Below are 72,089 nucleotides of genomic sequence, written 5' to 3'. Positions count from 1 at the left end.
TTGGTCCATGTTATTGGTGCTCCATTACTGCAGCCTGCTATGGTACAACATTGGTCAGTGTTATTAGCGCTCCATTACTACAGGCTGCCATAGAACAGCATTGATCAGTGTTATCTGTGCTCCATTACTACAGCCTGCCATAGAACAGCATTGATCAGTGTTATCAGTGCTCCATTACTACAGGCTGCCATAGAACAGCATTGATCAGTGTTATCGGCTCTCCATTACTACAGCCTGCCATAGTACAGCATTGATCAGTGTTATCGGCTCTCCATTACTACAGCCTGCCATAGAACAGCATTGATCAGTGTTATCAGTGCTCCATTACTACAGCCTGCCATAGAACAGCATTGATCAGTGTTATCGGAGCTCCATTACTACAGCCTGCCATAGAACAGCATTGATCCATGTTATTGGTGCTCCATTACTGCAGCCTGCTATGGTACAACATTGATCAGTGTTATTACTACAGGCTGCCTTCACATTTGGCTGCCAATTGGACCGGACAGAGCATGGAAAGCCCGTCCAGCTACTCTGAGCTACTGACAACTAGATTTGGGCACTTTTAGCAGTTGATTGCAGTGACTAAAGGGTTAATGCTGGACATCACCCTGATCACTCTCTTGACCTGCCGTTGGCAGCAGCTATTAGTGCCCGGCTGTCACAACCAGGAGAGTGAACCTTGGCCGCACATGGGGATGGACTGTAGCCAGCGGACAGTATGTCTAATATTTAGCAGTCAGTCTCTTGGTCCTTGTCAGTTGGGTCTCAGGCATTACACTGATCGCTGATCGCTGATCGATACAATTGTAATATTGTGGTATCTCTATAACTGGGTTATGGGGGGGTCCACCTAGAGCCCTGTGGTCCCTTACATATCTGCGGCAGTGACTCCACCCAACGGATCATCTGGGGAATGGATGTGGGGTCTCTTTATGGAACATCTCTGAGAGAATAATAAGACTAACCTAAAACTAATCTGAAACTATATTTCGCATAAATGAAAACAACCATGAATAACATAAACAGTAAGGTATAGAACAGCACAAAATCAAACAAATGTAATGTGTATTTAGGCCTCACACACCCACAATATCACCTGCAGCTCACCCCTATCTACACCACAGTGACTGTTGGGTACCTTCAGTTGGTGCACATAGAATAGATGAGGCCTATACGATGTCCTGCTCTACAGTGTTACTTGGAGTAGGCAGAAACTCTCAAAATGTCCGCAAACAAATCTTATTAAAGGGGTACTCCGCTGCTCATCGTTTGGAACAAACTGTATCGAATGCTGGAGCCGGCAGCGGGAGCTCGTGACGTCATAGCCCACCCCCTCATGACATCACGCCCCACCCCCTCAATGCAAGTCTATGGGAGGGGACGTGACATCCGTCACGCCCCCTCCCATAGACTTGCATTGAGGGGGCGGGGCATGACATAACGAGGGGCGGGGCTATGACGTCATGAGGTCCTGGCACAGACTCCAGCATTCGGAGCAGTTTGTTCCAAACGCTGAGCAGCGGAGTACCCCTTTAAGGTCTTTTATCAGTATGTGAGATCAGGGGGCCCTGTTGTGGGACAGGGTAGAAGGGTTCCGGGCTCCCCCTTTAATCGGGGAATTCAAGCTTTATGTTTTCTTTTACTGCTTACAGAGGCTTTCCTGCTACCACCACTGCTTCCTCTCAGCTGCTGCAGGAACTCTTTAAACCAAGACCCTGACCGGCAGCTCCTCTGTGTCCTTTCTCTGTTCTCTCTTGCTGAACTCTGAACTGAGATGTCCACAAGCTCATGTCCAAAAACTCCTCCCTCCCCAGCTTTAGTCACTGCTCTGTTCATATTAGGTGTTTTTGTACACTGGGATTTTAAAGTAGTTTCCTCTATCAGGGTTAAGGTTTATTATTTATACCTATTAAAATAAAATTTTTATGACTTTCTTTGCATTTCAATTCCCACAGTCAGTGTTTTTTATTTTATTTATTTTTTTGTCTGCGATGGCAGATTATGTAAATACACATTTAGAAGTTGATGGCAAGTGTCTAAAAGGGTTAAAGGGGTACTCCGGTGGAAAACTTTATTTATTTATGTATTTGTTTTTTGTTTTTAAATCAACCGGTGCCAGAAAGTTAAACAGATTTGTAAATTACTTCTATTAAAAAAATATTAATCCTTCCAGTACTTTTTAGCTGCTGAATACTACAGAAGAAATTCTTTTCTTTTTGGAACACTGTGCTCTCTGCTGACATTATGACCATAGTGCTCTCTGCTGACACCACGAGCACAGTGCTCTCTGCTGACACCTTTGTCCATTTTAGGAACTGCCCAGAGCAGCCTATGTTTGCTATGGGGATTTTCTCCTACTCTAGACAGTTCTTAAAATGGACAGAGATGTCAGCAGAGAGCACTGTGCTCATGTCAGCAGAGAGCTCTGTGTTCCAAAAAGAAAATAATTTCCTCTGTAGTATTCAGCAGCTAATAAGTACTGGAAGGATTAAGATTTTTTAATAGAAGTAATTTACAAATCTGTTTAACTTTCTGGCACCAGTTCCTTTAAAAATAAAAAAAAGTTTTCCAGCGGAGTACCCCTTTAATGCTGGACATCCCCCTCATCGGCATTGTCCATCGTCTCTGCGCCGCACCCTCTACCCAAACACTTTCTATTATCCAATACAAACGGTCTCCGGCTCACAGCGCCCAAATACAAAAGCGATCCTGACGTGAGTCACGTTGCGGGAATGTGCGGCTGTCATCAGACGCTGGGATGTGCAGGGACGGCTTGTCTGACACGTTTATTGGTTTACGCTGTTTGTCTCTGTTTCCTTTACATTACGCTTTAATATAACTGTATACAGAAGTGTCAGCTCCGCTCTTGTGTTCCCCCAAAAATAACATTTACGTCACAATATGTTTTAAAGGGGTACTCCGATGGAAAACTTTTTTTTTTTTCTTTAAATTAACTGGTTCGAGAAAGTTAAACAGATTTGTAAATGACTTCTATTAAAAAATCTTAATCCTTCCAGTACTTATTAGCTGCTGAATACTACAGAGGATTTTCTCCTACTCTGGTTAGTTCCTAAAATGGACAGAGATGTCAGCAGAGAGCACTGTGCTCATGATGTCAGTAGAGAGCTCTGTGTTCCAAATAGAAAATAATTTCCTCTGTAGTATTCAGCAGCTAATAAGTACTGGAAGGATTAAGATTTTTTTTTATAGAAGTCATTTACAAATCTGTTTAACTTTCTGGCATCAGTTAATTTAAAGAAAAAAAAAAATAAATAGTTTTCCACCGGAGTACCCCTTTAAATTTGAAAATGGATTGAAAAGTTGTGACCAATGAGAACATAAAATGAGTAATAAAGGTGTAAACAATGCCGGGACTGGTGGTGCTGAATTATTCACGCACTTTAGGTTGGGGATCGGCTTGTTGTTATCTTACGTTATTCAGCTTTTACTATCAGTCGTGGACACAGAGCGCCGCCCAATACTGTGGGGGGGGGGGGGGGGGGGGGGGGGCGCGTTCTTCTTTCACTAATTTTATGACCTTTTGAATGTATAAATATAAATGTGTGTGTGTATATATATGTGTATATATATATATATATATATATATATATATATATATATATATATATATATATATATATGTATATGTGTATATATATATATATATATATATATATATATATATATATATATATGTATAGTATGTGTGTGTGTGTATATATATATATATATATATATATATATATATATATATATATATATATACACATATATATATATATATATATATACACATATATATATACATACATACAAAGGGAAAGGTAGTGGCACCGGTACCTTAAACCTCCTGAGACCACGAGATGGAAATGGCGTCCCGCAGATATGGAAACCCGACTCTGGCAGCGGAGGTGCTAGGACAGTGAAAGCGACAATCACCGAATAGAAGTAAACAAAGGACAAAGGTGCCCTGCACTCACCGCTATAGTCCAGGGTCTCGGGTCACGGCTCGGACACGGAGGACTCGGACAGTGGGGCGCTCAGAGGAGACTATTATTCTGGTAGTCTCTCAGTCTGACTGGGAGAGCATGGTAAGTGAGCCATTACACCTTGTTCACACTGGTGTGGTGCTGTGCGGTGTCCGTTGCTGCCGTGGCGCCGTGTCTGCGGGGAGGTGCGGCCCATGGACTGGTTTGAGTGGCATTGGAGCCGCTCTGCCAGTGGGTCGTTTCCCCCCTGTGGGCACTGGTGTCGCGGCGGTGGTGGTCGCCCCGGTGCTGCGCCATTTTATGCTAGGGACGTTAGGGACCCACTCTAAATAGGTGGCCTTGATGTGGCGAGTGGACTTGTACTTTTTGATCAAAAATGTATAATAACAACCTGTTAGTTTTTGATATTATGCTGAGAAGCGATCAGATCATTATACAGGATTGTAGATGTGCGACCATGTCTGTCTTCTACCTGAATTCATATATAAATTTTTCCCCTATATATTTAGGGGTTCACAAGTAAGCCAGTGTGAATAAGGCCAATAGGAGTTTCTGACGTCTGCTGGAAAACATGTTGTCGTTTTTTTTTTGTTTTGTTAATCAACTGATTAAAAATCAACTATTTAAAAAATCCAAATTCTTCCAGTACTTATCAGCTGCTCTATGCTCCACAGGAAGTTCTTTTTTTCTTTTTTGAATGTCCTTTCTGTCTGACCACAGTGCTCTCTGCTGACACCTGATGCCCATATCAGGAACCGTCCAGAGCAGGAGAAAATCCCCATAGAAAACCTATGCTGCTCTGGACAGTTCCTGATACGGACAGAGGTGTCAGCAGAGAGCACTGTGGACAAGACAAAAAAAAAAATTTGAAAAATTCTAAAAGAAAAGAATTTCCTCTATAGCATACAGCTGCTAATAAGTACTGAAAGGAATTAGATTTTTTAAATAGAAGTCATTTACAAATCTGTTTTTAACTTTCCGGCACCAGTTCATTAAAAATTTTTTAAATAAATAGTTTACCACCGGAGTACCCCTTTAACCCCTTAAGGACCAGGCCATTTTACACCTTAGGACCAGAGCGTTTTTTGCACATCTGACCACTGTCACTTTAAACATTAATAACTCTGGAATGCTTTTAGTTATCAATCTGATTCTGAGATTGTTTTTTCGTGACATATTCTACTTTAACATAGTGGTAACATTTTGTGGTAACTTGCATCCTTTCTTGGTGAAAAATCCCAAAATTTGATGAAAAATTTGAAAATTTTGCATTTTTCTAACTTTGAAGCTTTCTACTTGTAAGGGAAATGGATATTCAAAATATTTTTTTATTTTATTCACATTTCCAATATGTCTACTTTATGTTTGCATCATAAAATGTATGAGTTTTTACTTTTGGAAGACACCAGAGGCTTCAAAGTTCAGCAGCAATTTTCCAATTTTTCACAAAATTTTGAACCTCGCTTTTTTTCAGAGACCAGTTCAGGTTTGAAGTGGATTTGAAGGGTCTTCCCATTAGAAATACCCCACAAATGACCCCATTATAAAAACTACACCCCCCAAAGTATTCAAAATGACAATCAGTAAGTGTTTTAACCCTTTAGGTGTTTCACAGGAATAGCAGCAAAGTGAAGGAGAAAATTCACAATCTTTATTTTTTACACTCGCATGTTCTTGTAAACCCAATTTTTGAATTTTTACAAGGGGTAAAAGGAGAAAATGTATACTTATATTTGTAGCCCAATTTCTCTCAAGTAAGCACATACCTCATATGTCTATGTAAAGTGTTCGGCGGGCGCAGTAGAGGGCTCAGAAGCGAAGGAGCGACAAGGGAATTTTGGAGAGTACGTTTTTCAGAAATGGTTTTTGGGGGGCATGTTGCATTTAGGAAGCCCCTATGGTGCCAGAACAGCAAAAATAACCCACATGGCATACCATTTTGGAAACTAGACCCCTTGGGGAACGTAACAAGGAATAAAGTGAGCCTTAATACCCCACAGGTGTTTCACAACTTTTGCATATGTAAAAAAAATATTTTTTTTTTCACTAAAATGTGTGTTTCCCCCCAAATGTCACATTTTTTCAAGGGTTAATAGCAGAAAATACCCCCCAAAATTTGTAACCGCATCTCTTCTGAGTATGGCGGTACCCCATAAGTTGGCATGAAGTGCATTACGGGCGAACTACAATGCTCCGAAGAGAAGGAGTGATATTTGACTTTTTGAGAGCAAATTTTGCTCGGGGGGCATGTCGCATTTAGGAAGCCCCTATGGTGCCAGAACAGCAAAAAAAAAAAACACATGGCATACCATTTTGGAAACTAGACCCCTTGAGGAACGTAACAAGGAATAAAGTGAGCCTTAATACCCCACACGGGTTTCACGACTTTTGCATATGTAAAAAAATATATATATTTTTTTTCACTAAAATGTGTGTTTCCCCCCAAATTTCACATTTTTGCAAGGGTTAATAGCAGAAAATACCCCCCAAAATTTGTAACCACATCTCTTCTGAGTATGGAGGTACTCCATAAGTGGACCTGAAGTGCACTACGTGTGAACTACAATGCTCAGAAGAGGAGGAGCACCATTGAGCTTTTGGAAAGAGAATTCGTTTGGAATGGTAGTCAGGGGCCATGTGCATTTACAAAGCCCCCCCGTGGTGCCAGAACAGTGGACCCCCCCACATGTGACCCCATTTTGGAAACTACACCCCTCACAGAATTTAATAAGTGGTGCAGTGAGCATTTACACCCCACTGGCGTTTGACAGATCTTTGGGACAGTGGGCTGTGCAAATGGAAAATTACATTTTTCATTTTCACGGATCACTGTTCCAAAAATCTGTCAGACACCTGTGGGGCGTAAATGCTCACTGCACCCCTTATTACATTACATGAGGGGTGTAGTTTCCAAAATGGGGTCACATATGGGGGGGTCCATTGTTCTGGTACCATGGGGGCTTTGTAAACACAAGTGGCCTTCAATTCCGGACAAATTTTCTCTTCAAAATCCCAATGGCGCTCCTTCTCTTCTGAGCATTGTAGTGCACCCATAGAGCACTTTACATTCACATATGGGGTATGCTCTTACTCAGAAGAAATTGGGTTACAAATTTTGGGGGGCTTTTTTTTATTTTCCCTTGTGAAAATGAAAAATTTAGGGTGACACCAGCATTTTAGTGAAAATGTTTTTTTTTTTTCACTTTCCCATCCAACTTTAATGAAAATTTGTCAAACACCTGTGGGGTGTTCAGGCTCACTATACCCCTTGTTACGTTCCGTGAGGGGTGTCGTTTCCAAAATGGGGTCACATGTCTGTATTTATTGTTTTGTGTTTATGTCAGAACCACTGTAAAATCAGCCACCCCTGTGCAAATCACCAATTTAGGCCTCAAATGTACTTGATGCGCTCTCACTCCTGAGCCTTGTTGTGCGTCCGCAGAGCATTTTACGCCTACATATGGGGTATCTCCGTACTCAGGAGAAATTGCGTTACACATTTTGGGGGTCTTTTTTTCCTTTTACCTCCCGTGAAAATAAAAAGTAAAGGACAACACCAGCATGTTAGTGTAAAAAAAATTTTTTTTTTACACTAACAGGCTGGTGTAGACCCCAACTTTTCTTTTTCATAAGGGGTAAAAGGAAAAAAAAGCCCCCAAAATTAGTAACGCAATTTCTCCCGAGTACGGAAATACCCCATATGTGACCCTAAACTGTTTCCTTGAAATACGACAGGGCTCCGAAGTGAGAGAGCACCATGCGCATTTGAGGACTAAATTAGGGATTGCACAGGGGTGGACATAGGGGTATTCTACGCCAGTGATTCCCAAACAGGGTGCCTCCAGCTGTTGCTAAACTCCCAGCATGCCTGGACAGTCAGTGGCTGTCCGTAAATGCTGGGAGTTGTTGTTTTGCAACAGCTGGAGGCTCTGTTTTGGAAACACTGCCGTACAATACGTTTTTAATTTTTTATTAGGGGGACAGTGTAAGGGGGTGTATATGTAGTGTTTTACTCTTTATTATGTGTAAGTGTAGTGTTTTTAGGGTACATTCACACTGGCGGGCGTTTACAGTGAATTTACCGCTAGGAGTTTGCGCTGCGGTGAAAAATTTGCCACAGCCCAAACTTGAAGCAGAAAACTTACTGTAAACCCGCCAGTGTTAATGTACCCTGTACGTTCACATGGGGGGCAAACCTCCAGCTGTTTCAAAACTACAACTCCTAGCATGTACTGACAGACCGTGCATGCTGGGAGTTGTACTTTTGCAACAGCTGGAGGCACACTGGTTGGAAAACCTTCAGTTAGGTTCTGTTACCTAACTCAGTATTTTCCAACCAGTGTGCCTCCAGCTGTTGCAAAACTTCAACTCCCAGCATGTACTGATCGCCGAAAGGCATGCTGGGAGATGTAGTTATGCAACAGCTGGAGGGATCGCAACTACAACTCCCAGCATGCAGAGACAGCTGTTTGCTGTTTAGGCTTGCTGGGAGTTGCAGTTTTGCAACATCTGTAGAGCTATAGTTTAGAGACCACTGCATAGTGGTCTCCAAACTGTGGACCTCCAGATGTTGCAAAACTACAACTCCCAGCATGCCCAGACAGCAAACTGCTGTCTGGGCATGCTGGGAGTTGTAGTTTTGCAAGATCTGGAGGTGCACAGTATAGAGATCACTTTGCAGTGGTCTCAAACTGTAGACCTCCAGCTGTTGCAAAACTGCAACTCCCAGCAAGCCTAAACAGCTCTCTGGGCATGCTGGGAGTTGTAGTTTTGCAACATCTGGAGGGTTACAGTTTAGAGACCACTATAGTGGTCTCAGACTGTAGCCCTCCAGATGTTGCTAAGTAACTCACCGGCTTCCGTTGGATCCAGGGAGCTGCGTCGCGGTCCTCTTCTTCCGCCGATCGTCGCCCGCTGCCGCCGCCGATGGGTAAGTGGATCTTCGGCGCCGGTCCCTGTCTGTTTCCCCGTCCTGCCCCGCCTATTGTGGGAGGGCAGGACGGGGAAACCGAAAGTAAACCCCTCCGCCCCCGATCTGCTATTGGTGGTCGCGTCTAGACCACCAATAGCAGAGATAGAAGGGGTGGCAACTCTGCCACCTCACTCCTATCGCTACAGGGGGATCGCGGGTGTCTAGGACACCCGCGATCCCCCTTCTATTCCGGGTCACCATAGACCCGCATGACCCGGAATCGGCGCAAATCGCAAGTGTGAATTCACTTGCGATTTGCGCCGATCGCCGACATGGGGGGGGTCTAATGACCCCCCTGGGCATTTGCGCGGGGTGCCTGCTGATAGATATCAGCAGTCACCCCGGCGCGATCCCCGCCCGGCGCGCGGCGGGGACCGAAATTCCCACGGGCGTACAGGTACGCCCTTGGTCCTTAAGGGGTTAATGTAGTTGTTGCTATAGAAACAAAATAGGAAGAATTCCAGCTCACCACCTCGTAGTAGTGCACGGCAGGGCACTCCAATGTAGAACAGAAGAACGAAGCTCCTGCACTTGAAATACGGAAAAAGCTTTAGTGAAGATCACTGGACACGGGTAAAACAGACCATACCAACAGACACGTTTCGAGCGCGTGTGCTCGAAACGTGTCTGGTGGTATGGTCTGTTTTACCAGTGTCCAGTGATCTTCAATAAAGCTTTATCCGTATTTCAAGTGCTGGAGCTTCGTTCTTCTGTTCTAAGTTGTTGCTATAGACATGCTTTGCAGCCCACCAGTGCCCACTAGTCAGGGGGTGGGGGGTGATACCGGGTGATATTTGCTCAATTGATCCATAATGGGGTTTTTATACTCAGGTGTTTTTTGGACTATTATAATACATAGTCGGCTTATTATAATGGAGCTTTTCTTATTGATACTTCTCTAAATGATAAAGAACAATACCCAGACTTCCTCTTCCGTAGGCCACGTGGGGGGACGTCCTGCATTGTACCGGTGGGTGACTGCGTCGGCCTGATCTGTAATTTTGAGTTCCTATTATTCTCTCCGCATTTTCTGCGTTCCCGGCTGAGGAGAAGGGGACTATCTTTATTTTAAAAAGGGTATGTCTGTCATGGAACAGGGGTGGGAAATTTTATAAAAAACTACTTGTCCACGGGACTAAAATGGAGCAAAATCTACTTATCCCTCATGACGATCCACTTGTCCGGCCAATTTTCGCTTTTACACTCTAGTTTTTTCCTCCTCGCCCTATAATAGCCATAACTACCTACTATAATGACACCTTTTAATTTTTCAATAACATATTCTCCAAACCAAAAATATATATATATATTAAGGGAAGTGAAATTGAAATAGTAAAAGATGATTTTGCAGATTTGGTGTTTTTCTTTTCTGCGCCATTTACCTTGTGGTCTGATAACATGATAGTTTTATACTTTAGGCGCCTGATTACAGCGATACCAGATTTGTATCCTTTACGTCATGTTTTACTAATTCTGGACTTTTTCAAATTTTTTTAATTGCCATTTTTTAACCCCTGCAGCTTTTATTTTTTTTCCGCATACCAGGGTGTATGAGGGCTCATTTTTTGCGCCATAATCTGTTTTTTGTATCGGCAGCAATTTTGGTATTGATCTGACTTTTTAATCGCTTTTTAACTTTTTTTTTCTGGGATATTATAAAAATTGCAAATCTGTGGTTTATTATTTTTTTACATTTACCGTACGGGATACATAATGTTATATTTTAATAGGTTGTACAATTACGCACCAAGCGATACCAAATATGTTTATTTTTATTATGTTTGCATGTTTTTATATAGGGAAAGGGGCTGATTTGAACTTTTAACATGGAAGGGGTTAATGCAACGGTCTTCAAACTGTGGCCCTCCAGATGTTGCAAAACTACAATTCCCAGCATGCCCGGACAGCCAACGGCTGTCCTGGCATGCTGGGAATTGTAGTTTTGTAACATCTGGAGGGGCACAGTTTGAAGACCACTAGGTTAATGTGTCTTTCAAACTTTTATTTAAACTTTTTTTTATTTTTATTTTTTTTTACACTTTATTAGACTTAGAGGAGGAATCATTAGATTCCTCAGACAGATGAATAGATTCTATTGAACTCCATTGATCTGTGTGCTCTGTGATCCATTGATAGAGTCTGGTCCAGCCAGGATCTATCAATAACAGAGCGGGACAGGAGGAAGCAGAGGTAAGTCCTCCGGCTACCTCCATAGTGGATCGCCCCCCTGCGATCGCGCTGCGGGGGGGCGATCCACCCCACCAGGAAACATTCACATGTCCCTTTAGACGCCGCTGTCAGCTTTGACAGCGGCGATCTAAAGGGTTAATAGCCAGTCGCGGCGCTCGCCGCATGCTGGCTATTAGCGGCGGCCCCTGGCTACTGAGAACAGCCGGGGGCTGCAGAGTATGAAGCGAGCAGGAATCCCGAGCCCCCTCCATACATACTGCAGAGCGCCACAAGCATCTCCCCGTGCAGACGCGCCTCCTCCCCTCAGCTCTCCGAAGCTACAGCTGGGGGGAGTGAAGGCAGAGGACACAGGTCTGCACGGGGAGAAATAAGCCACGCCCCCTCATCTCCCCCCGCACGTCTGCAGAGCAAGAAGCCACGCCCCCTCATCTCCCCCCGCACGTCTGCAGAGCAAGAAGCCACGCCCCCTCATCTCCCCCGCACATCTGCAGAGCAAGAAACCACGCCCCCTCATCTCCCCCGCACATCTGCAGAGCAAGAAGCCACGCCCCCTCATCTCCCCCCGCACGTCTGCAGAGCAGGGGAGAGAATACATACACAGCTTCTCATCTGCCCGGCGCCCAAAACTGCTAGTCCCGGGCGTCGGGCAATAGAAATTCCACATCCCTGCATGGAAGGATAAATGGCCGAACCTTCCTATGACAACTCCCAGCATGCCTAGACAGCCAAGGGTCTTGTCTGCCTCCTCCAGAGGATCCACGCTGTCCTTGACAGGTAAATCAAGGCTTCCCTCATATTTCATCTAGTTTTGCAACAGCCAGAGGCCCGCGGTTTGGAGACCACAAGACCGGGCATACTGATTGTTGTAGTTTTGTAACAGCTGGAGGTCCACAGTTTGGAGACCACTGATATAAAGAAACCTGCACAGTGGTACTGCCAGCTGTTCGCTTCTAGACATCTGCAGTTTCCTGCCCAATGGGTGGCTTGGAGCAGTGCTATGTTGCAAAACTACAACTCCCAGCATGCCCGGACAGCAGTTGGCTGTCCGGGCATGCTGGGAGCTGTAGTTTTGCAATAGCTGGAGGTCCACAGTTTGGGGACCACTGGACCGGCATACTTGGTGTTGCAATATCGCAGTATCTGGAGGTCCACAGTTTAGGGACCACTGGACAGAGCATGCTGGGAGTTGCAATATTGCAGTAGCAGGAGGTCCACAGTTTGGAGACCACTAGACAGAGCATGCTGGGAGTTGTAGTTTTACAACTGCTGGGGATCCATAGTTTGGAGACCCCTGGAATAATGAGACCGTCCAATGGTGCTGCCAGACATCCGCAGTCCCCTGCCAGGAGCATTGCCCTTCATGGTGTGGTCCAGATAGTAAGCGATGCCATATGATACAATTCTGGGGAACCCAAAGAGCACTTACCTCAGTATTTGTAAGTGATCTATGTGTCCGCTTTACTCCTATGACCTTTTTCTCAGTGTTTCCCAACCAGGGAGCCTCCAGCTGTTGCAAAACTACAACTCCCAGCATGCTCAAACAGCCAAAGGTTTGTCTGTCTCCTCCAGAGGATCCACACTGTCCCTGAAAGATAAATCAAGGTTTCCCCTCTCATCTCAGCAGCTGTGTGCTGTCCTGGCATGCTGGGAGTTTTAGGTTTGCAACAGCTGGAGGCACACTGGTTGGTAAACACTGATTAATGTTTTTTATTTTTATGCCCTTCTTTTAAAGCGGCGTCTTCTCTTCTTTTACAGATGGCTCAGTGCGTCACCAAGGTCCAGCTGTCCATTTCTTGTGCCGATCTCTTGGATAAGGATATAGGATCCAAGTCCGATCCGCTGTGTGTTGTGCTACAAAGCGTCGGGGATGGAAAATGGTCAGAGGTACAAATAATGTAACATTTATTAATTAATTTATTTTATTTTTATAGATTTTGTGCACCAACCAGTACGTCTGCTAAGCACTCCCCCTGGAGAAAAAAAAATGTTTTGAAGTCAACTGGTGCCAGAAAGTTAAACAGATTTGTAAATTACTTCTATTAAAATTTTTTAACCCTTCCAGTACTTATCAGCTGCTGTATGCTTCACAGGAAGTTGTGTAGTTCTTTCCAGTCTGCTCTCTGCTGACACCTCTGTCCAGAGCAGGAGCAAATCTCCATAGAAAACCTCTCCTGCTCTAGACAGTTCCTGACATGGACAGAGGTGGCAGCAGAGAGCACTGTGGTCAGACCAGAAAGAACTACACAACTTCCCGTGGAGCATACAGCAGCTGATAAGTACTGGTAGGATTAAGATTTTTATGTGGAAGTAATGTACAAATCTGTGTAACTTTCTGGCATCAGTTGATTTGAACCGTAGTACCCTATTAAAGGGGAACTCGGTTACATAAGTTCTTATAGGGGATAAGTGTCTGATCGCGTGATCTCTGGAATGGGCCCCGGCGAGGACCGGCCCAAGACATTGTGCTGCCTGGGTTCAAGAGTGAAATGCAACTTGCATTAATCTGCAGCATAAGGTAGGCAGCGTAGTTCCCCCACATTAGGTAGGGAGCATAGTTCCCCCCACATTAGGTTGGCAGTATATTTCCCCCCGCATTAGGTGTGCAGTGTAGTTCCCCCGCATTAGGTGTGCAGCGTAGTTCCCCCCGCATTAGGTGTGCAGCGTAGTTCCCCCCGCATTAGGTGTGCAGCGTAGTTCCCCCCGCATTAGGTGTGCAGCGTAGTTCCCCCGCATTAGGTGTGCAGCGTAGTTCCCCCGCATTAGGTGTGCAGCGTAGTTCCCCCGCATTAGGTGTGCAGTGTAGTTCCCCCGCATTAGGTGTGCAGTGTAGTTCCCCCGCATTAGGTGTGCAGTGTAGTTCCCCCGCATTAGGTGTGCAGTGTAGTTCCCCCCGCATTAGGTGTGCAGTGTAGTTTCCCCCGCATTAGGTGTGCAGTGTAGTTTCCCCCACATTAGGTGTGCAGCGTAGTTTCCCCCACATTAGGTGTGCAGCGTAGTTTCCCCCACATTAGGTGTGCAGCGTAGTTCCCCCCCCCCCCACATTAGGTGTGCAGCGTAGTTCCCCCCCCCCACATTAGGTGTGCAACGTAGTCCCCCCCCCCACATTAGGTGTGCAACGTAGTTCCCCCCCCACATTAGGTGTGCAACGTAGTTCCCCCCACATTAGGTGTGCAACGTAGTTCCCCCCCCCACATTAGGTGTGGCAGCGTAGTTCCCCCCCCCCCCACATTAGGTGTGCAGCGTAGTTCCCCCCCCCCCCCCACATTAGGTGTGCAGCGTAGTTCCCCCCCCCCCCACATTAGGTGTGCAGCGTAGTTCCCCCCCCCACATTAGGTGTGCAGCGTAGTTCCCCCCCCACATTAGGTGTGCAGCGTAGTTCCCCCCCCCACATTAGGTGTGCAGCGTAGTTCCCCCCCCCCCCCACATTAGGTGTGCAGCGTAGTTCCCCCCCCCCCCACATTAGGTGTGCAGCGTAGTTCCCCCCCCACATTAGGTGTGCAGCGTAGTTCCCCCCCCCCCCACATTAGGTGTGCAGCGTAGTTCCCCCCCCCCCCCACATTAGATGTGCAGCGTAGTTCCCCCCCCCCCCCACATTAGGTGTGCAGCGTAGTTCCCCCCCCCCCCACATTAGGCGTGCAGCGTAGTTTCCCCCCCCCACATTAGGCGTGCAGCGTAGTGTTTCCCCCCCCACATTAGGCGTGCAGCGTAGTGTTCCCCCCCCCCCACATTAGGTGTGCAGCGTAGTGTTTCCCCCCCCACATTAGGTGTGCAGCGTAGTGTTTCCCCCCACATTAGGTGTGCAGCGTAGTGTTTCCCCCACATTAGGTGTGCAGTATAGGTGTGCGCCCAGCCATTGGATCCCTGTGATCAGACACTTATCTTCTATCCTGTGGATAGGGGATAAGAACTTATGTATCGGGGTTCCCCTTTATATGGCCCGCACGAATAATCCAGCTGATCAGCGCTAGTTTGCTGCCTCTGGTCGGACCATTAGATGTTTAGTGTTTTTGCGCAAATCGTGTACATCGTAAAATAAAACGCATATACATCCTGATCCACCGCGCAAATGTTGTGACCGGTTACGCCAGAATCAGTCCTCTAAACCAGTAAACGGCGTCCTCTATTCTTTGCGCTCTAGTGTCTCGGGACAGAGAGGGTGAAGAACTGTCAGAGCCCGGAGTTCTCCACAAAGCCGGTCATCGACTATTACTTTGAGAAAGTGCAGAGCATCAAGTTTGGCGTTTACGACATCGACAACAAGTCCGTGGACCTGAATGATGACGACTATTTGGGAGGGTACGAGTGCACGCTGGGCCAGGTATGAAGCGCTGTGTACGCGGCATCAGGGGGTTCTGCCTTATTATATCCGCTCGGAGAACCTCCTCATAGAAGTTTTGATGATTCCGCTCACGCGGCATCGGAGTTTATTTCCTGAAATTGTAAAGAAGTCTACGAGGCGCGCTGGACAGATTTACAAAATCAGGAGATAAAGCCTTTATTCTATTTTCCAATATATATTTGGTATCTGTTCCTCACTGTTTGGGGTTGTCCTGTGTACGGTGTCTAAAAGTATAAAAAAGCCACTTACCAATATATTATCAATAGTGCAGAGATCTTCCATATCAGCTATGCTCTCTCCCTTGTAGCTGTGATGTCACATCACACTCTGAAAGCAGTCCCCGCTCCCCCCCTCCCCTCTGTCTGCTCAGGACAAGACCAGTGATGTGAAGAGGGGAGCTCATATTACATCCTATTAGATTTTAGATCTCATATTTATCTCTAATATCTGTGTCATATCGATCTAACTCTCTCTCTATCTCAGATCTACCTATCTATCCATCAAGCTATATTATTATTAATAATAATTTTAATAATTATAATTTTAATATATATTCTACACTACTACGCCTCCACTCAGCCCTCTATTCGCTCTAAGTCTATATATAAAGTCATAAACATTACAAATGTGAAGAAATAGAAATGTGGCCTCAATAAGAGAATATTATATACACGTGAAATCTCTTCCTGTAATAATCTTCTTCTTCTTTTAGATTGTGTCCAATCGTAAACTAAAGGGGGCGCTGGAGCTGAAGAAGGGGAAACCTGCGGGGAAGGGAACAATAACAGTAAGAACAGACGTTTCTATTTCTCCATTAATCTGTAGTCGGAGATAATGGAGAGTGAGATGAATCTTTTTGTGCTTTAGTTGTTTCTCTTCTTCTTACGCTTTTTCTGATGTCCCAGTGTAGGGGTCAGGATAAGTGCTCCACTAAAGAGTGCTTCGTTACTTAATACCTCAGAAGGACAGGCGTTAAGCGGAGATAAAAATACTGCAGGTTCTCAATGGAAAGGCTAGCTCTCGCCTGACTGAACTTCCTCCCAGTAGAGAGGCTAGCTCTCGCCTGACTGAACTTCCTCCCAGTAGAGAGGCTAGCTCTCGCCTAACTGAACTTCCTCCCAGTAGAGAGGCTAGCTCTCGCCTGACTGAACTTCCTCCCAGTAGAAAGGCTAGCTCTCGCCTGACTGAACCTTCCTCCCAGTAGAGAGGCTAGCTCTCGCCTGACTGAACCTTCCTCCCAGTAGAGAGGCTAGCTCTCGCCTGACTGAACTTCCTCCCAGTAGAGAGGCTAGCTCTCACCTGACTGAACTTCCTCCCAGTAGAGAGGCTAGCTCTCGCCTGACTGAACTTCCTCCCAGTAGAAAGGCTAGCTCTCGCCTGAATGAACCTTCCTCCCAGTAGAGAGGCTATCTCTCGCCTGACTGAATTACCTCCCAGTAGAGGCTAGCTCTCGCCTGACTGAACTTCCTTCCAGTAGAGAGGCTAGCTCTCGCCTGACTGAACTTCCTCCCAATAGAGAGGCTAGCTCTCGCCTGAATGAACCTTCCTCCCAGTAGAGAGGCTAGCTCTCGCCTGACTGAACCTTCCTCCCAGTAGAGAGGCTAGCTCTCGCCTGATTGAACCTTCCCAGTAGAGAGGCTAGCTCTCGCCTGACTGAACTTCCTCCCAGTAGAGAGGCTAGCTCTCGCCTGACTTAACTTCCTCCCAGTAGAGAGGCTACCTCTCACCTGACTTAACTTCCCTTATCTCCTAGATCATCGCTGAGGAGATCAAGGACACCCGAGTTGTGAATCTGGAAGTGGAAGCGAGGAATCTGGATAAAAAGGTATCCGCCTGTTCTAATCCGCTGCGGTGAAGCTGACTGCCCTGACTCCAGCACAATGTCAGGCAGCTGCTGTAGATGGTAAAGCTTTTGGTACAAGTCGATGCACTGCATATGCAATTTAGCAGGTGTATGCCAGGTGATACATTAAACCTGGAACAGTCATCACAGAAGTATTATTATAATTTTATATTTTATACATTAGAAGATTGTCGTGTGGTTTTTCATGTGCTTTATTATTTATTTGGATTCTTCTTGTAACTTTATTTATTTTTTGGCTGCCTGTAGGACTTATTTGGTAAATCTGATCCATTCTTGGAACTGTTCAGACAAGGAGATGATGGGTCCTGGCAGCTGGCGTACAGATCAGAGGTGCGGTACCCGGTCTCCTCACCTTTTCTACCGTCCTGTTGCTACTTACAACAGTGGTTCCCTATCAGGGATCCTCCAGCTGGTGAAAAAAAAATAGCCTTGATTTACCTTTCAGGGAAAAGTGTGAATGAGACGAGGGGAAGCCTTGATTTACCTTTTGGGGACAGTGTGGATCCTTTGGAGGAGGAAGACAGGGTATTAACCACGTTTATCCAAAGCAGTGTTCTCTGAACTGTTGCCCTCCAGATGTTGCAAAACTACAACTCCCAGCATGCCTGGACAGCCCCTGGCTGTCCAGGCAGGCTGGGAGTTTTAGTTTTACAATAGCTGGAGGTCCAGTGTTTGGAGAACACTGCTTTGGATAAACGTGGTTAAAACCCGGTCTTCCTCCTCCAGAGGATTCATACTGTCTCTGAAAGGGGAATCAAAGGCTTCCCTCTCATCTTATTCACACAGTCCCTGAAAGGTAAATCAAGGCTTAAGAGAATCGGCTTATAGGTGGCTCAAGACCAGCGAATAAGAATGTGAAAGTGTTAAATAGAAAAAATCATCACCTGTTCTGTTGGCACAAACCACATGTGCAAGACCAGTTGAGATGTTTATTCCGTATATAACCGCTTGACTGGTTTCGAGACTGTGCAGTCTCTTCATCAGATGCAAATTTATCAATAAACTCTCAAACTACATGCAAACTTTTTTAACGTGGCAGCGTGCTAACAGATTCCTGTGATGTCAGAAAAAAGGGGAGGGGTTAAGTCTAAGACTCAATGGGTTAGGTATCCAAAAACTGGCTAATTCTGACAAAAAGTGAACGCTAGATCATGCAGTCTAAGATTGCGCCAGTGGCTTAGACAGTTTGAATATGTGGCGCATCGTACACGGTCTACTCTATTAGCTGGCTCAGTTTACACCAAGAATATATCCCCGTTTTGGCGCATGTTAAGCCCCACCCCACTACTTTTCCATTCTGCTGTATGAACTAAAGTAGTCATTATGTGTCTTGTATGCCCCCACTCCACCCCAAAAAAACATGGATCTCTTACTTTTTTTTTGTATGATCTTTTTTATGTCGTCTTTAATTTTCGACAGGTTATCAAGAACAATCTGAATCCCTGCTGGAAGAAGTTCAGTGTTCCCCTGCAGAGTTTATGTGGTGGGGACTTGAACAAACCCATCAAGGTAAGTACCATAAATATCCCGGAATGGGGAGGGGGTGGGTCACATTATAGCTTTAGAATGGGGGGGTGGGGGGGTTTGGTAACATCTTTGTTTATGAATTGGAAGGGGGGTTGGTTACATCTTAGCTTTAGAATGGGAATATGGGTCACATGTAAGTTTTAGAATTGGGGGGGGTGTAACATCTTCGTTCCAAAATGGGAAGGGGGGGGTTGGTCACATGTTAACTTTAGAATGGGGGGGGGGGGGGTCACATCTTGGCTTCAGAATGGGGGGGGGGTTACATCTTAGCTTTAGAATGGGGGGGGGGGGGGAGTAACATCTTAGTTTTAGAATGGGGGGGGGGGGGAGTCACATCTTAGCTTTAGAATGGGGGGGGGAGTCACATCTTAGCTTTAGAATGGGGGGAGGTGGTCACATCTTGGCTTTAGAATGGGGAGGGGGAGTCACGTCTTAGCTTTAGAATGGGGGGGGGAGTGACATCTTAGTTTTAGAATGGGGGGGGGGTCACATCTTAGCTTTAGAATGGGGGGGGTCACATCTTGGCTTTAGAATGGGGGGGGGGTCACATCTTAGCTTTAGAATGGGGGGGGTCACATCTTAGCTTTAGAATGGGGGTCACATCTTAGCTTTAGAATGGGGGGGTCACATCTTAGCTTTAGAATGGGGGGGGAGTCATATCTTGGCTTTAGAATGAGGGGGGGGGTTACATCTTGTCTTTAGAATTAGGGGGATAGATTGGGCTTATGCACCTTTAGTATAGAGCCATGTTGAAAGTTTCTGGGGTGAAGACCCCTGCCCATGGGGGGGTTTATCATTCCATACGACAGTGTAGAGTTGCACCCACATAGATTTGCGCAGTTTTGCTGCCCTATGCTGGTGCTTGGAATAATAATTGGGCCTCTCCTTGTGCCCCAGTCCTGAGTAGGTTCAGAGTGATGGGTGTTCTAGACGGAATGTTGTACTTCTCTATGTAAACGTTGCGAGGTTGATGTGCCCGGACTCACCAATGTGTTTCAGGTCTCAGTTAGCGATCACGATGACAGCTCCAGCTCTGATCTCATAGGAGAATTCGAGTCGATCACGTCCAAGCTGCTGGGAGCTCAGGAACAAGCGGTGAGCCCCCGACCTCCTCTCACCGCCTCCTTCTCTTCCTCTAGGTGCACTGCACTGACTATGATAGCGATGGCTCTCATGACTTAATAGGGATATTTGAGACGAACTTGTCTCAGCTGCAGAAGGCAGGCGGAGGCCCCCCGGTGAGCGCTTTCATGTTTTTACACCAATAACTTCTTTCTTTCTTAATTGATTTGGGGCCAATGATGGATCGGGGTCTTAATGATGGATCGGGGTCTTAATGATGGAGATGCTGAATGTTCCGGTGCTGGTTTCTGCGTATATATTAATAATGCATGGCGCTTACTGGAGCTTCTAATACACTGACACAAATAATAATGCACCATAATGGAATGAATGATCTATGGAAGTGATTACAATATTGCACCAGCAGGGGGCGGTGTGTCGCTTCACAGCAACGCCAGGATGGAACGGTCACATCAAGGTCTCCTTACTCCAACCCGACCGTCATCACAGGCCAACCCCAACCTGGAGTCATCGCTAATGACCATAGTGCTGTAATGAGGAGGCTGAGGGGGAGGGGTGTAATGAAGAAGAGGGGGAGGAGTGTAATGAGGAGGCTGAGGGGGGAGGAGTGTAATGAGGAGGCTGAGGGGGAGGGGTGTAATGAAGAGGGGGAGGAGTGTAATGAGGAGGCTGAGGGGGGAGGAGGGTAATGAGGAGGCTGAGGGGGAGGGGTGTAATGAAGAAGAGGGGGAGGAGTGTAATGAGGAGGCTGAGGGGGGAGGAGTGTAATGAGGAGGCTGAGGGGGGAGGAATGTAATGAAGGGGGGGAGGAGTGTAATGAGGAGGCTGAGGGGGGAGGAGTGTAATGAAGGGGGGGAGGAGTGTAATGAGGAGGCTGAGGGGGGAGGAGGGTAATGAAGAGGGGGAGGAGTGTAATGAGGGTAATGAAGGGGGGAGGAGTGTAATGAGGGGGGAGGAGTGTAATGAAGAGGCTGAGGGGGGGAGGAGTTTAATGAGGGGGCTGAGGGGGAGGAGTGTAATGAGGGGGAGGAGTGTAATGAAGAGGCTGAGGGGGGGGGGGGGAGGAGCGTAATGAGGAGGCTGTAATGAAGGAGCCACTTGTGTCTGGATGGTGGACGAGGAATCTGTGGAGCATCTTGTGCTGATCCTCTGTACTGGTGATCTGTCTGGGCCGTCCAGAGCCCGTTCGCTGTTTGTGCCCTTATGTATCCGCTGCTACTTGGTCAGAATGGCCTATATAGGGGGCCGCTCGCTAAAACGACCAATCGGCTTCTCTCGGTCCAATGATGTGCCCCCTCTGTGTTTGGGTGGGTCATAGTGGCGCACATCTCTAACCAAGGGTTAAACGTAGCCTCTGAGAGCCTTTCTATAGTGGGGGAAGCACTTTCACGCCCTCTTGTGGCAGGACCCAGTACTGACCAGATCCCACCTGTAATCATTTACATAACTGCAGGAGGAGTTTTGTAGTAATCAGACATTTCTATCTGGGTGCGTTATTTTTATTCGGTCCCTAAATCCTTTCTATCTGGGTGCGTTATTTTTATTTTTTTTATCATTAACCGTATTCGGCCCCTAAATCCTTTCTATCCTCCATCTTTTTTTTTTGTGTAGGTGGAATTTGATTGTATAAATCCCCAGAAGAAGCAGAAGAAGAAGGGTTATAAGAACTCCGGTGTTGTGCGGGTCAAGAGCTGCAAAGTAAGTTTTTATTTCTCGAATTCAAAAAACATTTACAATTAAAAAAAAATTACAAATTCCAGTGAGTGCTTTAGACAACAGCATGCTGGATAGCCAAAGGATTGTCTGCCTCCTCCAGAGGACCCACACTGTCCCTGAAAGGTAAATCAAAAGAGAAAACACGAGTGCTCCTTTTGTGCAGAAAAGGTTAAACAATAAGTGTTGTGCAGGGAAGTATTACACTAACCTTCTGCAATGACGGAGGCCCAACACCCAGAGGTGAATGTCACTAGTGCAGGAGATCTGGCTGCCGCAGGCTTCCCACGCTGGATTGGCGTCCATACGATACACAAAGGACACAAGACAGGATCTGGAAGTTGGTGTCCGCGCTGCCAATAGGCAGCGCGGACACCAACTTCCAGATCCTGTCTTGTGTCCTTTGTGTATTGAAAGGTAAATCAAGGCTTCCCTCTCATCTCAGCAGCCTTTGGCTCTTGTGTTATGCTGGGAGTAGTAGTTTGCACACTGGTTGGGAAGCACTTAGGAGCTTAGTAGGTATATTATAGACATTGCCCTGAGTCCATGATATATCTTCTAGAAGTTTTCATTGTGTACTTACCCCCTAGTTTTCTCTTTCAGATAGACGTGGAGTATTCCTTCTTAGATTACGTCATGGGCGGCTGCCAGATCAACTTCACAGTAAGTCGTGGAGGAGGAGGGAGCTCTAGACAATCTATACAAGTCTATGGAGGAGGAGGAGGGAGCTCTAGACAATCTATACAAGTCTATGGAGGGGGAGGAGGGAGCTCCAGACAAGTAATACAAGTCTATGGAGGGGGAGGAGGGAGCTCTAGACAATCTATACAAGTCTATGGAGGGGGAGGAGGGAGCTCTAGACAAGTAATAAAAGTCTATGGAGGGGGAGGGGGGAGCTCCAGACAATCTATACAAGTCTATGGAGGAGGGAGGAGGAAGCATCAGACAATCTATACAAGTCTATGGAGGGGGAGGAGGGAGCTCCAGACAAGTTATACAAGTCTATGGAGGGGGGAGCTTCAGACAAGTAATACAAGTCTATGGAGGGGGGAGGAGGGAGCTCTAGACAAGTAATACAAGTCTATGGAGGGGGGAGGAGGGAGCTCTAGACAAGTAATACAAGTCTATGGAGGGGGGAGCTCCGCCCACCAGCTCTGAGAGAGTATAGTAAATTATAGATGAAGCCTGCAGAGCAGAAATCTGCTTAAAGTTTCTATATACAAGTGATGGAATGGCCGGAAATAGTGTTGCTGCTCATGTACACAGGACAGCGCATCCTGAAGTCACCTGACATGAGGGGTATACTTTAATAACCAATTGTACAGCTGTTTTGTGAAAAAAAGGCGGCCATGTTTTTTCTATTTCTCTACAACCCCTCTAGGTCTCCTTCATGCACAATATTTTCAAAAAAGGTACAAAAACAATTCCAGGGGGGTGGAAATAAAAAATAAAAATAAAAAAAAAAATAATAAAAAAAACTACTTGTCCAAGGGACTAAAATGAAGCAGAATCTACTTGTCCCTCATGACAATCCACTTATCTTTAATAGTCTGTAAATAAGGTCTTTATTAATAGAAACTTAATATGCAGACCAGGACGTCACCCCATTAGGTGGATAGGGCCCCTGATAAGTAAGTCCGCCCCTTTAAGTAGGTAGTCCCCTTTAGGAAGATATGTCCCTTTATCAGGTCGGTACGTCCCCTCGTTAGGTAGGCAGGTAGGTAGTGCTCCCCTAGTAAGTAAATAATGCCCCATATAGATATGTCCCCCCAGTTGTTAGAAAGGGTGGGCTCCCCCAGCAGGCAAACAGAGCCCCAGTTAGATATGACCCCCATCAGGTAGAGCTCCCCCATATGAAGACAGGCCCCCAGATAGATATGACCCCCATCAGGTAGGGCTCCCCCATATGAAGACAGGCCCCCAGAAAGATATGACCCCCATCAGGTAGGGCTCCCAATAGGTACACAGGCCCCAGATAGATATGATCTCCATCACTGATGGGGTTAATATCTATATGGGGGTCTGTCTACATACTGGGGAGCCCTACCTGATGGGGGTCATATCTATCTGGGGGCTTGTCTACATACTGGGGAGCCCTACGTGATGGGGGTCATATCTATCTGGGGGCCTGTCTACATACTGGGGAGCCCTACCTGATGGGGGTCATATCTATCTGGGGGCCTGTCTACATACTGGGGAGCCCTACCTGATGGGGGTCATATCTATCTGGGGGCCTGTCTACATACTGGGGAGCCCTACCTGATGGGGGGTCATATCTATCTGGGGGCCTGTCTACATACTGGGGAGCCCTACCTGATGGGGGTCATATCTATCTGGGGGCCTGTCTACATACTGGGGAGCCCTACCTGATGGGGGTCATATCTATCTGGGGGCCTGTCTACATACTGGGGAGCCCTACCTGATGGGGGGTCATATCTATCTGGGGGCCTGTCTACATACTGGGGAGCCCTACCTGATGGGGGTCATATCTATCTGGGGGCCTGTCTACATACTGGGGAGCCCTACCTGATGGGGGGTCATATCTATCTGGGGGCCTGTCTACATACTGGGGAGCCCTACCTGATGGGGGTCATATCTATCTGGGGTCCTGTCTACATACTGGGGAGCCCTACTTGATGATCAGGTAGGGGTTCCCAATAGGTGTACAGGCCCCCACATAGATATTACCCCCGGCAGGTAGGGCTCCTATTTAAACAATTATGCCCCCTAAGAAGATAGGTTACCCCTGGTGATAAGCAAGTCCCTCCCTTATTGAGTCATTAGGCAAGTTAAGGTATTTCACAGCTACAGTACTTGTCCTGCGCTGCGGATGCGATTACATCACCAATCTCGTGCACCCCTCCAGGAAGGCTCATTATAGGCTGCAGCAGGGAGATATAGGTACAGTAGCAGTGTGTGCCGATGTGTGTGAATTCTTCCGGCATTTAGCGCTGCATGCCTGAAGAAATCACCTGCCCGGAACTGCATGTACCGGGCATCGGGGGATACACATTCCACTACCCCTCATTTGTTATCAAGCGTTTTACCAGTTTAAAAAATGTTACTCAAGATTATCGAAGAGTCTGGTTCCCCCCCACACCCCAGAGGAGCCCCGCCCCAGCCCATGAAGAGTCTGGTTTCCCCCCCTGCCCCAGCCCATGAAGAGTCTGGTTTCCCCCCACCCCAGAGGAGCCCCGCCCCAGCCCATGAAGAGTCTGGTTTCCCCCCACCCCAGAGGAGCCCCGCCCCAGCCCATGAGGCTTAGTTATTCTGTACATGGACCACTCCCCCAAACCCTTTCTTATCCATCTTTGCTTTTATCTATTATTTTTAGGTAGGAATTGACTTTACAGGCTCCAATGGAGACCCCCGATCTCCGGACTCGCTGCACTTCATCAGCCCAAATGGTGTCAATGAATATCTGACCGCAATCTGGTGCGTGGGCAACGTGGTCCAGGACTACGACACGTAAGAATCTCCCCCATTACTTGTGTTCATATGATGGCAATATATAAAATCCTCTGTTATGGGAGACTCGAGACACCTTGTATTGTGTGGACATCATTTGACTATTCATCTTTATTGGCTGTAATGTAGACTGCATTCCGAAAGTATTCAGACCCTTTCACTTCTGTCACAGTCTGTTCTGTTGCTCCTTGTGTTCCCATCATTTGCCCTCAATATACCCCATAATAACAACAAAGTGAATAATTTCTGGAAAAGGAAAAAAACTATAATCTCACAGTGAGAAGTATTCATACCCTTTACTCAGTTCTTAGTTGAAGCCCCTTTGGCTGTGATTCCGGCCTCCAGTCTTCTTGGGGATGAGGCCACAAGGTTTACACACCTGGATTTGGAGATTTTCTGTCAGGTTGGATGGGGACTGTCGGTGAAGCCATTTTCAGGTCTCTTCAGAGATGTCCCATTGGGTTCGGGCTCTGGCTGGGCCCCTCAAGGACATTCACAGAGTCGTCTTTCTGGCCTCTCTACCATGAAGCCCCGATTGTGGAGGCTGCAGTGATGGTTCTGAACTTTCTGGAAGTTTCTCTTATCTGTACACAGGATCTTGGGGCTCAGCCAGAGTGACCACTGGGATTTGTTCTTCTCTTACCAAGACCCTTCTCCCCCTATTACTTAATTTGATGAGGCGGCAGCTCTAGGAAGAGTCCTAGTTGTTCCCCCTCATGACTTGGTGTTTGCTCTGATATACATTGTCAGCTGTGAAATCTTATATAGACAGGGCTGTGTCTGAGCTCTACAGGCAGTTCTTTCCCCCTCATGGCTTGGTGTTTGCTCTGATATACATTGTCAGCTGTGAAATCTTATATAGACAGGGCTGTGTCTGAGCTCTACAGGCAGTTCTTTCCGCCTCATGACTTGGTGTTTGCTCTGATATATATTGTCAGCTGTGAGACCTTATATAGACAGGACTGTGTCTGAGCTCTACAGGCAGTTCTTTCCTCCTCATGGCTTGGTGTTTGCTCTGATATACATTGTTAGCTGTGAGACCTTATATAGACAGGGCTATGTCTGAGCTCTACAGGCAGTTCTTTCCCCCTCATGGTTTGGTGTTTTCTCTGATATACATTGTCAGCTGTGAGACCTTATATAGACAGGGCTGTGTCTGAGCTCTACAGGCAGTTCTTTCCGCCTCATGGCTTGGTGTTTGCTCTGATATACATTGTCAGCTGTGAGACCTTTATATAGACAGGGCTGTGTCTGAGCTCTACAGGCAGTTCTTTCCTCCTCATGGCTTGATGTTTGCTCTGATATACATTGTCAAAGTTTTGACTTAACGTAATTTTAAAATTGCTAATTTATTATCACTTTTTTCAGTGTAGAAAATAAAGGGGAGATTCATGGAGATTTTTTGTAAATTTTTTCTTAAGTAACATAAAAAAAAGTGTAAAAAAAAAAAAAAAAAAAAAAAAAAAATTAATAAATAATAATATATATAAAATAAAAACAAATGAAATGGTCTGAAAACCTTCTGAATGCCCTGCAATACTTCATACTGCTGCAGGGTAAATTCTCGGCTGGCGAAACTGATGTTTGGTGGGGAAACAGATTGGAATCGGGAGTGATCAGCTGATCACCTCTGCGGCCTCAGTTATAAAGGAGGGGCCGGTGACTTCTGCCTATAACAGTAAAATGTCTGATCGACAGAGATGAGCGTATTGTATAATACGAATCTTCAAACCAGAGTCTCGGGCAGCGGCGGTCGATTAGTTTTGTCTGTAAACAAAATTGACCGATTCTGCACGAGATTCGGATTTGGCATTTTTGTAATTCCCTCATCTCGAGCTGTAATTTTTGCGCTACCTAAAGGGGTATTTCGGCTTTATACAACTTATCCCCTATTCAAAGGATAGGGGATGAGATGTTAGATTGTGGGGGTCCCGCCGCTGGGGGCCCCCACGATCTACATGCAGCCCCTGGAATTCTGGGCCAGGGGGTTGCCTCCGAAACAAGGGCGTGACGTGACAGCCAAGCCCCCTAGTGACGCCACACCACACCCCTCCAATCATGTCTATGGGAGGGGGCGTGACATCACGCCTCCCGCCTCCCATAGACATGATTGGAGGGGTGTGGTGTGATGTCACTAGGGGGCGTGGCCATCACATCCCCATCTCAGTTCATTTATAGAGAGCTGCAATACCACAGACAACCTGAGGACAGGGGAGGCGCTGTTTCTGGAAGAAACCAAGTATGTTGTTCTAATCCTGAATAACCCCTCGAGTACCATTCCATCTTTAGAAATACTTGCGTCTGGTCTAAGAAGAGCGCCCCGCCTCTGGTCTGTAGAGGTCTCGCTAGTCGTGTGTAATCTCCGCTGTAATCTCTTTTTTTGTTTTTACAGAGACAAACAGTTCCCGGCTTTTGGGTTTGGAGCCCAGGTCCCACCGGACTGGAAGGTGAGAGGATTTAATAATATACCGTCGTCTTTATAATCCTGTTGGAAATCGTATTCGTCCATTGTTTACTGCATCGTACCGTAAAGGGGAACTCTAACCCTTCATGTTATACAATATATCTATATCCTGTGTTATATCAGATGAGAGACCGGTCAGACACGTGCGCTCTTCTGTCTCCAAACTGTGGCCCTCCAGTGGTTGCAAAACTACAACTCCCAGGGCTGCTTAAAGGGGTACTCCTCTCTAGACATCTTATCCCCTATCCAGTGGCGGGACCCCGGGGATCTCCCTGCTGCACCCTACGTTCGTTTAGAGCATCGGGTTCAGCGTCAGAGGCTCGTGGCCACGCCTCGCTCGTGACGCCAAGGCCATGCCCCCTCCCATAGACAAGGGGGCGTGGTCGTGACATCACAAGTGGGGCGTGGCCATGATGAGCCTGCAGTGCTGCACCAGATGCTCTAAACGAACGCCGGGTGCAGCAGGAAGGTGGCTGTGACATCACAGGCGGGGCGTGGCCGCAACGTCACGAGCTTCCGCCCCACATCACCAGTCACCCGTCACGGAGCGAAGTATGCACCGTGCACCGGGTGACTGGGGTGCAGCAGCCTAGGTCACCGGGGTCCTTTGGATAGGGGATGGGATATCTAGGGGCGGAGGACCCCTTTATAGTAGTAGAGTATCCCTTTATTACATTTTGGCACTTTCTGGATAGATTAATGCTATTTTGAACACTGTTGCTTCTTCCCCATTCTTTTATTATTTTATTCTTTTATTGTATTTTAATTTTATAATATTTCATTATTTTATTCATTTATTTATTTATTTTTTGTATTACTGCACTTGTCTTTTTTGGGGTTCACTTTCTCATACTATAAACTGTGTAATTCTCAGGTATCTCATGAATTTGCCTTGAACTTCAACCCCAGCAATCCTTACTGCGCAGGTAAGATGCCGCAATGGGGGATAACCGGTGACAGGTTTTATTTCCTGAAGTTTGGAAAAGAGGACAACGAAAGTGCCAAAATTATCATTATTTAATATTATTACTATTTATTTATTAATATTATTATACATAGATTATGATAAAATTAATTTTATTATTATTAATTATTTAAAAATAAATATATATATATTAGTTACCCCTTCCCCTGGCACGCCTTTGGGGCCTTAATGGAAAAAAAAAATTAGCTTGAGCATTGTCTCCCTCCAAATTCCTTACACTGTGTGGAGTGCACTACAAAATTAGAGGGGGGGGGGGGGGGGGGGGGTTGGGGGTAAAGCTTTTCGTTAAGCTTAAACGGGAATGTCTGTCTTTCTTAGGCTATGTTCACACGGCAGAATTTCCGAGCGGTCCTAGTGCCACCAGAACCAGCAAATGTAATGAATATCCATCTGTGTTTTTCAGGTGGATATTTCGCACATTTAATGATGTGTGAACATGTCCTTAATCACTCACAGAGCCGCCAACATGGTTTAATTGGTTAAACGGGCAATAAACAAAATTACCCCAGAGCTGGAAGCCTTACCCTGTAGATAGAGCAGCAGGATGGGGGAGGGAGGAGGCTCGGCTGTAGCTCAGCTTTAATTGACTGCCTTTTCCCAGTTAAAACCAATCTTTACTCATTAACTTTGCTGAAACACCCGTTTTTCTGGAGCGCCTTCGTACAAACTAGAATATTTTCTGCTAATCAAAAACCGAATGTCAATTAAAACTGGTTTGAAGTAAAGAAAACTAGTTTTAACAAATGACTCACTGTTTCCACAAAGGTCAAAGTTATCCCGCTTTCACATGTCGCTAACACAGAGGTCAAAATTCATCCAGTTTACACGTGGCGCTTGAGAATGATGCTGATTGGTTGAGCCATGACCCCTGACTCATGTTGGGCCGACTATGCTGCCTCTGCATACCTGCCTACCCCCCTGCTCGTGCAGGTTAACCAATTTGCACATCATGACTGCTGCGGACCTCCACCAGAGTTTCCTCTGGCTTCGTCCTGCCCAGGCATAGTTCACCATCCTTCAGGATCCCACCTTCATTGCACCATAGGGTTTTGCGTCAAGCCCTCCGACTCGCACGCACATTAGACTTCTGGTTCCATGTGTGAAGAAGGGTCGGGTGAGTCAGACATTGTCGCAAACCCCTTGCGCTCCCTTTCCTTCCTACCTGTGGGGGGCGGGGAGGGTGTAGGCCCTGCCACCATGGCAGTGCAATGTGGTCGTGGCACACTGAGCACAGTCCACCCCGTTTGACATCTGCGCCAGCAGCGGGGGGCCCTGTCCTCCTTCCTTAATCCTGCTTCCCCCCCAGAGGGACCCCGGCTGCATACACCCAAGGGCGACCGGGGAACAGCTCAGGCACTGGGGCCACCTTGTCCCCCTGCTGAGAATCAGGCCTCTGGGATTTTTAAAAGTCCCTCCTGGAGGTCTCAACTTCGACCTTCTGCACAGGCCTACCTGGGAAAGGTGCATTCCAGCCGGGGCACTGGCTGCCAAGTCCCCTCTATAGAAGTGGGACCAATCGGAGCACTGGCACCACCCGGTGGTGACTGTGGGGTACTGCATGCTCTCTATCTACCCTACCTCTTCCACACAGGCCTACTCGGGAAAGGTTCACTCTGGTCTGGGTACATTGGCCGCCTTGTCCCTTTGGAGAGAACCAGGCCTCTGGGATTTTTACATGTCCGTCTGGGGGTCTCACCGGGGAACCCAGGAATGGAGGAAGGGTGCACGGGCACTGGGGCTGCCTAGTCCCCCTTCTCTGAAAGTGGGACCATTCGAAGCATGGCGACTTTGGGGTACTGCATGCCTTCCATCTTACCTACCGCTTCCACACAAGAGTGCCCAGGAAAGCTGGAGGTCTCAAGTGGGACCGTCTAGACAAGTGTACCTATGAAGGGTGCACTCTGACCCGGGCACTGGGGCTTCCTAGTCCCCCTCTCTGAAAGTGGGTCCATTCTGAGTGCTGGCGAGGTCCGGTGGCGACTTTGGGGGTACTGCATGCTTTCAATCTATCCTACTCCTTCCACACCGCTTTACCCGTGGAAGGTAGACCCAGGCTCCGGGACACAGCTACAGAGACCCCTGGAAGGGTCACCAGGACCTTCTGTGCAGCCCTACCCAGGGAAGGTCCACCCTAATAAAAACATCATGAAAACACCCTCTCTTTCCCATTAAAAAAAAAACAAAAAAAAAACTGTTGCATGACATTTAAAAATAGTATCAGTAATTGGTATCGGCAAGTACATAAAAAAAAAAGTATCTTTGCTTGTACTCGGTCTTAAAAGATTTTTTATTGGGACATCTCTAATAACTACATTTATTTAGCCTGACTATTTCTCTTACAAATATAGAATATTAAATCTAGAAAAATTAGAAAACCGCTGCAAGTATCAACAAAAATGACTACTATCAAAAAGTACAATATGTCACGAAAAACAACCTCAGAATCGCTTTGCTCGGTAAAAGCATTCAACAGTTATTACCACATAAAGAGACACCGTTCTGATTTAGAAAAAAAAAATGGTCTGGGTCAGAAAGGCCAAAACTAGCAGAGTCATGAAGGCGTTAAAACAAATTCAACAATACATACCAGCTAATACCTCCTCCGAGTCATCTTATACCTTCGCATCATCAGGTGCCTCACTTTCTTTGTTAAAACTAGTTTTCTCTACTCTAAAAGGGTACTCCGCTGCTCAGCGTTTGGAGCACACTGTTCCGAAAGCTGGAGCCGGCGCCGGGAGCGTGTGACGTCATATCTCTGCCCCCTCAATGCAAGTCTATGGGAGGGGGCGTGACTGCTGTCACGCCCCCTCCCATTAACTTGCATTGAGGGGGAGTGACATCATGAGGGGGTGGGGCTCTGATGTCTGGAGCTCCCGGCGTACCCCTTTAAACCAGTTTTAACCTACATTGATTTTTGATTAGCAGTAAATTCTAGTTTTGTACGAAGGTGTTCAGGAAATATTCTAGTTTGTACGAAGGCGTTCAGGAAATATTCTAGTTTTTGTACGAAGGCGTTCAGGAAATATTCTAGTTTGTACGAAGGCGTTCAGGAAATATTCTAGTTTTTGTACGAAGGCGTTCAGGAAATATTCTAGTTTGTACGAAGGCGTTCAGGAAATATTCTAGTTTGTACGAAGGCGTTCAGGAAATATTCTAGTTTGTATGAAGGCGTTCAGGAAATATTCTAGTTTGTACGAAGGCGTTCAGGAAATATTCTAGTTTTTGTACGAAGGCGTTCAGGAAATATTCTAGTTTGTACGAAGGCGTTCAGGAAATATTCTAGTTTTTGTACGGAGGCGTTCAGGAAATATTCTAGTTTTTGTACGAAGGCGTTCAGGAAATATTCTAGTTTTTGTACGAAGGCGTTCAGGAAATATTCTAGTTTTTGTACGAAGGCGTTCAGGAAATATTCTAGTTTTTGTACGGAGGCGTTCAGGAAATATTCTAGTTTTTGTACGAAGGCGTTCAGGAAATATTCTAGTTTGTACGAAGGCGTTCAGGAAATATTCTAGTTTTTGTACGAAGGCGTTCAGGAAATATTCTAGTTTTTGTACGAAGGCGTTCAGGAAATATTCTAGTTTTTGTACGAAGGTGATCAGTAAAAACTGGTGTTTCAACAAAGGTGATCAGTAACAACTGGTTTTAACTGGGAAAAAGCAGTCCATTCTAGTTTTCTCAAAGGCATTCAGACAAAACTAGTTTTCACTAGGGATACATACGTATAGATCTTCAGCGCTCCGTATACTTTATTGTGTATTTGTGTCCTCAGGTGTACAGGGCGTAGTGGACGCTTACCGCCAAGCTCTGCCCCAGGTCCGGCTGTACGGCCCAACAAACTTCTCCCCCATCATCAACCATGTGACCAGGTTTGCCTCCTCTGTGGCGCAACAAAAAACTGCATCTGTGAGTCTGTTCAAGGATTATTATTATTAGTGGAAATATTTTTAAAATGTTTAACCCTTTCCCACTCTATAATTGATATATTCATCATGGTGGAAAGGTAGTTACTGCTTTGTGAAGCTGCGGGGTCACTGGTGGAGCCGGTCGTCATACATAGCCAGGGGGCTTCCTACACAACTGTTAAAAGATACTCGCGCCATTGCTGGCGGTAAACCCTGTAGATGCTGAAGTCAGTAGTGACTTTTGTACAGAGTTGACAGAGGGAGGAGGTCTTCCCGTAGACCATCCATTCCCCCCCCCCCGGCTTAAAGGGGTCCTCCGGTGAAAAACTTTTTTTTTTTTTTTTTAAATCAATTTTTAAAAAAATTACTTTCTGTTTAAGATTTTTTAACAAAATTTACAAATCTGTTTATCCTTACAGTACTTATTAGCGGCTGTATACTACAGAGGAAATTCTTTTCGGAATTCTTTTCTGTCTGACCACCGTGCTCTCTGCTGACACCTCTTTCCATGTCAGGAACTGTCCAGAGCAGTAGAAAATCCCCAAACCTATGCAGCTCTAGACCGTTCCTGACACGGACAGAAGTGTCAGCAGAGAGCACTGTGGACAGACAGAAAAGAAATCCAAAAAGAAAATAATTTCCTCTGTAGTATACAGCAGCTGATAAGTACTGGAAGGATTAAGATTTTTAAATTGAAGTCATTTACAAATATGTTTTAACTTTTTGGCACAAGTTGACTTAAAAAAAATAATAAAAAAATAAAATAAAATTTCCACTGGAGTGCCCCTTTTAAGGGTACGTTTACACCTTCATAACTAGCAGCGAGTTACGGTACCATTAATTTCAATGGGTCCGCTGGCAATATGAAAATTTGCCACTTTTGTGGACTGATCATGGGCCCATAGAAGTAAACGGTAGCGTAACAGGCAGGGGAAAAAAAACTGCAGCTAGTTATAGGCATGTGAACGTACCAAAAAGGTAACCGGTCAGCTGTGTTTGCTTTAAAAAAACAAAAAAAAAAAAAATAAAATAAAAAAAAAAAAATATATATATATAGTGTGTATATATATATAAAATATAAATTTCAATCTGCTCAAGTGTCACAGCCTTACCCTCACCTCCTTGACTGATGCTCAGGTCTCGGCTTACAATCAAACATGCTTGCACCATATGACTCGTAATGAGAAGAACACAACTAAACAAAATGCACATACTAATACAGTGACCCCCCCCCCCCCCCCCCCCCCCCCCCGACCTACGATGGCCCCGACATACGATAATTTCCACATACGATGGCCTCTCAGAGGCGGCATCAACATACGATGCTTTTGTATGTCGGGGCCATTGCATAAACGGCTATCCTCCAGCGCAGACTGCTTCAGCTGCCCCCGGATAGCCGTTTACGGTGCCCCGTGTGGTCGGCTGACGATCACTTACCTGTCCTCGGGGCTCCGGCGCGTCCTCTTTGGGATCCCCTGCATGGTCGGCGCTCTCCATCGTCGTCATCACGTCGCTGCGCACGCCGTCCCGTCATCCAATAGGAGCGGCGTGTGTAACGACGTGATGGCGGCGACGGAGAGCGAGGATGCCGGGGAAGCAGAGGCCTTACCGGAGCGTTGGGGACACCACGGGGACGCGGCTACAGCGATGGAAGGCGACATCCAGGGCAGCGGTGACGAGCAGTGACGGTCCGGAGCGGCGGGGACAGGTGAGTATAACCTCCAATACCAGTGGTCTACAACCTGCGGTCCTCCAGATGTTGCAAAACTACAACTCCCAGCATGCCCGGACAGCCAACAGCTGTCCGGGCATGCTGGGAGTTGTAGTTTTGCAACATCTGGAGGTCCGCAGGTTGTAGACCACTGTCCTATACTTTACATTGCACGGATCCCTCAACATACGATGGTTTCAACAAACGATGGTCCATTTGGAACGGATTACCATTGTATGTTGAGGGATCACTGTATACACTATTCTGGGTGGAAAAGCCACAAAAGACATGCCGTGTGTGTAATATATATATAATTATTATTATTATTATTATTATTATTATTATATTTTTTTTTTTTTTTTTTTTTTTACAGCAAAATATAGGAAGCCTGAGGTTTCCTCAAAACTGCCCTCCCGTTCTTGTGATATTTGGGTTTATGGTTTCTGATAATTTTAGTTAAGCCAGATGGGCGTGAACTTAAAGTGGTACAATGCCCCTAGACATCCTTTGGATCGGGGACCCCCACGATCTCCGTGCTGCACCCGGCGTTCGTCTAGAGTGTCGATTCATTGCTGAAGGCTCGTGACGTCACGGATATGGGATAAGATGTCTAGGGGCGGAGTAACACTTTTATTTCAATAGTGGGAGTGGCTATTGGGTGAAGGGCGGGATTTTAGTTAGCGTGTGTATTATTCAGACACGCCCCTCAATGCACATTCACCACCTGACTGTATAATCCCGCCCATCACCTTGTAGCCACTCCCATTTTTTTTAAATTAAGTTTACGCCCATCTGACAGATTCCCTAAATTGTCAGACAATCTATAATTGTGAGTGAGTGAGTGATCGGGGGGCACTGAGATATTTAGGTTTTTCTCTCTCTCCTTTTTCCAGCAATACTTTGTTCTATTAATCATCACCGATGGGGAGATCACCGACCTGAATGACACCCGGAACGCCATTGTCCAGGCCTCCAAGCTCCCCTTGTCGATCATCATCATCGGCGTCGGCAGCGCAGACTTTAAAGCCATGGAGTTTCTCGATGGAGACAATGGAGTCCTGAAATCTTCCAGCGGGGAGCCCGCCGCTCGCGACATCGTTCAGTTTGTGCCATTCCGCCAATTCCAGAATGTGAGTTTTTAGATATTCTGTGATGGTAAATATCTCTGGGGGAGATTTATTAAAACCGGTCCAGAGGATACGTTGCCCATAGCAACCAATCAGATCGCTACTTTCACTTTCAAGCAACGACTTCGCGGGATGGAGTGGGATTCAACGGCGCTGACCAGGACAGGCACATCAGGTAAGAAGGGTTTATTAGGTAAAAATGCAACGCGTTTCACTGCGCTTGCGCAGTTTCATCAGGCATAACAAGTCAGGCTGAGGAGGAGTCTTAGATACAAGGTGGAATTAACCCTTTCACAGTTAAAAGGTACTTTTCATCAAAAAAACTTTTTATATATTATAGATTAATGTATGCAGAATAACTTTACAATTGCATGTTATTAAAAAATATGCTTCTTTCTATAAAATTTTCCACTTTGAAAAATGACCACTAGGGGTCTCCCTACCAGTCCTTTTTTATAGATTTCAGAGTCATGCTGGAGTCCTAAAGCTCAGACTGTAGCCGGGACACAGACAAGCTCAGCACTTCTTCCTGGCAGTGAGCAGTGGTGAGTTTGTCTGTGTTCCGGCTGCAGTTTGAGATTTAGGACTCCTGAATGAATCTGAAATCTATAAAAAAGGACTGGTAGGGAGACCCCTAGTGGTCATTTTTTCAGAGTGGAAAATTAAATAGAAAAAAGCATATTTTTTAATAACATGCAATTGGAAAGTTATTCTGCATACATTAATCTATAATATATCAAAAGTTTTTTTTGATGAAAGGTGCCCTTTAATTATTTCTTCTTGGGCTGCTAATTAAAAAAAAAAGCCAATTCTACTACTGGCAATACTTTATCTGGGTGAATACCAAAAGAAACCCGACAAACATAAAGATAAACATCCATAAATATATGAAAGGAAATTTTATATATATATATATATATATATATATATATATATATATATATATATATATATATATATATATATATATATATATATATATATATATATATATATATATATATATAATATAAAAAAAAAAAACATATCAATTGCAGTAACGGGAATGCACGTGTGTGTGTATATGTACTAATAATAAAACCAGAGAAAAAGGATGAAAACTAGAGAACACAATGTAATAATATTATGTTGTAATCGTGAGTGTGAATATGCACATACATGAGGGCACAACCCAACCATATGTATGATCGCTTAGTACAAAAGGGATTGATAATCCGTCATTATTAAAAAAAAAAAAAAAAAATATTCATTATTAAGGCATATATCCACATGCATTCATCTTAGACGAGCCCGGGCATCAGAGGAGGGGAAAAAAAAAAAACAGAAAAAATAAATATATATATTAAGCTGCGCAGTATATATAAAACTGCACAGTCCACATGCATAATAATACTGCGACATATGCCAAGAGACCAAGGGCTCATTTAACGTGCGTTTTCAAAAATAAATGTTAATAAAATGTTATCACTAGTTTTAACAGTGGAGTAGAGATTAAAAAATTATTAGGAAAAATTGGCCGATTATTCTAGCAGATCCTATACTGAAGGAAATAGTCCCGAAGACGCCTAATGTAACATTTAGACAAGCAAAACAATTTTCAAAACCTACTAGCGCCAAGTAGACTTAAAGGGGTACTCCACTGCTCAGCGTTTGGAACAAGCCGGCGCCTGGAGCTCGTGAAGTCATAGCCACGCCCCCTCATGATGTCACACCCCACCCCCTCAATGCAAGTCTATGGGAGGGGGCGTGATTACCTCCACGACAAGGATTAGGAAGGAAAAACCGGGCAACACCGGGTACTCAGCTAGTGTGGGTGTAGGTGTATATATAATTTTTTATTTTTACATTTATTTTTTATATAATATTTTAATGCCCGGGCTCGTCTAAGATGAATGCATGTGGATAAATGCCTTTTTTTATAATGATTTTTTATAATGACGGATTATTAATCCCTTTTGCCCTAAGCGATCATACATATGGTTGGGTTGTGCCCTCATGTATGTGCTTATTCACACTCACGATTACAACATAATATTATTACATTGTGTTCTCTTGTAGTTTTTTTTTTTAATCCTTTTTCTCTGGTTTTATTATTATTATTATTAGTACATATACACACACGTGCATTCCCGTTACTGCAATGTATATGTTTTTATGGATGTTTATCTTTATGTTTGTCGGGTTTCTTTCGGTATTCACCCAGATAAAGTATTGTCAGTAGTAGAATTTTTATTTTATTTTATTTTTTTTTAATTAGCAGCCCAAGAAGAAATAACTATCTGTGAAAGGGTTAATTCCACCTTGTATATAAGACTCCTCCTCATCCTGCTTTGTTAAGCCTGATGAATACTGCGCAAGCTCAGTGAAACACGTTGCATTTTTACCTAAAACCCTTCGTACCTGATGTGCCTGTCCTGGTCAGCGCCGTTGAAGTCGTTGCTTGAATTTGATAATTTGATCGGGGGAGGCGGCAGACCGGACAGACTACTCCTTCACGCGGAGTCCACACAACCATCTATGGGAAGAGTTCCTCCCTTACTGTGTGGATTACCTCGCGGTGGTTTTACGCTATGGAGCGATCTTCTGTTTTTGTTTTTGTTCATTTTTGAAAAATGAAGGAAGCGATCTGATTGGTTGCTATGGGCAACTCAGCTACTTTTCCCTCTGAACAGGTTTCGATAAATCTTCCCCTCGATTCCTATATCCACAGGGAATTTGTTCAGTTTTAATTTGTGAGAAAAGCCAGAAAATGATAAGAGAAATGACAAGTGTCCCTGATAATACCGCTACTTCCTTAATCTACATCACTGTTTCCTAACCAAGGTGCCTCCAGCTCAGTGGCGGATCCAGGGGGGAGGGGCAATGGGGCAATTGCCCTCATCCCCCCCCCCCCCCCCAGATTAATTTCCCCCGTCACATTCAAAACATTCCTGTGTCCCAAAAGATCAGCGGCACATCATCTTCGGTGCTCCGACCACCGCTTTTCCGGTCCCAGGACCTACTGCTATGGGCTATGATCATGACCCCTGACTAGAGGAGCGGTACACAGGTATATACAGGTATATGGCTGAAGGCTGTATGTCTGTGTGGGCCACTGCCTACCTAATGTGGGGGAACTATACTGGGTGTGGGCTGCAGGGGTTGTGATGTCATAGCTACGCCCCTTGTGATGTCACACCATGCCCCCTCAATGCAAGTCTATGGGAGGGGGCGTGACTGCAGTTATGCCCCCTCCCATAGACTTGTGTTGAGGAGCCGTGGCCAGGATGTCACAAGTGGGGCGTGGCCTCCGGCGCTGCACCCAATGCTCTAAACGAACGCCCGGAGGAGCAGGGAGAGCACGGGGTCATCACCGGTGGAACCCCTGCGATCAGACTTCTTATCCCCTATACTTTTGGATAGGGGATGAGATGTCTATGGGCGTCTATATCTGTGGTTACTACTTCAAGGCACTGTATACAGGTCAGTATTGATGAGCACTTTATGTCCCCTGTTCATACAATCCCGTTTCCTTCTTCCATTGTTTTCAGGCCCCCCGTGAAGCGCTGACTCAGGCCGTACTTGCTGAGATCCCGAAGCAGCTGGTCTCCTACTTCAAGGTTCTGGGAATGCCCCCGATGAATCCCCCACAACAGAAGACCGCATAGGAAAAACAGATGATCCACGTATCCAAGGTGCTGTTACAACCAGAAGACGTTACCGTACAGAAGCCATCCCCGTCATCCTCTCTATTAAGACTTTTTTCCTAGTTAGGGTCTGGTCTCTTCCGTTCTTTGCCGACGTGGCAGGACAATCCACCATCAATGGATGTTGCTAGTGACAATCGGTAACACTGAGGCCGTGGCAGTCCCGCCATCTTGCTTTTTGTAGAGGGTTTGACTTGGGTATTAGCTTCTTGGGGTTTCTTACTATGCACAGTGTTGGATCTTCTCTTAGATGAAGTCTTGCGTGAGGTTTTCGGCTACAATGATATATCCTGTATATGAATCTTTTCTCAGCATTTCTAGGCAGAGGTTTAGGAGTAACAGATGTGGCCCCCAATGAGGGACATCTACTATAACGATGGAGAAGATCTAGGAAATGCATCTAGTTAGTCTATAGAACAGAGTCAGACACGTCCACATTCCACAGCTGCAGACCATTTTCCAGTCTGATTCTGGATGGTGTCATCTGTGACTCGAGAGGATGACTCTAGTGCAGTGGCCCCCAACCTGGTCCTCAAAGGGGTACTCCGCCCCTAGACACTCAGCTGCGGCACTCCAGACATCCGATGCACGGAGCGAACTTCGCTCCGTGCCAGATGACTGGCGGGGCGGAGGCTCGTGATGCCACAGCCACGCCACACTTGTGACGTCACAGCCACGCCCCCTCGGTGCACGACTATGGGACATCAGTCACTCCCCCCTCCCATAGACTTGCATAGAAGTGACGTGGCCGTGACTTCACAAGCCTCCGGCGCTGCACCCGACGCTCTAAACGAATGCCGGGTGCAGACATCTTGTCCCCTATCCTTTATATTGGGGATAAGATGTCTAGGGGTGGAGTACCCCTTTAAGGCTCCACAAACATTCTGTTTTTTTTTTTTCAGTTTTTACCTGGAAAAAATTAAATCCTGGACTGTGCGTGGCCCTGAGGACCTCTGGTCTAGTGGGTACACCTAAGGGACATTAGTGCATTACATGTAGGAAAAGTGGGAGCGTTCCTGAAATCCCATTGACCCAACCACAAACAGTCAGATATTTTGCCTTCCAGTTACCGGTCTACAGTAAACCCCTGAAACACACCAGACTGTGCACATAATGTCATAGATGGTAAAGTCATGTTTCGGCAAAAGTGGCTTTTCACAAGCTGCACTTTAGGATTCGCTTCTACTTTTAGATATTTGTGAGTGGCCTCTATTCATGATCGGTGCGGGGGACCCTCAACATCTAACCATAGCCATCCCCTAGTATCTCTATAGGACCTCAGGTGGCTATCCTGGAGTATATTACTAGGGTTCCAGGTGGCCATCACGAGTGTCTCAATAGGGCCTCAGGTAATGATCCCAGAGTATCTCAGTGGAGCTCTAGGTGGTCAGTTCTCAAGTATCTTAACGGGGCCTCAGCTGGCCATCCTGAGTATCTCAGTAGGTCGTCATTCCAGAGTATCTCAATGGGGCCTCCCGTAATGATCCCAGAGTATCTCAGTGGATCTCCAGGTGGTCAATTCTCAAGTATCTTAATGGGGCCTCAGCTGGCCATCCCCAGTATCTCAGTAGGTGTCATCCCCGAGTATCTCAACGGGACCTCAGGTGCCCCCCCCCCCCCCCCCCAGTATCTAAATGAGGTCTCAGGTGGCCATCCCAGAGTATCTCAATGGCCCCTCAGGTAATGATCCCCCGAGTATCTCAATGGGCCCTCAGGTAATGATCCCCCGAGTATCTCAATGGGCCCTCAGGTAATGATCCCCCGAGTATCTCAATGGGCCCTCAGGTAATGATCCCCCGAGTATCTCAATGGGCCCTCAGGTAATGATCCCCCGAGTATCTCAATGGGCCCTCAGGTAATGATCCCCCGAGTATCTCAATGGGCCCTCAGGTAATGATCCCCCGAGTATCTCAATGGGCCCTCAGGTGGCCATCCCAGATTATCTGATTTTCTCATTGGTGGTAGATGGTTCCTTGTATTAAACATTTGCATTTAACAGGATTAGATGACATTTTATGTAACACTGACGTTCGCTATGCATTGGCCTGTATTATTAGGTGCCTTCTTACTATCCTCCAAGGTATAGAGCTTTTTTGACGCCATATTTATAGCACTTTTCAGGAATACTTTATCTTTTAGACGTAAATAACAATAATTCTTCCTATTCCTCGTATATCTTGCCATTTTCCTTTCTGTTCTATATTTCAGCAGTCCTTGTATCATGTCCTTCACTTTATACTCTGCTCCGGCCTTAGACATAAACTAGACGGCTAGAATCACCACGGATTGTTTTTTATTTTTGTAGTATCCCCATATTGGTTTTGTGCTATTTTTTTTTCATAGAAATGCCAAATAAAATATACAAATATAAGGAAACTGTGTGTTTTGTGTGCAGTCTGTGCATGAGGAATACAATTTGTCTTGTATAAACATATCGGTTATGTCATTCTATTTTGATTCATAAAACCATGAAATGTAATTCAAAGTTCCTAAAATGTAGGTAAAAGCAACCATAGATGAAGAACAACAAGACAGTGCATCTTTATTTTGGTAAAAAACTAGGCCAAAATGCAGAAGCAATGTGTGACATTTAAAGTACACCCTTATTGCTTCCATAAGAATTAAAGGGGTACTCCGGTGGAAACCTTTTTTTTTTTTTTTTTTTTTTTTTTTTTTTTTTTTTAAATCAACAGATTCCAGAAAGAACTGATTTACAGATTTGTAAATTACTTCTATTAAAAAATCTTAATCCTTCCAGTACTTATTAGCTGCTGAAGACTACAGAGGGAGGAAATTCTTTACTTTTTGGAACAAAGTGCTCTCTGCCCACATCTCTGTCCATTTTAGGAAATGTCCAGAGCAGCATAGGTTTGCTATGGGGTTTTTCTCCTACTCTGGACAATTCTTAAAATGGACAGAGATGTCAGCAGAGAGCACTGTGCTCGTGATGTCAGCAGAGAGTCCTGTGTTCCAAAGAGAAAAGAATTTCCTCTGTAGTATACAACAACTGATAAGTACTGGAAGGATTACGATTTATAATAGAAGTAATTTACAAATCTCTTTAACTTTCTGGCATCAGATGATTTAAAAAAAAAATCCAACGGAGTACCCCTTTAAGAGGATTAGTAGCAGCCAGGTGCCTTTGATGACCTGATCATCAAACGTGACCTGTGGGCGCACACCCGGCTCCCAGCTAGTATACACATCATGTGCTCCCTCACTACCGTCCTCTTAAGGGACCCGCTCCCACTGCTCTTACCAGGATGGCAGATAAGTCCACCGCTACCGCCACGCGGTGTCACAAAGAGGTGGGAGAACCCCTCTAGGATGGCGGGACAACAAGAAGAGGAGCAGAGGTCCGCCTGTCTGTACCTGTATACATCATCAAGGGGCGTCAGCGGCTCCTGTACAAGACTGATTTCCTTTTTTGGGGGGTGAGAGTAAGGGTAGTGTTCACACTACGGAATTCTGCGCTGTGAACAGTACCATCCGTGTAAATGGGTCTTCCGCGACACCCGTTCATGCTTCACGAAACTTCTGCGCAAAGAAAGAACCTGTTCATTCTTTGCACGGAATTCAGCGATTACTGCATAGCCATCAATGGGGACAGCGCAGTGCCCCGCGGTCCTACCGCAAAGTATTTTTGGCGACGGCCGCCTGACAGAATCTTCGCTCACAAAATTCCACGAACAGTGAACAGTGAACATACCCTAATCGTCTATTTACACGGCAGAATTTCCACTTGTGGAATTCCGCCTCAAATCAAAGCCTAAAGACTTCTATGGGATTCCGCACTCCCATTCACACTACTGAATTTCCGCTTGCGGAATTCCGCAAGCGGAAATTCAGAAGTGTCAATGGGAGTGCGGAAGTCTATGGGCTTTAATTTGAGGCGGAATTACGCAAATTCCGGAAATGCTGCTGTGTGAATAGACCTTTTAGGCAGCTGTGAGGCTTTGGGCAGCCACCTATCTGGCCTAATGGTAGAGCCGCCTCTGGTTGTAATGGCCCAGCCACACTTCTGTAGAAATGCTGTGGTGGGACCAAACATAGGAGCCATGTATAAACTGGTGCTCACAAACCTCAATGACCTGGAGCAATGTTCTAAATAAGGGTGCCAAAATTCTTCCACGAGAGCGCCCGATAAAATCCGACAAACAGGACTAAAGGATTAAGCGTTTAGATATTTCTGCTACGTTACTTCTGTTCTCATACGTGACTTTTCCAATTTGCCCTTCTTTTTGGGAAAAATAACTAATGACCTGATGGAATCTGCCGGACTCTCTGCATCGGTGGAAATTCCTTCTGTTGGTTACATTGTTGTCGCCGTTATTTATACATTGATGACCGACGCAACTGGACATGAAGAAGAGCGGCCATCACTAGGCTGGAGCTGTCAATCATCCTTAACTTTGAAATGTTTTATTTTTTCCCATTGCTAGGTGGCGCTGTTCATCCACCGTATAATATGTACAACACTATATCCCATGTAATAAAAGCAAATCCCAAGAGTAACCTTCTCCTATAGGATTATATGTGGGAAACAGCCAATAAATGGGGGGGGGGTTATGGATTATCCACAATACTAAAGACCACCTGGGAAGGGCCCAAGGACCCAATATTTACCATTCACCTGCTATGTGTAAGGGGCGTAGTGGCAGAGATAATTTGGGATGTGGTTGTACGGCTCATTGGGGGGTATGAGGGGATTGGGGGGGACATGCTGACCTTTTTCTCCAGGGCCCACAAGCCCTTAGTATATTATGTTGTGTTTAGGGGGGCGCAGCTATTATATAGAAGCAAAAACGTATTGGTTTCTGATCACTGTATGTAGATGTCTATTAGTAATGAAAAACATTGTACATTAAGGGCCGTGTCTGCCTAATACAAACCCCCTGATACTCTAACCCCGCCCATCACCTGATAGCCACTCCCATTTTTTTTATATAAGTTTACGCCTTTCTGACTAATAACTGAATTATCAAACAAACTATAAACCCTCATATCTCGGGAACAGAAGGACATATCAAGAAACTGTAAAAAGGTGAGTGATCGGGGGCCCCAAAAAACAAGCCCCATTAAGGCTTGAGCAATCGACCGCCTATAACACTGATCAATGCAAAGCTATGGCTTTGCAGGGATCAGGGTAAAAGATCAGTGTGTGCTGTGTTATAGCCCCCTATGGGATAACAATGATCAGTGTAAGAGATCAGTGTGGGCAGTGTTATAGTCTCCTATGGGATAATAATGATCAGTGTAAGAGATCAGTGTGTGCAGTGTTATAGCCCCCTATGGGATAACAATGATCAGTGTGTGCAGTGTTATAGTCTCCTATGGGATAACAATGATCAGTATAAGAGATCAGTGTGTGCAGTGTTATAGCCCCCTATGGGATAACAATGATCAGTGTGTGCAGTGTTATAGTCTCCTATGGGATAACAATGATCAGTATAACACTGCACACACTGATCATTGTTATCCCATAGGGGGCTATAACACTGCATACATTGATCTCTTATACTGATCATTGTTATCCCATAGGAGACTAGAACACTGCACTCACTGATCATTGTTATCCCATAGGGGGCTATAACACTGCACACACTGATCTTTTACCATGATCATTGCTATCCCATGGGAGACTATAAGAGATCAGTGTGTGCAGTGTTATAGTCTCCTATGGGATAACAATGATCAGTGTAAAAGATCAGTAAGTGCAATGTTATAGGTCCCTATGGGATAACAATGATCAATGTAAGAGATCAGTGTGTGCAGTGTTATAGCCCCCTATGGGATAACAATGATCAGTGTAAAAGATCAGTGTGTGCAGTGTTATAGGTCCCTAGGGGATAACAATGATCAGTGTAAAAGATCAGTGTGTGCAGTGTTATAGGTCCCTAGGGGATAATAATGATCAGTGTGTGCAATGTTATAGGTCCCTATGGGAGCTATAACACTGCAAAAAAAAGTAAAAAAAAAAAAAAAAAAAAAGTTAATAAAAGTCATTTAACCCCTTCCCTAATATATGTTTGAATCACCCCCCTTTTCCCATAAAAAAAACTGTGTAAATAAAAATAAACACGTGGTATTGCAGCGTGCGTAAATGTCGGAATTATAAAAATATATCGTTAATTATACCACACGGTCAATGGCGTACGCGCAAAAAAATTCCAAAGTCCAAAATAGTGCATTTTTGGTCACTTTTTATATCATAAAAAAATGATATAAAAAGTCCTATCAATGCAAAAATGGTACCGCTACTTCAGATCACGGCACAAAAAATTAGTCCTCATACCGCCCCATACACGGAAAAATAAAAAAGTTATAGGGGTCAGAAGATGACAATTTTAAACGTATACATTTCCGTGCATATAGTTATGATTGTTTCCAGAAGTCTGACAAAATCACCTATATAATTAGGGGATCATTTTAATCGTATGGACCTACAGAATAAAGAGAAGGGGTCATTTTTACCGAAAAATTTACTACGTAGAAACGGAAGCCCCCAAAAGTTACAAAATGCAATTTTTTTCTTCAATTTTGTCGCACAATGAATTTATTTTTCCGTTTCGCTATAGATTTTTTGACAAAATGACTGATGTCACTGCAAAAATGGCGCAAAAAATAAGCATCATATGGAATTTTAGGTGCAAAATTGAAAGAGTTATGATTTTTAGAAGGTGATGAGGAAAAAATGAAAATGCAAAAACGAAAAAATGCTTGGTCCTTAAGGGGTTAAATGGGTAAGAGGGAAAACAAAAACACAAACATTAAAATTGACTGCATCTTTAAAGGGGTACTCCGCCCCTAGAAATAAGATGTCTGATCTCGGGGGTCCCGCCGCTGAGACCCCCGCGATCTCTGTGCAGCACCCAGCGCTCGTTTTAGAACGGGAGGCGGCTTTGTGACTTCACACCACACCCTCTAAATGAAAGTCTATGGGAGGGGGTGTGGCGGCCGTCATACCCCTCCCACACCCCCTCCCATAGACTTGCGTTGAGGGGTCTTGCGTGACGTCACAACCTCACCGTTCGCTCCAAGTGTTCAGAACAAAATGTTCACTGCTCAGGAAGTGGCGTGTCCGAGGCAAACACTGAGCCCGCCCTCACTCACCATGCATTCACTTCCTCCCTTACTCTGCTGTGCTATGCTGGGTCTCTTCATCCAGTCACTGCAAGCTGCTCCGTAACCCCCTCCTCTCTGTTTTCATGCTGCAGGCTGATAGGACAGGAGTGAGCACAGATTAGTGCTAGTCCCGCCCTCACTTCCTGGACTTTGTCCTCTTGTCTGTGCTTCAGCTGGGACAAAGATGATGCTGCAGCCGGACAGGATTATGTTCTGGATGGTATGGGGACCCCTAGTGGTCTTTTTTTTTATAAGCCATGATTTCTATAATAAGCAGATAACATTTTCTTATGAAGTATATTAGAAAGGTTAATGTTTTGACAAGATGTACAACATAGAATTTTTTGGGGATCTGACACCGCCCATTTAAAGGGTTAAGAACAAAACCGTCAGCCTACAGTCACTGCTCACGTGTCCCCCATAGGACACCACAGCACAGATAATGAGACTATCATGTACTTGATGATTACCGTCCCTTTAAGAAGCAGATGCCGTTTTCTGGTGTCTGGGATCCCGGGTTATTCCACTGTAGATCTTGGCGTGTCCTCCTCTGTTCTCGCGGAGAGTGTTAAGCCGTGTTTGCTGACTATAAGCGGAGTGGGTGTGATGGTAGAAAGGTCTTACAGGTAGAAGCGGAAACGTATATAGAGAGGCGAGAGCTGGAACCGGACAGACGCCGCCGTAACGTTCCTCGTATTTTAGGGGATTTTGAGACCTTCTGCCTGCTGGATCAGATTGGACCTTACAGGATCCTACAGACCTCATATAGTTACCACTTAAAGGGGTACACCACCGCCCCTAGACATCTTATCCCCTATACAAAAGGATAGGGGATAAGATGTCTGATCGCGGGGGTCCCGCCGCTGTAGCACCCCAGACATCCGGTACACGGAGCGAACTTTGCTCCGTGCCGGATGACTGTCGAAGTGGGGCAGAGGCTTGTGACGTCGGGGCCACACCCGCTCGTGACATCACTGCCATGCCCCCTCAACGCAAGTCTATCGGAGGGGGCGTGACTGCCGTCACGCCCCCTCCCATAGGCTTGCATTGAGGGGGCGTGGCAGTGACATCACGAGCCCCCACCACTGCACCCAATGCTCTAAATGAACACCGGGTGGAGCAGTGAGATCGCAGGGTCTTCAGCAGCGTCTGGATCATGTCACTGCCACGCCCCCTCAATGCAAGCCTATGGGAGGGGGCGTGATGGCAGTCACGCCCCCTCCCATAGACTTGCGTTGAGGGGGCATGGCAGTGATTTCACGAGCGGGCGTGGCCGCAACGTCACAAGCCTCAGCCCCACATCGACAGTCATCCGGCACGGAGCGAAGTTTGCTCTGTGTACCGGATGTCTGGGGTGCCGCAGCTGAGATCGCGGGGGTCCCGTGGGGTCCTTTGGATAGGGGATAAGATGTCTTGGGGTGGAGTACCCCTTTAGGTCACTTAATATTCTCGACCGATCACTGAGACCCATCACTGAGACCCATCACTAAGACCGATCACTGAGACCCATCACTGAGATCCATCACTGAGACCGATCACTGAGACCCATCACTGAGACCAATCACTGAGACCGATCACTAAGACCGATCATAGGTACCCATCACTAAAACCGATCACTGAGACCCATCACTGAGACCCATCACTAAGAACGATCACTGAGACCCATCACTGAGACCGATCACTGAGACCCATCACTGAGACCCATCACTAAAACCGATCACTGAGACCCATCACTGAGACCGATCACTAAGACCGATCACTGAGACCGATCACTGAGACCCATCACTGAGACCGATCACTAAGACCGATCACTGAGACCGATCACTGAGACCCATCACTGAGACCCATCACTGAGACCGATCACTGACACCGATCACTGGGACCGATTATTGAGACCCATCACTGAGACCCATCACTGAGAACGATCACTGAGACCCATCACTGAGACCCATCACTGAGACCCATCACTGAGACCCATCACTGAGACCGATCACTGAGACCCATCACTGAGACCCATCACTGAGACCCATCACTCAGACCCATCACTGAGACCCATCACTGAGACCCATCACTGAGACCCATCACTGAGACCGATCACTGAGACCGATCACTAAGACCGATCATAGGTACCCATCACTAAAACCGATCACTGAGACCCATCACTGAGACCCATCACTGAGACCCATCACTGAGACCCATCACTAAAACCGATCACTGAGACCCATCACTGAGACCGATCACTAAGACCGATCACTGAGACCGATCACTGAGACCCATCACTGAGACCCATCACTGAGACCGATCACTAAGACCGATCACTGAGACCGATCACTGAGACCCATCACTGAGACCCATCACTGAGACCCATCACTGACACCGATCACTGGGACCGATTATTGAGACCCATCACTGAGACCCATCACTGAGAACGATCACTGAGACCCATCACTGAGACCCATCACTGAGACCCATCACTGAGACACATGACCGAGACCGATCACTGAGACCCATCACTGAGACCCATCACTCAGACCCATCACTGAGACCCATCACTGAGACCCATCACTGAGACCCATCACTCAGACCCATCACTCAGACCCATCACTCAGACCCATCACTGAGACCAATCACTGAGACCAATCACTGAGACCCATCACTGAGACCCATCACTGAGACCCATCACTGAGACCGATCACTGAGACCCATCACTGAGACCGATCACTGAGACCCATCACTCAGACCCATCACTCAGACCCATCACTCAGACCCATCACTGAGACCCATCACTGAGACCAATCACTGAGACCCATCACTAAGACCGATCACTGAGACCCATCACTGAGACCGATCACTGAGACCCATCACTGAGACCAATCACTGAGACCCATCACTGAGACCCATTACTGAGACCAATCACTGAGACCCATCACTGAGACCGATCACTGAGACCCATCACTAAGACCGATCACTGAGACCCATCACTGAGACCGATCACTGAGACCCATCACCGAGACCCATCACCGAGACCCATCACCGAGACCCATCACCGAGACCCATCACCGAGACCCATCACTGAGACCCATCACTGAATCTGAAATCATCAGCACTTTGGAACGCTTGTTATTTTTCATTGATTTCAATCGGAATACTCCTTTAAGAAGTGATATGATCAGATCCCCCCCCAGTTGGATATACTGTAGTAATAAGGCAGGTACATTACATTCAATGTATATATAACAAGGAGGTGATGTTTACACTGCCTGCGGTTCATGCACTTCGCTCCTACATAGTAAATAGAGGTGTAAATGTCTCCAACTCCTCCAGATGCTGCAGAACTGCTTCCCCGGCAGACAAGACTCCTTCTTATATACAGGAGACAGTCCCTGAAGTCTTCCCTGTAGTGAGGTCGGTGTTACCCTATAATGTCTGATATTGTCTTTACATGAATCGGCTGGAGTGTAAACCGTTGCTGCTAAATAAAAGTATTATTAATAAACTAGAAGAGTACTCAGCGTGGCCTCATATCCTGTCTTCATATCCCGTTCTCATATCCGGACCTCATATCCTGACCTCATATCCCGTCCTCATATACTGTCCTCATATCGCAACCTCATATCTTGTCCTCATATGTCGTCCTCTTATCCTGTCCTCATATCCTCTCCTCATATTTTGTCCTGATATCCCGTCCTCATATCCCGTCCTCACATCTCGTCCTCATATCCCGTCCTCATATCTCGTCCTCATATCCCGTCCTCATATCTCGTCCTCATATCTCGTCCTCATATCCCGTCCTCATATCTCGTCCTCATATCCCATCCTCATATCTCGTCCTCATATCCCATCCTCATATCTCGTCCTCATATCTCGTCCTCATATCCCGTCCTCATTTCCCGTCCTCATATCCCATCCTCATATCCCGTCCTCATATCTTGTACTCATATCCCATCCTCATATCTCATCCTCATATCCCGTACTCAAATCTTGTCCTCATATCTCGTCCTTATCTCCTGTCCTCATATTCTATCCTTATATCTTGTCCTCATATCCCATCTTCATATCTCATCCTCATATCCTGTCCTCAGATCCCGTCCTTATTTCCTGGCCTTATATCTTGTCCTCATATCCCGTCCTCATATCCCGTCCTCAAATCCCGTCTTCATATCCCGTCCTCATATCCCATCCTCATATTCTCTCCTTATATCTCAACCTCATATCCCGTCTTCATATCTCGTCCTCATATCCTGTCCTCGCATCCCTTCCTCATATTCTATCCTTATATCTTGTCCTCATATCCTGTCCTCATATCTCGTCCTCATATCCCGTCCTCATATCCCGTCCTCACATTCCGACCTCATATCCCAACCTCATATCTCATCCTCGTATCCCATTCTCATATCCTGACATCAAATCGGGTCCTCATATCCTGATATCAAATTGCATCCTCATATCCGTCCTCATATCCCGACCTCATATCCCGTCCTCATATCCTGACCTTATATCCCGTCCTCATATCCCGACCTCATATCTCGTCCTTATCTCCTGTCCTAATATCCCATCCTCATATCCCGTCCTCATATCCCAACCTCATATCCGTCCTTATATCCCATCCTCATATCCCGACCTCATATCCCGTCCTCATATCCTGACATCAAATCGCGTCCTCATATCCCATCCTCAGATCCCGACCTCATATCCTGACCACATATCCCATCCTCATATCCCATCCTCATATCTAGTCCTTATATCCTGTCCTCATATCCCGTCCTTATATCTCATCCTCATATCTTGTCCTCATATCCCCTTCTCATATACTGTCCTCATATCCCAACCTCATATCTTGTCCTCATATCTCATCCTCTTATCCTGACCTCATATCCCCTCCTCATATTTTGTCCTGATATCCCGTCCTCATATCCCGGCCTCACATCCTGTCCTCATATCCCGTCCTCATATCTCGTCCTCATATCCCGTCCTCATATCTCGTCCTCATATCTCGTCCTCATATCCTGTCCTCATATCTCGTCCTCATATCCCGTCCTCATATCTCGTCCTCATATCCCATCCTCATATCTCGTTCTCATATCCCGTCCTCATATCCCGTCCTCATATCTCGTTCTCATATCCCATCCTCATATCCCATCCTCATATCTCGTCCTCATATCCCGTCCTCATATCTTGTCCTCATATCCCATCCTCATATCTCGCCCTCATATCTCGACCTCATATCCCATCCTCATAGCCTGTCCTCATATCCCGTCCTCATATCTTGTACTCATATCCCATCCTCATATCCCGTACTCATATTGTCCTCATATCTCGTCCTTATATCTTGTCCTCATATTCTATCCTTATATCTTGTCCTCATATCCCATCTTCATAGCTCGTCCTCATATCTCGTCCTCATATACCGTCCTCATATCTCGTCATCATATCCCGTCCTCATATCCAGTCCTCATATCTCATCCACATATCCCGACCTCATATCCCGTCCCCATATCCCATCCTCATATCCTGACCTCATATCCCGACCTTATATCCCATCCTCATATCCGGTCCTCATATCCCGACCTCATATTTCGTCCCCATATCCCGACCTCATATCCCGTCCTCATATCCAGTCCTCATATCTCATCCACATATCCCGACCTCATATCCCGTCCTCATATCCCGTCCCCATATCCTGTCCTCATATCTCATCCTCATATCTTGTCCTCATATCCCGTCCTCATATCCCGTCCTCATATCTCATCCTCATATCTTGTCCTCATATCCCGTCCTCATATCCTGACCTCATATCTCGTCCTCATATCCCGTCCTCATATCCCGCCCTCATATCCCGTCCTCATAGCCCATCCTCATATCCTGTCCTCATATCTCGTCCTCATATATTGTCCTCATATCCCGACCTCATATCTCGTCCTCATATCCTGTCTTGATATCTCGTCCTCATATCCTGTCCTCATATCCCGTCCTCATATCCCGTCCTCATATCCTGACCTCATATCCCGTCCTCATATCCCGTCCCCATATCCCGTCCTCATATCCTGTCCTCATATCCCGACCTCATATCCCGTCCTCATATCCAGTCCTCATATCTCATCCACATATCCCGACCTCATATCCCGTCCTCATATCCCATCCTCATATCCCGTCCTCATATCCTGTCCTCATATCCTGTCCTCATATCCTGTCCTCATATCCCGTCCTCATATCCCATCCTCATATCCTGTCCTCATATCCCGTCCTCATATCCTGACCTCATATCCCGTCCTCATATCCCGTCCTCATATCCCGTCCTCATATCCCGTCCTCATATCCTGTCCTCATATCTCATCCTCATATCTTGTCCTCATATCCCGTCCTCATATCCCGTCATCATATCCCGACCTCCTTTCTCGTCCTCATATCCCGACCTCATATCCCATCCTCATATCCCCTCCTCAAATCCCGTCCTCATATCCTGACCTCATATCCCGTCCTCATATCCCATCCTCATATCCCGTCCTCATATCCCGTCCTCATATCCCATCCTCATATCCCGTCCTCATATCCAGTCCTCATATCCCGACCTCATATCCCCTCCTCATATCCCGTCCTCATATCCTGTCCTCATATCTCGTCCTCATATATTGTCCTCATATCCCGACCTCCCGACCTCATATCTCGTCCTCATATCCTGTCTTGATATCTTGTCCTCATATCCCGTCCTCATATTCCGTCCTCATATCCCGTCCTCATATCCCGACCTCATATCCCATCCTCATATCCCGTCCTCATATCCCATCCTCATATCCCGTCCTCATATCCCGTCCCCATATCCCGTCCTCATATCCTGACCTCATATCCTGACCTTATATCCCGTCCTCATATCCTGTCCTCATATCCCGACCTCATATCTCATCCCCATATCCCGTCCTCATATCCTGTCCTCATATCCCGACCTCATATCCAGACCTCATATCCCGTCCTCATATCCTGTCCTCCTATCTCATCCTCATATCTTGTCCTCATATCCCGTCCTCATATCTCATCCTCATATCTTGTCCTCATATCCCGTCCTCATATCCCGTCCTCATATCCCGACCTCATATCCCTTCCTCATATCCCGTCCTCATATCCCGTCCTCATATCCTGACCTCATAACCGGTCCTCATATCCCGTCCTCATATCCTGTCCTCATATCTCGTCCTCATATATTGTCCTCATATCCCGTCCTCATATCCTGTCTTGATATCTTGTCCTCATATCCTGTCCTCATATCCCGTCCTCATATCCCGTCCTCATATCCCATCCTCATATCCTGTCCTCATATCCCGTCCTCATATCCTGACCTCATATCCCGTCCTCATATCCCGTCCTCATATCCTGTCCTCATATCTCGTCCTCATATATTGTCCTCATATCCCGACCTCCCGACCTCATATCTCGTCCTCATATCCTGTCTTGATATCTCGTCCTCATATCCCGTCCTCATATCCCGTCCTCATATCCCATCCTCATATCCCGTCCTCATATCCCGTCCTCATATCCTGACCTCATATCCCATCCTCATATCCCGTCCTCATATCCCCTCCTCATATCCCATCCCCATATCCCGTCCTCATATCCTGACCTCATATCCCGACCTTATATCCCGTCCTCATATCCTGTCCTCATATTCCGACCTCATATCCCATCCTCATATCCTGTCCTCATATCCCGACCTCATATCTCATCCCCATATCCCGTCCTCATATCCTGTCCTCATATCCCGACCTCATATCCCGACCTCATATCCCGTCCTCATATCCCGTCCTCATGTCCCGTCCTCATATCCTGTCCTCATATCTCATCCTCATATCTTGTCCTCATATCCCGTCCTCATATCTCGTCCTCATATCTCGTCCTCATATCCCGTCGTCATATCCCGTCCTCATATCCCGTCCTCATATCCCGACCTCATATCCCGACCTCATATCCCGACCTCATATCCCGTCCTCATATCCCGTCCTCATATCCTGACCTCATATCCCGTCCTCATATCCCGTCCTCATATCCCGTCCTCATATCCCGTCCTCATATCCCGACCTCATATCCCGTCCTCATATCTCGTCCTCATATCTCGTCCTCTTATCCCGTCCTCATATCCTGTCTTGATATCTCGTCCTCATATCTCATCCTCATATCTAGCCCATGTATGGGTTTTGAAAATGCTTTAAATGTTTGCAGTGCAGAGTATATTGTGGGTCTGATATTGTGTTTATTATCTAAGAGTTTTCCCACATTCTCTACATACGGTACAAAGAGTGAGAAAAACTCTAAAGAGTAGACGTGAGCCAGTAACGTCCCTATTAATGTAAAAACGTGTGAAAATGCTGTAACGATGGTAAAGGTGTGAACACGGCCTAAAGATGTCAAATCCTCATAAAATGGGGCGAAGCGCGCTGAGAACAACCCTGTATAGGAGACGGCTGGGGGCCCGGCGGTCAGAGCCCCTGCGATTAGAAACGTATCCTCTATCCTGTGGATCAGGATAAGTTTTATTTCCCCGGAGTACCCCTTTAAAGCAAACAAGAAACAGGTAGCCGTGTGTGTTCAGGGGTGGCGTGGCCTTTGTGCAATTCTGTGTGACTTTTGCAAAAGTCGCACATGATGAATATGGCGAACACCCACTCCCCACCCTAAAACCACGTGTCCGGCGTAAAAAGGCATGTGGGAGGCTCAAAGATATACAACGGGATTTAAAGGGGCACTGCGCTGGAAAACATTTACTTTTAAATCAACTGATGCCAGAAAGTTAAACAGATTTGTAAATTACTTCTTTTTAAAAATCATAATCCTTCCGGTACTTATCAGCTGCTGTATGCTCCACAGGAAGTTATTTTCTTTTTGAATTTCCTTTCTGTCTGACCACAGTGCTCTCTGCTGACAGCTCTGTCCATGTCAGGAACTGTCCAGAGCAGGAGAAAATCCCCATAGCAAACATATGCTGCTCCTGTAATCAGACTGGAAAGAACTACACAACTTCCTGTGGGGATTTTTTTTCCCCAGCAGAGTACCCCTTTAATGTTTTTTTTCTAGCCTCCTGCTCTTCTGCAGACCCCCCCCCCCCCCCCTCCACTTACTTCCAATTACTAATAACCGTATAACCCGCTCGGATTGAATTACAGGACCGGTCACGGTCCTACAGATCCAGCGGCTGAAGAAGGTGAAGGAAGGGGATCTGTGTACAGACGTATAAATAGCCGGAGTGATAAGGCTCCTCGAGGATCTGTGTATTTTACACAACAATTTGAGGAGGTGTGAGGCGGGCGGCTCGTGTGGAACCTGCTTTGCAAGTATACGGTGCAATGAGGACCTTGCCGAGCAGGTATGAGACCAAGACATAGCTGCCTGGGGTGGGACAACAGAGCTGGTCCCTGAAGGAGGTCTACACAGTCCTCAAAGCTGGAATGGTACCCCCAGAAGACACTTTTATATGGTGAAACTCTAACTAAAGGGGACCATGGCCCTCAGCGTCAGCCTCAAGAGGGTCACCAACCTCCCGGGGAAACACGAGAGACAGGCTACCCTGACCTTTAGAGGTAAGTCCCAGATCTTTACCTTATAGGTATCAACATTACCACGTAATCTATATGTCGGAGGGGAAATGACTTTATTTTATATTACATTTATGTCCTTACACTGAGTTTTTTAAATGTTTTTTTTTTTATATTTTAAATTACACATATTATTCATTTATTTATTTTATTTATTAGTTTATTTTATTATTTATGTATTTATTTACGTATTCATTCATTTATTTATTTATGTATTTATTTATTTATTTTATTTATTTGTTTATTTTATTTATTAGTTTATTTTATTATTTATTTTATTTAAACAAAAGGTTGGAGAGTTTCTTACCACACTGATTACCTACGACCTGAGCTGAACAAATAACACCCATACCCAACCAAGAGATACAATAGTAAAGAACTTGGGGCTCAAGGTCAATGAATATTTGATAATCTATTTATTTAGTTGATTATTTACTAAATAAATACATTATCCAATATTCATTGACCTTGAGCCCCAATTTCTTTACTATTTATTTTATTTATTTGTTTATTTTATTATTTATTTATTTGTTTATTTTATTATTTATTTATGTATTGATTTTATTTAATATGTTATGTTATTATTTATTTGTTTAATATTTATTTATTTGTTTATTTTATTATTTATTCATGTATTTATTTTATTTATTATTTTGTTTTGTTATTTATTTATGTATTTATTTATTTGCTTATTTTAATATTTATTTATTTGTTTATTTTATTATTTATTTATGTATTTATTTTATTTATGAGTTTATTTTATTATTTATTTATTTATGTCTTTATTTTATTTATTTATTTTATTTATTTGTACTATCTTTAGATTGTATACACTGTACAATCCTATGGCATGCAAAGCATTGATCAGCAATTGATTGGATAGACGGAGGCAGGTTGGCACCCTCTGTCCCTCCTCTCAGCTGATCGGAACCCCGCGATTTTGCACCAGATCAGTTCCTTGCAATAGCCGGGAATGCTCTTTACCCACATTAGATGGCGCAATTAGGAAAAGCAATCCCTCTTCCATACGTCAGTATTGGTTAAACTTCAATAAGCTTTATTTATTCTTACGGTAGAGGGCGTTAAACCGCATACAAGCGACGCATTTCGAGATGCAGTTCGTAACACACATGGTTTGTGACGTAATGGTGTCGGCAAAAACTCAGACGAGGAGTTGATACCACAAATACCTAAAAAAAAAAAAACATTTTAAAAATAAAAATCCCATTTACGCCAAACACGGGGCAGATATAGAATGAACGCTAATATATTGTTACATCTCTATTCTATATTCAACTCATAATAAAAATATAATAGATTGGTTCCATAACATAACCCACCCAGGTTGCAAAACTACAACTCCCAGCATGCCCGGGCATGCTGGGAGTTGTAGTTTTGCAACCTCTGGAGGGACAAAATTTGGAGACCACTGCCCTATACAATGAGTGATGCAGTCCGGGCATGCTGGGAGTTGTAGTCTTGCAACCTCTGAAGCTCCTCAGTTTGGAGAGCACTGTTCTATACAATGAGCAATGCAGTCAGGGCATGCTGGGAGTTGTAGTTTGGCAACCTCTGGAGGGCCACAGTTTGGAGACCACTGCCCTATACAATGAACGATGCAGTCAGGCATGCTGGGAGTTGTAGTTTTGTAATGGCTGGAGGTCAACCTTTTGGAGACCACTGCTGTATAAAATGAGCGATGCAGTCAGGACATGCTGGGAGTTATAGTTTTACAACCTCTGGAGGGCCACAGTTTTGAGACCACTGCCCTATACAATGAGCGATGCAGTCCGGGCATGCTGGGAGTTGTAGTACTGCAACCTCTGAAGCTCCACTGTTTGGAGACCACTGGCCTATACAATGAGCGATGCAGTCAGGGCATGCTGGGAGTTGTAGTTTTGCAACCTCTGGAGGGCCACAGTTTAGAGACAACTGGCCTATGCAATGAACGATGCAGTCAGGGCATGCTGGGAGTTGTAGTTTTGTAACGGCTGGAGGTCCACCTTTTGGAGACCACTGCTGTATAAAATAAGCGATGCAGTCAGGGCATGCTGGGATGGGGGGGGGGGCAAAGTTTGGAGACCACTGCCCTATATAATGAGCGACGCACCAAGGGCATGCTGGGAGTTGTAGTTTTGCAACGGCTGGAGGTCCACCGTTTGGTAACCACTTTCCTACATGTATCAAATTGTAACAGATGCACTTGCAAAATTGCGCACACTGGGGGGAACTTATCATTAGTACGTTTTTTTAAGCAATCCGAAACCTGCTGGACAAGTGTGCCGCATACCTTGCTGTGTGTGCCGAAAAAATTCCCAGTTGCGCAAAATCCCTTGTGTTGCACACATTCCTTCATAAATATGCGCAAAATGTCAGGAAGCCCCTGCATAGTGTAAAACTCCCCAGCCGATCACCAGAGTACATTTGCGCAAAACACATTTTTACACAAGTATTCAATTCTGTGCACTAATCAGCGCATCTGCTAATCATGTCCCCTGGAGGCGCACAAGAAAAATACAGACGACTTAAAAATAGCGCAAAATTAGATGATAATTTCAGTGCAAGTCAAGGCATAAAATAAAACACACGACTCGCGCTGTTATGCTGGAGCTCGCCAAGTGATTAATTCCCCTCAGGGGGCTTTTATTTTGTGCAGAGATTTGCAGTGAAATTAGCCTCCAGTTTTGCACAATTTTTATGTTGTCCGCTCCGGCTTTGTTGACCATTTTTTTATTGTGCGCTCCCAGGGGGCGTAATCAGCAGATTCACTGGCCGGTGCGCAGAATTTATCCCTTGCACAAAAAAAAATCTCCAGCGATCGGCTGGCGTAGAAAGGTGTCTGGGCTTTTCACCCTTTTATGCACAAATTTAAGAAGGGACGTGCTAAAGAGCCCCCTGAAGATGCTGTTATCATAGTAAAACACGTTGAGCAGGACATGCTGATTACGCACTTTATTGTAATCATCCTTTATGATTTTATCCATTAACACCTAATAAAAGTTATGTCTCAGGGGTCAGATAATATTTAGACTCGGGGCTTTGGTCCTGGAGTTATTGGTTATTGCTGGTTTATCGGCCCCTGGGTTGGATTTTTGTGCTTTGGATAATAATAGTAGATTAATAATCTATGGAACACTAAAGAACTTCATATAGGACACATCACAGCAAAGTGTATTAAAATGTAATTAACAAATCCTTCTCAACATGTTTCACTGTATACCAGCGTCTTCAGAGGACGCTTCAGCAGCCATTGTCTCTAAGAGCCCCTGAAGTTGCTGTTAATATAGTGAAACATGTTAAGGGCGGGATAGTATGTAGAGTTATTTCTTTCTTGGGAGTTATTGGTTGTTGTTGGCCCCTTACACACCTGGGTTGGGTGTTTGGGACAATAACTGAGGCTCCTATAACAAACACTGATCTGCAAGATCTGCGCTCGTCTCAGCCGCCTGCCTGGCTGATAATTTGTCTCACGTTCACATGAATTAATCTTCCTTCCGCCTGGTTACCTCACCTCGATCTGTGATGATTTACTAATAAATTCACGGCTGGTGAACACTAATGGCCGCCGCCGTGTGTGATCCGCGTGTAATTGCTCGGGTTAGGAGATCAAAAGATCTTCAGCTAAACGCACAGAATTCACGCTTTAGACGTGACGGATTAGACGTGACGGAGCCCAACTAACACATTATCAGCCGAATAACACATTTCCCCGACGTGTTTCTCCTGTCCTTCAGAAAATGAAAGCATCACTGAACAGATGCATATCTCCTTGGAGGGGGCATTGCGGCCGCCACGCAGCATCCCATGGACTTGCATTAAGGGGGCGTGGCTGTGACGTCACGATCCCCACCGCTCTCTCCAAGCGTTTGGAACAAAATGTTCCAATTGCCGAGGCGGCGGAGTACCCCTTTAAAGGGGTACTCTCACAGAAAAAACTGTTTCCAAATCAACTGGTGCCAGAAAGTTATGCAGATCTGTGAATTACTTCTATATAAGAATCTTAATCCTTCCAGTACTTATCAGCTGCTGTATGCTCCACAGGAAGTTGTGTAGTTCTTTCCAGTCTGATCACAGTGCTCTCTGCTGACACCTCTGTCCGTGTCAGGAACTGTCCAGAGCAGGAGAGGTTTGCTATGGGGATTTGCTCCTAATCTGGACAGTACCTGACATGGACAGAGGTGGCAGCAGAGAACACTGTTGTCAGACTAGAAAGAACTGTGGTATTGCAGCTCAGTTACATTGAAGGGAATGGTGCCAAGTTTTAATAACACACACAACCTGAGGACAGGGGTGGTGTTGTTTTTTCAGAAGAAATTAGCTCTGTTTTTCTGTTTCTAGATAACCCCTTTAAAGGGGTTTTCCACCATCCAAAGGATAGGGGATAAGTTGTCTGATCACGGGGGTCCCGGGCCGGCAGAGGCGGAGTCCAAAACACAGACGCTTGGAGCTTCCATGTTCAGGACATCACGCCACGCCCCACCCCTTCCATTCATGTCTATGGGAGGAGGCGTGACGGCTACGTAGTAGCCGTCACGCCTCCTCCCATAGACATGAATGAAGGGGGCGTGACAACTGTCCAGCACCGGATGACTGAGGTTCCACAGCAGAGAACCCCCCCCCCCCCCCCCGCGATCAGACATCTTATCCCCATCCTTTGGATAGGGGATAAGATGTTTTCCGGCGGCGCACCCCTTTAACGTCTACACATGAGATGTATACAGTATCACCTAGGGAAACAGTGTGAATATAGTTTTGCTTGTTACGTCTTTACGTATAATCATTTGTATATGTTGCTTTTAAATATGTGAATTTTTTTTGCACATCAAGGTAAAGGGGCCTCATTCTACAATTTGTAGGGCTTTGTCTGCACCTCCTGAACAATAAGTGAACATATGACTCTATCAGGTTGGATCATTTTAGTAGATTGTATTTACGCTCGGTGACAAATAGACTTTTCTTAATGATTAACTTTACCCATACCCCCCCACCCGCCCCCCGCCCAAAACTATTTACTTGGGGTGTGATGAGTCAGAAAAAGGAAAAGGGTGATTTTTTTTTCATTTTTCGTGCTTCGAGAACTACGTCTTCTGAGTCGAACCTGGTTACTTGTCACTGCTTCTGGCAGTCGTGAAAGATGTTCCCCAAAAGAAGAAGCCTGTGCATACCCCAATAGCTCCCTCTACATCTGATGTTCCTGTTGCTCCATGATATCATAACTGACCAAATCCTGTATACTGAGACCAATATTACCAATAATACCATTATATATATATGATACCAGTATACAAGGAGGAGTATTATCACCATACATATTACAACCATACTGTCACTGACCAAATCCTGAATACTAAGACCAATATTACCAATAATACCAGTATACAAGGAGGAGTATTATCACCATACCTATTACAATCATATTGATACTGACCAAATCCTGTATACTGAAACCAACATTACCAATAATACCATTATATATATAATACCAGTATACAGGGAGGAGTATTATCACCATACATGTTACAATCATACTGTGACTGACCAAATCCTGTATATTGAGACCAGTATTACCAATAATACCATTATATATATATATATAATACCAGTATACAAGGAGGAGTATCATCACCTTACCTATTACAATCATACTGTTACTGACCAAATCCTGTATACTGAGACCAATATTACCAATAATACCAGTATACAAGGAGGAATATTATCACCATACATATTACCATCATACTGTTACTGACTAAATCCTGTATACTGAGACCAATATTACGAATAATACCAGTATACAGGGAGGAATATTATCACCATACACATTACCATCATACTGTTACTGACAAAATCCTGTATACTGATACATATATATCCAATTATACCATTATATATATATATATATATATATATATATATATATATATATATATATATATATCATACCAGTATAAAAGGAAGTTTGCTGGACAAAGTACATAAGATGCTAATATCAAGAATGGCATGTGCCACGCACTAATATATATATATATATATATATATATATATATATATATATATAATAAGGTGGGTATATACAGGTTGCACATACCATGTAATACATATGTAACTATGTAAATGAACCGTGCATCAGCACACTAAGGTGCAGGTAAATGGTTGCATGGATAAATAACCATAGGCTGTATACATCCTATCAAAGTGCAATAGTGCAATAATTCAAGCTGGAAGATACCCACATGTGCAGAGCAAATGAGCAGCCAGGAGACGTCCACCCCTACGACGCTTTTGGACAAATTCCTTCTTCCAGGAGTGGCCACATGGTATGTGCAACCTGTAAATACCCACCTTATTAAAAAAAAAAAAAAAAAAAAAAAAAAAATATATATATATATATATATATATATATACACAGTGGTCCCTCAACAAACGATGGTAATCCGTTCCAAATGAACCATCGTTAGTTGAAACCATCGTATGTTGAGGGGTCCGTGCAATGTAAAGTATAGGAAGTTATACTCATGTGTCCCCGCCGCTCCGGACCATCACCGCTGCCCTGAATGTCGCCCTCCATCGCTGTCGCCGTGTCCCCGGGGTGTCCCGGCCGCTCCGGACCGTCTCTGCTGGCCGGGAACGTCGCTCTTCATCGCCGTCATCACGTCGCTGTGCACACCGCTCCTATTGGATGACAGGACGGTGTGCACGGCGACATGATGACGACAAAGGAGAGCGACAGCGATGCAGGGGATCACGAAGAGGACGGTCCGGAACGCTTGGGACAGGTGAGTGATCGTCACCGGAGCACACAGGGCACCTTAAATGGCTTGCCGGCAGCAGCTGAAGCAGTCTGCGCTGCCGGATAGCCGTTTATGCGATGGCCCTGACATACAAAAGCATCATATGTTGATGCCTTTGAGAGGCCATCGTATCGTATGTCGGGGCCTTCGTAGGACGGGGGGGTCACTGTATATATATATTTATATTAGTGCGTGGCACATGCCATTCTTGATATTAGCATCTTATGTACTTTATTCAGCAGACGTCCTTTGTTTAAGTTGCCATTCCTCCCTTGTCATGTATTTTTAATTTGTGTGTTTTATCAATAAAGTTGTCATTGTTTTGCTACTTCAGTCTGTAACAGCTCTTTTTTTGCTATTGGTGTTTGTAGTTTGCTGCTGTTCTGGTAGACATCACATGGTCCACTTATGTGTACCCTGGGAGTACATAGGGGCGTTATGATTCCCCCTCCCACAAACAGGGTTTTGTTGTCTGTGTCATTGGTATTTTTTGAGACCAATATTACCAATAATACCAGTATACAAGGAGGAATATTGTCATCATACATATTACCATCATACTGTTACTGACCAAATCCTGTATACTGAGACCAATATTACCAATAATACCAGTATACAAGGGGGAATATTATCACAATACATATTACCATTATATTGTTACTGACCAAATCCTGTATACTGAGACCAATATTACCACTATGTAGGGAAAAAAATAATGCCACATTCTGACCACATTACTGCTACAAAGTAACTGAGTATCCTTTTAATAGCAGTGTGGATCGGTCAAGGACCACTGCTGAATGTTTATAGGATCAGACACATACAGCCGCCCGATACAAGCGCCGATCGACTTTATATAAAAGAGTTGTTACATGGCCAACTTATTGGTTTCAGAACGGTCGCGCAAACAATTGCCTGATCATTCGTGTGGCCGTTCTCTTCAGCGGCAGAAGCAGAACTGTATAATCATTGTGGGAGATTAGTGATTATATGTGAAAATATAAATGGGACATGCACCGGCGCACCCACATGACTCAGGAAGGTCCTAAACATTTGTACAACTTTTACATTATATCACATGACCTAGGAAGGTCCTATACATTTATACCACCTTTATATATACACTAATCAATATACAGAAATACATTTATGTGATGTGAGCAAGGGGTGAGCCCTGCAGGAGAGCCCTGTGGAATGGAGGGACTCTAACTGAGGGGACTTAGGACAGGAACAGGACAAAGTCCTGTACCGAGACACCACAAACCCCCTTACTTAAAATGAGTCGTCCTCGACGTAGGTCCCCTTAGGAACATTTATACTACCTTTATATATACACTAATCAATATACAGAAATACATTTATGTGATGTGAGCAAGGGGTGAGCCCTGCAGGAGAGCCCTGTGGAATGGAGGGACTCTAACTGAGGGGACTTAGGACAGGAACAGGACAAAGTCCTGTACCGAGACACCACAAACCCCCTTACTTAAAATGAGTCGTCCTCGACGTAGTTCCCCTTAGGAAGAGGGACAGAATGGCCATAGGGCCGGATGCAGTCCTGATGCATTAATCCAAATGTGCAAGTTCAGGCTGGTGATAACAAAATGATGGAAAATACATAAAGAGTCATTTAGATAATGTCCATACATGCTCTAGAACTGATACACGAACAAGATGGCTGGAATTGATTCACGAACAGGATATAACCTGAACAGGATATAACATAATGACGGGAACTAATTTGATGATACCAGTACTTACTCATGAACAGGATAACATTAGTCCCTATTCACAAACAGGATATACTGGATAGAATGAGTATATTTTTATGCCTTTGGTATCTCTATTTTACTTTAATTTATGAGATGTTGCATTCACTGACTATGCATGAAACTTAATTATATCCTAGCTATAACATTCATCTATAGCTGAAAATTTTATTGACATATGATATTTTATATTTGAATGACATTTAACATAAAATCTCTGACTGATTCTTGACCTGAAGTATGTATAATGACTGTAATGCTTCTACATACTGAAATTTATCTCACTGTTACTTTTTTTTTAATCATTTGACATACATTTGATATAATACCACATATTTTTCCATTAGTTATACACTGGTTGCGTATTGGTTTGCCTGAGGCTTTCTGCCCAATGCCTTAGCTACTAGGGTCTATCGGTACTACACTCTTACCCCTAGAACTCTTGATCTAGATAACAATTAAGCATACTGTTACCTTTCTGGATACGTGTATTTTTTTTTTAGCTAGCTACAGGAATATCTTCTGGCCAGAAAGAGCATCCTGAACACATAGAGATAAAAGAACATATTAGTGCATGACATTTGTGCATAAAAGTGGTATGGACTGATATAGAACATGTTACAGTCCCTAAGACTAATTTTTTCTTGTTTGTGAGATATAGTCATATTCTTATTTTTTTCTTATAAGTATATATTATGAGTTATGTGTACCGAACTTTGAAGGTACACTAATGAATTTTATGTACTGAGTTATGTGTACACTGAATTTTATGAATGTGAAGTCAGTCTTGGTATCTGATTGGTATCAGTTTATTGAGTAGGTGCTAGTGAAGAGTGGCATTTATTGTTACTCCCAGAGGAGCTGGAAGAGCACCTTTAAGTAAACACTATGACACCTATAAGAAATACATATATGATTATGCATTTTTTTCCTTTCTTCCGTACAGGAATTTTATACTTCTGTACAATAACACCATTTATATTTTTGACATTTTATGTAACCAGACATTTTATTTGCTTGGAAAACAAAGGTTACATACTAGTAGCACAACACTTGGGATAGTCAGGTTACATTTACCTGCTGTTGGTGTGCAAAATTTTGAGCACAATTTTATATATATATATATATATATATATATATATATATATATATATATATATAATTTCTATATCATTTACACAGACGGTCATGTAAGGCTCGACAGTCCACTTACATTATGGAGTTCTGAATAAAACACGGCTAAGCCGGATGCCGGGTACAAACTTACTAAGATTTCCTCAGGCAAGGAGTCTCTCTGCCAGGGGCTGTGTACAAACTAATGGTGGTTACGTTGCTTAACAGGTGAACTTCTTGGCATAGTCCTGCCAGGCACTTCATCTTGGAACTGGTTACAAAACTGGGAAAAATCTGCAACAAAATAAAGGTACTGGTGTACCACACAGTTAATGGCAAGCAAACATATAGTATCAGAATGTATTCTTCCTGTCTTCCCAACCCCGCCGGTCGGCATGCTTCCGTCCCTGGGACATGTATCTTAGAGCACAAGGTTGGGGTTCTCGCATAGGATGGACATAAGTATCCCATGTCACATTGGTTAGCCTTGACTGGGCTATAGTGGGGTTTACATTTACCACCACGTTGACCTCGGCAGCTGAGGCCACATGAACAAGTGTAGGTGCCAACTGGTTCGGGCAAACCTCCTGGGGTGGAGTAGTCCATTTTCATGAGCTGCAACAGGCGGCAGGGGGAACTGATAATAGTGCTTGCAGGCTGTTGTAGCAGCCCACAAGTCACAGTGCAATCCCATAGTGCACCAGAAATTGGTATACAGCAGTGCATTGGAGCAGTCTCTTTAGTAATTTTTAGGCAGTACTTCTTTTGCATAGGCTTCAAGGGCATAACCCCTGGGGAGGAAACCCTGGGATGAGGTAGTGATGGTATGGTGCCAGTGGGGGGTGGGGGTGGCAAGGAGGGGGGGGGGGGGTGAAAAAGAGGGGGACAGGTAAATATGGGGAGGTAAGGGGGGGTCGTCTAGGTATGAGGTGGCATGGGGTCAATGGACGAGTTCCATCATTTCGTTAAGACCTTGAGGTTGCAGTGTTCCCAGGTTGTAGATCCAGAACATTTCTTTCTTTGTCAAAGCTTTGAACCTATTTGTGAGATGTCCAGGTATCTGATCAATCGGGAGAATGGAGATGGTATTGTGGTTCCCAGGGTGAAGCCTACTGCAGTGGCGTGAAAGGCCATGTAGTTGGTAGCATTTTTTGATATACGTCAGGTGCTGATAGAGCCTTATATGCAAAGGTTGCGTAGTTCTGCCCACATATTGCTTTTGCATTCGCACTCGATGAAGTATATAATATATCTTGATTGGCATGTCAGATGTTTTTTGATAGGGAATGATTTGCCCGTGCTGGCGCTCTTAAATGATGTTTCACCGTGTCGGATCGTCTGGCAGCACATGCACCTTGATGTATTGCATTTGTAGGCCCCTTTCTTCGCAGTGGATTCAAGGTCATGTTTACTGGAGTGGCGCTTCAGTTTGCTTGGAGCAATCATCCCCCTTAAAGTGGGGGCTCTCTGGAATGTGATTCCTGGCATTTTGGGGATGGTGTCTTTCAGGTACGGCTCTGATAGAAGGATATGCCAATGTTTTTGCAAGATGTTCCTTATGGCGTGTTTTCCTGTTGTGTATTGTGTCACAAAAATTTGAGCTGAAGTTTTTTTTTCCGGTGGTTGCGGTATCATTTCTGTTGTTGGTCTGGGATGGAGCATGCTTCTTTTTGTCCAGGCAGTCATCTTGGGTCAGGTTTCTTACTCTGGAATATGTGTTCCTGATTAGGGGTTTGGGGTATCCTTTGGCATGGAACCGCTCTTCTAGGATTTTGGCTTGAATGGAAAAGGTTTTCTCTTCAGTGCAGTTTTTTCTCACTCTTTTATACTGTCCAAATGGGGTGTTTTCTCGTAATTTTTTCCTAAAGGAAATGTAGCTATTGGAATCTACAGATTTGAAGTATGTGGATGTGATTATTGCTCCATTTTTGTTGGTGATTACGAGGTCAAGGAATTCGATTTTTTTGATGGAGAAATTTGGGGTCAGTGTGATCCCCCATTTGTTGGCATTCACTTCTTTCACCACCTGGTCTATCGTCCCCTTCGGGCCCCACCATAAGATGAACAGGTCATCTATGTACCTCTTGTAGAGCATGGCGTCATTTCTGAATAGGGGGTTGTTTGTAATGTGGGTGTCCTTGAAGCAGCCCATAAAAAGGTTTGCATACACTGGAGCTACCCTCGTCCCCATGGCGGTCCTGCGTGTCTGGTGGAACAATTGTTCATTGTAGGTAAAGAAGTTATTCTTGATCACTAGTTCCAAGCATGTCATGAGAAAAGCCACTTGCTCTGGTGGTATGTCCGTTTTTTTTTCCAAGTAGTCCCTGGTGCACTGGATCCCAAGATCATGGGGTATGTTTGTGTATAGTGCCGTAACATTCATCGTGACCAGGGTCAGATCTTCCCATGGCATGGGTCTCAGTAGTGATATAAGTTGGTCCGAGTTTTTGAGGTAACTGGGGAGATTTTGTACATATTCCTATAATAGGAGGTTGAGGTATTGTGATAGATTACAGGTGCTGCTGTTCATTCCAGAGATGATGGGTCTTCCTGGCGGGCAGGCGGAATCTTTATGTATCTTCGGAAGGTGGTAATAGTAAGGTATTGATGGATTAGGAATGAACATACATTTCTTCTCTTGTTTGGTGATGTTTTTGCTGAGGCCATCGTTAAGTTTGGACAGGATTTATTTTTGTAATGCTGGGAAAGGGTCGCCTTTCACTACTGTGTAGTAGTTTTTGTCCTTCAGGATTTTACAAGCTTCATGGTGGTAGTCCTCATAGTTTTGAATGACCAGGCTTCCGCCATTGTCGGCTGGTCTGATGACGATTTCTCCGTTGTCCTTTCATTCTTTCAGAGCCTGTTTTTCTCCAGCTGTAAGATGTCCTTTTTGGGGTTTCTGGGGAAACCTGTCAGGTAGCATTTTTAGTTTGTCTGCTACAAGTTCATGAAAGGTCCTGAGTTTATGCCCTTGGCTCTCGGTGGGATAGAATTTAGACTTGTTGGTGACGTTCCGGTGTTTTCCTGATGTGTGTTCCTGATTCCACATTTTTCTGCTGCCTTTTCTGTTTTTTTGGCAGTAGAAAATGACGCTGTAGAAAATGGTGTAGATCTAAAAACAGATCAAACTTGGCTGGGTTGTAGTGTGGGCAGAACGATAGGCCCTTCTGTAGGAGTGAACGTTCGTTTGCATTCAACATGTGAGTGGATAGATTACATCACAAAAAAGAAACAACATGGACTCCACCATCAAAATATTTATTCTTTTTTAGTGTCTTTTTTTTTAAAAATCAGACATGTATATAATTCCCCATGTATACATATGTCCCCTCCCTGACCTGAGGAAGAGGGGTGCAGACCCCCTCGAAATGCGTTGTCCACTACTTGTACACTGCATTAAAAGAACGCTGTTCATCACTATCTGGAGTCTTTGCATCATTCCATGCCGTCCCCTGACCCAGCAAGTGCCGGAAAAGTGTCATTTTTCTACAAGGATTGTCGGAGATTAGCTCCGTAGAACCGGCCCAATTGTAGCAAAATGGAAGTCAGAGACAGGGACACAGAAGTGACCTTTACACATGGATCCTCTAATTTTTATTTCTCAGTAACAAAACAGGTACAAACATGTACAAAATAAATCCTGCTTGTCCAGCGCTAACTACACATAATCTTCCCTCTGTATACCAGTATCTTACTACCAGCCACCGAATACAACAGTCACCAAATGTGTAACTTCCATTAGGTAAATGGCCCCTTTAGAAGCTGTCCACCTAAGGACTCCAACTCCCATCAGATTTTCCTTATAGCCTTTAAAAAAAAAAGCTCCAAAGCCACCAAATTTTCTGGATATCTTATCTGTAAACCATCCTGCCTGATATGCATGGCTCCTGTGACCTCTGTTGTCTTCTCTGGCTGCTTGATATTCTTTGCAATCCTTTCCTCCCCTTGCCTACTTCTTCCAGCAATCATTTCAACTCTGCCAGCCAGCTCATTCTCTGAGAGCAGCCTCCCCCTCTTGCTCTAGGCAACAGAGAGAGAGATTCAGTGTCTGATTGGCTGAGGCTGAACACACCTCCCAGTTCTTAGCACTAAAGAGAGCATGATTCATTAGGGCAGAATCCACATGGTCTGTGTCTCTCAGGAGGGTGGGGCTGCTTTCAGAGAGGGATTTGGACAGAGACAAAGTGAATGGTTGGATGATGTCATTCCCTCACTTCATGTATGTAAGTGACAACCAAAGAGGGGAAACTGCTCTACATAGCTAATGAATGATATTTAGACAATTAAATAGGTTTATGAAAGGGCAAGGATGGACTATTGGTTTAGGTCTCTGGAGTACCCTTTTTAAATCTGGACTAGCCCAGAAAAGGGGATGAAAGGCCCCACTACCAAACCAGCCTTTTATTCCATAATAGTTCAGGATTGATAACCGGTTTTACCAAATTTTCTAGCAAGCAGAAGTCTGGCAGGGATTTTACCTTTTCCCTGGATTTTCCATATCTCATCCAGTGGACTTCAGTGATCATGGTTGCAATAGCAAGTCTGCTATTAACCCTTTAGATGCCATGATCAATCCCGATCATGGCATCTATAGAGAAAATGGAGGTGCTGGTGGGTTTGTCTGAGCTCATGGGCTTATGGGATTGGGGGGTGGGGATATTTATGTGGAGTGAAAATGACATCTAAAGGGTTACTTACCATCTTCCATAAAAGCCTCCCCCCCCCCATAAACATCAAAATCACAACTCTTTTCCCATTTTAAAAAAAATACACTTTTTACTGTTCACTTAAAAAAAAAATAAAAAAATAAAAAAATCTAAATAAATCCTGTTTGGATTTTAATGTTGTTGAACAATATAAAAAGTTGATTAGAGATGATTGATTATTGATGGTCCTGTACACCCCCGGGGCAGGATAGTCGTAGAATGACAATGTAACAGGTGTAGCCATCTATGTGCGCGGTGAGACAGAGCAGGTTGTGGAAATGTTAGAACATTAAGGACGATAAACAAAAGATACGATCTGCGCGCTGCACCTGCTGAACCTCAGCTCCGCACTCTTTATACGAGACTTTACATATTTCAGATTTCTCATGTTTCCTGGTCGCGGCTCTTACGTGATTCATCCAATGAAAGAAAAACAACCAGGCTGTAGGGGATTTTTATTTCCTTAGTGTCGTCTTGTACAGGTCAGGTTTCAGAGAATAAAAACAAAGGTGAAGCAAAAGACAGGAAGGGATCGGTATAATAAGGGCAATATAAATCACAATATAAATAGCAGAGTACTCAGCGTTGCCTGGTTTCCCTATCTTGTCCTCATACCCTGACCTCCTATCCCGTCCTCATATGCCATCATTATATCCTGTCCTCATATCCCGTCCTCATATCCCGTCCTCATATCCCATCCTCATATCCCGTCCTCATATCCCGTCCTCATATCTCGTCCTCATATCCCGTCCTCATATCCTGTCCTCATATCCCATCCTCAAATCCTGTCCTCATATCCCGTCCTCATATCCCGTCCTCAAATCCTGTCCTCACATCCCGTCCTCATATCCTGTCCTCATATCCCGTCCTCATATCCCGTCCTCATATCCCTTCCTCATATCCCGTCCTCATATCCCGTCCTCATATCTCGTCCTCATATCCCGTCCTCATATCCTGTCCTCATATCCCATCCTCAAATCCTGTCCTCACATCCCGTCCTCATATCCCGTCCTCATATCTCGTCCTCATATCCCAACCTTATATCCCGACCTCATATCCCGTCCTCATATCTCGTCCTCATATGCCAACCTTATATCCCATCCTCAAATCCCGTCCTCATATCCCCACCTCATATCCCGTCCTCATATCCCATCCTCATATCCCGACCTCATATCCCGACCTCATATCCCGTCCTCTTATCCCGTCCTCATATCCCATCCTCATATCTCGTCCTCATATCCCGTCCTCATATCCCATCCTCATATCCCCACCTCATATCCCGTCCTCATATCCCGACCTCATATCTCATCCTCATATCCTGTCCTCATATCCTGTCCTCATATCCCGTCCTCATATCCCGACCTCATATCCCCACCTCATATTCTGTCCTCATATTCCATCCTCATATCCCCACCTCATATTCTGTCCTCATATCCCATCCTCATATCTCATCCTCATATCCCATCCTCATATCCCGTCCTCATATCCCGTCCTCACATCCCCACCTCATATTCTGTCCTCATATCCCGTCCTCATATCCCGTCCTCATATCCTGTCCTCATATCCCGTCCCGAGACCTTGTCCATAAGATCCTGCCTGATGTTCTATAGTGTGCGCACGCGCCATTCTTAAAGGGGTTATCCAGGAAATTATTTTTTATATATCAACTGGCTCCAGAAAGTTAAACAGATTTGTAAATTACTTCTATTAAAAAAATCTTAATCCTTCCAATAATTATCAGCTGCTGAAGTTGAGTTGTTCTTTTCTGTCTGGCAACAGTGCTCTCTGCTGACATCTCTGCTTGTCTCGGGAACTGCACAGAGTAGAAGAGGTTTGCTATGGGGATTTGCTTCTAAACTGGGCGGTTCCCGAGAAAGTTGTCATCAGAGAGCAGTTAGAATGAAAAGAACAACTCATCTTCAGCAGCTCATAAGTACTGAATGGATTAAGATTTTTTTAATAGAAGTAATTTACAAATCGGTTTAAC

The 72,089-nt window shown here is 45.0% G+C and overlaps 1 protein-coding gene across 1 annotated transcript; it reads left to right on the top strand.

Annotated features, from left to right (window-relative positions):
• The first annotated feature begins 12,909 nt into the window (after positions 1-12,909).
• Positions 12,910-41,393, top strand: CPNE1 (copine 1). Its single transcript, XM_056547966.1, has 15 exons — positions 12,910-13,038; positions 15,293-15,472; positions 16,206-16,280; positions 17,247-17,318; positions 17,604-17,687; positions 18,777-18,866; positions 20,024-20,122; positions 21,579-21,665; positions 22,284-22,343; positions 25,015-25,148; positions 27,541-27,595; positions 28,487-28,538; positions 32,367-32,500; positions 35,104-35,340; positions 38,868-41,393. The coding sequence occupies exons 1-15, from the start codon at positions 12,910-12,912 to the stop codon at positions 38,982-38,984; spliced, it is 1,605 nt and encodes a 534-aa protein (XP_056403941.1). The 3' UTR covers positions 38,985-41,393.
• Positions 41,394-72,089: the final 30,696 nt, after the last annotated feature.

This window comes from Hyla sarda, chromosome 12, assembly GCF_029499605.1.
Source record: "Hyla sarda isolate aHylSar1 chromosome 12, aHylSar1.hap1, whole genome shotgun sequence".
In the NCBI taxonomy this organism is placed as follows: Eukaryota; Metazoa; Chordata; class Amphibia; order Anura; family Hylidae; genus Hyla; species Hyla sarda.
This window is presented reverse-complemented; position numbering and strand designations above follow the sequence as displayed.

Coding starts and splice junctions, on each gene's coding strand:
- CPNE1 (XM_056547966.1), top strand. CDS start 12,910: ATGGCTCAGTGCGTCACCAAGGTCCAGCTGTCCATTTCTTGTGCCGAT. Junction 17,688..18,776: donor AGCTGGCGTACAGATCAGAG/GTGCGGTACCCG, acceptor AATTTTCGACAG/GTTATCAAGAACAATCTGAA. Junction 21,666..22,283: donor TGCGGGTCAAGAGCTGCAAA/GTAAGTTTTTAT, acceptor TTTCTCTTTCAG/ATAGACGTGGAGTATTCCTT.